We start from the raw sequence: 72,089 nt of genomic DNA on the forward strand, positions 1-72,089 counted from the left end.
ACATGGATCCTCTTCCTGGCAATCTTGAAGAGGTGTTTACCGAGTGCAAAAAGGTGGTTGAGGCTGTAGATGGCTCTTTGACCCTTCCTCCTGCCAGAAAAGACGGACCTGCCCCTGCTACTCCAACCCATCCTACCCCTGATAGATCTGATGAGATGGAAATTATAGAGGATGCAACCTAGCTTTATAGCCCTTTAATTTATTTTTTCTCTTGTTTCCTTTCTCTTCTTTCTTTTTTTTTTTTTTTTTTGGTTGTTGTTGTTGTTGTAAATGTAATTGAAGAGAGGAAGGACTATTTTTGTACTTGGAATTAATTAATGGAAAAGCCTTTTGCCGAATCCAGAGATCTTCTATTTTTGCTTGAATTTCTTGCCAAGTGTTTTTGTTTGAAAATTTTTCTAAGTGTTTTAGCGATCGACTACTCTGCCACTTGCCGCTTCACACTTGTTTTTGCAATGAATTTCATTTTTACTTGAAAATTTCCTAAGTGTTTGGCGGTCGGTTATCCTGCCACTTGCCACTTCACCTTTATTGAATTTGTGTACATGTTTGATGATCGAATACTTTGCCATTTGCCACTGATGCAACTAATGTGTGTGCACAAAAATGTGTTTAAATATGTAGAATTAGAATGTGCTATGTGGGCATCAACTTTTACATTTATAAAAGCCACAAAACACTTATACATGAGTATAAAGTGAGAATGAGTCATCCACAGGGATTATGGGATAGAATCTAACTTGACATTAATGGACATGAGATTGAAAGTATGTTTGATTGATTGATTAAACTAATGTGAATATGCAATTAAAATTAACACTAGATTAAGTAGAGTTTAGAGATAGGAAAAGAGGCTTAGGGTGTGGAATGCACCACTAAGCATATGCAACTAAACCAAGAGCTTTCAATTAATGGGGAAAGCTTTTTGTAATCAAAATATGGCTATAAGCACACATCAAATCAAGAGAATAATAGAAATTGCAATAATAAGCATAGACTATCAAATTCAAACATGAATTATCTACCTAACTACAATTAATCTAAGGTACAGTACAACCCATCAAGACTAAGCATAACCCATCAAACTAATTGACAATTGTATCTAATAAATACCATGTATGGCCATCACTAAGCACAATTACAAAAAGCACTTAGTATAAAGATTAATCCTCAATTAATTACACATAAGACAACATGCAACCAACATAGAGAATCAATGGGAAGAATTATCAATATAAACCTTGGTACAACCAAGTTTGAATTCACAAGACCATATCACTAATTACAATTAATAATCCCCAAAATTGAAAGACAAAGGTTTAATTACACATGCTTAGGACTCATCCAAGCCCTAAGTGAAGAACTAGCCACTTATGGAGAAGGTAGATGTCATCAAAGTAGCTTCACAATCATTCTCCAAGCTTTGGCTCATCTTCTTCTTCTTCTTCCTTTATTGAAACCCTAGAGAGGGAGCGTATGAATGTAAAGAGAGGATGTCCCAAAGTAACTTAATCCAAAGCTAATCCTTGCCAAATGTCCAACCTTTTTGCCAAAAAGGGCTAATTCCCTTAAATATGTGGCTAAAGTGACATCAAAATGGTCCAAAAAGGGCTAATTCCCTTATATAGGTGGCTCAAGCGACATCAAAATGGTCTGACCTCGTGCACTAAGATCCCAAATGATTACACCACGAGCTCCTCTGAATTGAGGCTTCAATTCTATTTTTCACAGTTAAGTATGTTAGCTCTCCCATCATTTGATAAGGCTAACTTATCATTTACAGTAGGATCATTTGGACTAAGAACCACCATACCAATAATGGTGGTATGCCAGATATCATATGATTATTATGACATTAAAAAAGCTTCCATCGTTGTCTTCCATAAATCATAGTTTGATCCATTAAACCCTGGAGCCTTGTTGGTAACTTGACATTCATCCATTTCTTCAAGATTTTTTCTGCATGCTGGTTAAAACCCTTGAACAGTATACCAAAGCTCTTATACCAATTGATAAACCAAGAGGGGGTGAATTGGTTCTTTAATGGAAACTTCTTCCAACACTTGGTCAATTTTTAGGTCTTATAAGTGTATTAAAAACTGTTTAACTAAATGTATACAAACTATAATCACACAACAGTGACACAAGATGTTTATAAGGAAAACCCCTCTCAATAGGGATAAAAAACCTTGGTTCCCGGCCTTTGCCAATGCAAATCCACTAGTTATAATGCAAGAAGAAACACACTCAGCTGTCTCACTCTCTACACACTCCCTAGCTCACAAACATGTGCTCACAAGCACTCCCCATGTGATACCCCCGGATTTCCAGATGCGGGTTGGCCAGGCCCACGCCCGAACACCCGAGGATATCAAAAACAAATGGCAATAAATGAACACAGAATACAATTATGATAAATAGGAATAAATAAAATTGCTGAAAGAAAGCTAAACTGATAATCCAAAAATGAAACCTCAGAATAAATTTTATATATAAGAACTATTCCAGTACATCCAAACCTCCAATAAAATACAACTCGGGAATCCATCTAGTGGACCCCTATTCAAAACCCAACTGAAGATACACTAAACTAAAAAGGAAAATCCAAAACTAAATATAAATAGCAGTCCTACACAGTCGGAAGAATGAGTGACCGTCTCTACTCAACACGAACAAGCTCTAAGACTGGAACCGTACGATACCTGAAAAATAATAGTAGGTTAGGCCCACGAACAAATTCTATTCTAATTACAATCCAAACAGAGACCCAATATGCAGATACATCCTAGATATCTTAACAATATCTATCTAGTCCATACATATATATATCCACACTAAAGGGCTCTTACTGGACTACAATGGGGGTCTCAACCTGAATAGAAGGCAACATGCAAAAATGTACCTAACGGTGGGTATGAGTACTTAGACCTAATAGGGTACACCTCAACTATCATAGCCAGCTATGCATCCCAATGCATAAACGCTCCCTAACCAACGATCTTAAGACTCAAACTTATATCGTGGTACCATAAATATATATATATAAATTCCATCCAAAACCAATGAAGTGCCGCTCAACTGTTCGTTGCCAAGAAACGACATTTAATTAGGATTTCAATGTTAATATTAAATCCATTTGCTAAATCCAGAATAGGTAGGAATTAGCATTTTGATCTAATCCAAACCTAATATGCCACCGTTCCATACCGGTGCATATAATCCACAACATCCATGTAAGTACAGAACATAATATAGTAGTTCAGCAATTAAAATCCACAACAGTAATCCTTGTAATTGACAGAACAAAGTTTAATAGTTCAGCAATTAGAATCCAAAATGTTTATCCATATAATTGCAGAGCAAAGTTTAATATCTCAGCAATTAAAATTCAGAGTAAGTATAAAACAAGTTTGATAATAAAATAACCCTATTATGCATCCAAACAAGATTTATAAATCATACTACAGTCTGTTAAATTGCTAAAACAAAATTACACAATTTAATCATTCCTATCCGTTAACAACGTGCAAGATTGTTTAAACTTCCTTACTGTTAAATCCATTAGCATAAAAATATTAATTCTGCCGTGTGGGTTCTAATACAGCCTAATAGCATGTTTAGAGTCTATGCTACAGTCCATTAAATTGTTAAAACAAAAATGCACAATTTAATTATTTATATCCGTTAACAGTACGCAAGATTGTTTAAACTTTCCTACTATTAAATCCGTTAGCATAAAAATATTAATTCTACCGTGTAGGTTCTAATATAGCCTAATAGCTTTTTTAGAATCAATGCTACAGTCCATTAAATTGTTAAAACAAAAATACACAATTTAATCATTTCTATCCGTTAACAGTACGCAAGATTGTTTAAACTTCCTTACTGTTAAATCCGTTAGCGTAAAGACTTTAATTATGCAATGCGGGTTCTAATACAGTATAATATAATGTTTAGAGTCCCTACAAATCACCCAAAACAGTCTAGGAACTTCAAAAACCCAAAACAGACCCTTAAACCACGTTATGTAGCAAGTTTGGCATGAGAGCATGCTCTCATAAGTTGAGAGCCTGCTCCCACACCTTGGGAGCAGGCTCTATGGTCTAGGGAGCTGGCTCCCTCAATCCATAGAGCCAGCTCTCTCTCTCACAGAGAGCTGCTTCTTTCGTTTCCTCTTTTAGTTCGTCTTCTTCACTTCTGTGATATCGAATACAATTCCTAGGGTTCAATTCATGTCCCAAAATTCCTCATAAGGCATCTAAACTCCTGTATGCATCATTAATAGAAACTTAGAACACATATGAAACAACAGTTGATACAAAGAAACGGTTAATTTTTCAACACATAGACTATTTAATCTTGATTTAAAAACATAGGAGATTTATTTAATGTCTGATTAAAACCATAGAGATCCTCTAGGCATGCATATAATACATGTCAAGGGGAGAGAGACAGAGTAGAACTTGCCTAAGATTTTGAATTAAAAACTCGTCGCTGTCTTCCTAAGTTTTCTGACGATGTCCATTCACTGTCAACCTCCTTCTGCTCACCTTTCCCTCCTCATAGGTCCGTCCTTTAATCCACAGCCAAAAACCCTAACTGGACGCTCTTTGTTTTTCTCACAATTCCCTCTCTGTTTCTCTCTATGTCTCTGTACATGAATAGGGTTCTAAAAATCTTTTGCAGACTTATAATAGTATATATATAGGCAAATATAAAACCTAAGTCTACTTGTAATTAGAGATGTAATTAGAGACGGAAACCCAACTAAACCCTAGTAAGCCAATACGATCCATAAAAGACTAAAACCCTAATTTCACATTATAATTAATAACTCTAATTTAATCCAATTAATTCATTTAAATAAACTAATAAACCATTTAAACAATTAAAACTAATTTAATCTAATTAAAGAAAATAAAAATACAATTAAATTAACAATGAAACAAACAGTTCAATTAAAACAAATAATCAATTAATTAAAATAACCAGGCAACCAAACATATAAACAAATAAAAATGCAATAAAATAAAACTTAAAATGCCGATACTATCCTTTTAAAATTAGGGGTATTACACCCCATGTCCTAAGCAACCATGCTTGGACCCTATAAGCTCTCACATATTACCAAATACAATATAAAAAATGTATTACAACAATACTCAAGTTATTACAATAGATAAGGATGATTCCATATTTCAAAGTATTAAACAACAACAACAATGCTTCATTCTTCTGATATATGTGGTCTGAGGGGTAAAATTAGAATTTCATATCAACGCAGACTAGAACTTGGTTTCCATAACCTTATATCTTCAATATACACATGCTCATATGATGATCACAATGATAATGGTAAGGTATATCAATAACAGTATACAGACAGGCCTAATCTCTGCTGAAACCCTAATTGTGATGGTTCAAGAGACCAAACACTGTAATGGTCATTTTTATGTGTACAATTCAACTTGGACAGCCTTAAATCATATATATATTCATACTCAGATGGTATTCAACATTCACACAACATAATATCAACCTTATAAGCTTATATCAGAAGCAAAAACTAGTAAAAGCAATCACAAACTGAGGTTTGAGACATCAATATCTACTATAGCTAGAAAATGTATACAAACATGGTTTCTACATATGTAAAATAGTGAAACAAACTTGCCTCTACCTCTAGGAACCTCTAAAATAGCCTCAAGCTTGGATTGACCCTCTGAACCAGCCTTCTGCACCAGTACACCAGCAACATATAGCCCGGTATATCATCTTCAAATTCACACTCTCAATATATGGATCTCTGAGATGAATTAATTCACAAATTGTCCTCAAATCTCAATAAATGTTCATTGTTCTTAGTGTCTCAAGTGTATGTCACAATGTAGCTTGTAAGGATGCTCACTTAAAAGGCTTAAAAGGCACAATTCTATAACAGTGTATATATAGGATACATTGAGCTAAAATCCTACCCTAAAGAGGAAATACACTTGGCACTGTCAACCAATCATTTGATAGAAAATATTCTGACATTCTCTGTGTAAAAGGACCATAATACCCCTGCCACCTTCGTAGTTTTTGTCCTATAGTGCCACAGCAAATGACAACTAATATAAATACAAATATCAACGATATAATTCAACCTTGATGCCAAAGAAATGCATAACAGTCCTCATTCTCTCACTCTAGGACCACTGGATACGTGTCAAGCAATTGTTCTTCATATATAATTGACCAAATACCCCTCTATAAGACACTTGTTAATATATACGGATTTTTGTGGTGCAACTGTGTGTACACAATCAAACTTGATTTTTTTGAGCTGTAAAATGCAATGTAGCATCCAAGGCATATATATAATGGTTACACAAATTTATGAAAAGATTGTAATGCCCCTGGTAATGATAGAAACCCAACAAAGCATAGTATAACTACACAGTATAGTCAATTTTACATGAGCTCTCTCATATTTAAAATTACCATACTACACATGTTCATCACTGTAGTAACATGTGTACACTGAAACCAATATCATATCACAGAGATGGTGAGTACCTTTTTGACATTTTAAAGAGCAAACCCTAGATTAGAACTGGGACCAAAATAATTCCAATATTATCAAACTTTGTTACCATAATAAGTTTTATTTAATTATTTTCTCTTCCTTTATAATACTGCTTAATTATATAAGGCTGAATTATTTATACAAAATATAACATCAAGATGTAAAATATAAAAAAAGTACTAAAAAATAGGTGCAAGAGAAGGAGAATCTTTTACTAACGAGGGGAGAAAGGGTTAAATTTAGGGCCCGTTTGGGATTGTGTCTCTACTGCGTAAAAACGTTTTTAATTTGAACAGTTTTCCTTTAGATGTGTTTCGTAATCATTAAAAGCGATTTTAATAATTTCCAAATTTAGTTAAGTAGAGCTTTTCGAAGCTAGAATTTGGAGTTTTCAAAATTGCGTTCTGAATAAAGGTTGAATGTTTTAAGTGATCTTTTTTCATTAGACATTTCGTCCTTTTTATTTTTTATAAAGACAATTGCACTTCTTCTTAATAAAGTTTTATTATCAAATAGGGTAACATCCTATTAAAGGATGTTATTGTAAAATTAGCGATAAAAGTATTTCAAATAATATTGTTACAAAAAAAATTAAAAAATAATTTAATTGTGAAAAGTATTTATTATAATGTGCCACCAAACCAAAGTCACATAAAGCGAGAGCCGGAGCGAAAGCGAATTCAAGAGTAGGAGTGTGAGAGCTGCAAAATTAAGTCATAAATAGTGATAATTTGAGTCAGAGAGTATGCGTACTATGAGAATGGGAGCGCGCTCGGACCGTGAGAGCGACACCCGTTAAGATGGAGTGTGTGACTTAGCACCAAACACTTAAATACTTTTGACAGTAAATTTTTGACAGCTTGATAAAAATAAATTTTTTTTTTTATTTCAACATCAACTCCAAATAGGCTCTAAATTAAATGGAACGAGGAGGGCAAATTGGGCATTATAAATTATTTTTTGACGACGGCAAAAAAATTGTGTCTAAATCTTTGACCGTTAAATGTAGGGAGAAACTAATGTTTGTCAGAAAATAAAAAACAAAAGAAGTGTGATGCAAATATAGAAAAATCTCCTTGAAGTATTGACAAACCATCCAAGTGAAGTTTCCCACCGGGACCAAACAAGCTTTAAAAAGAACCAATTGTGTAGTCAGTCAATTGAATTAACTCGAACCGTTTCACTTCTGAGTCGACCAGCATTACATACATACAAGCATGGACGGCCAGGGTGAGAGGATATACACCCGCAACGTGGGACCCACAAAATGACCGTCTGCTCAAGATCGATAAAAGCACAAGGCGTTTGTTCTGAAACAATAGGAGCCGCGAGATCTATATCAGACGGTTGTAAATTAGCGCCTACATATGTCATCTGGAATCTATGAGACATGCTCCCCCCTCTCTCTCTCTCTGTAATCTCACCTGTGCTGAGATGAAACCCTAGATATTCCAAAACGAAGTCGTTTCGAACCCCTCCGTTTCACGTCGATCAAAAACGCAGACCTGTTGATTGAAGAACACTTAAAAGTCTCGGCTTTACCTCTGCGAAAGACAAATTTTCGATAACCGTTCGAAGATCTATTATTTTCCATTTGATCACAGGTCTCTCTCCTTATGCTGATTGATATACACGCATATATATTTTGTGTGTGTATTTATATGTGTATATCTATATTATTTTGTTTGCTTATTTTTCAATTTATTTGTTTCAGTAATTGAGCTAAATTTCTGTGTTTGTATGTTATAGTAGTGGCGATAGATATCATGCAAGAGGTCTAAATTGCTGCACTGACTGTATTTAGATTATCTGTGAATTGTATAGTGATTGAATGGAAGCTTTAAATTTATCTGAAAACAAAGTGCATTTTATTTAAATTTCCTTATATATTATATTTTTCCTCTCCTGTTTGTTTTCTGAGAAGTGATGGAAAAAGAAAACGACAAAATATTGGACTTGCTTAACCTTAATAGATCTTATATGACATGTATGCTTTAAGAAGATATTTGTGTGTGTGTATATAAATGTATGTATGTATATATATACTTGTTTTGTGGGTGTTTGTATTTTTTCTATGTATATTTACATGCTATGCTTATATGTATATATACATATCAATATATACGAGGCATAATAAGGTTGAAAAGGGAGGGAAACTTGCTTCCCTTCCTTCTTTGCCTGAAATTGGGTGGAAGAATATTTAGTTACAGCTCTCCCTTCCTTTCTCCCTCCCTCCCTCTTCCCTAACCGAACTGCCCCCTTTTCCTCCTTCCCTGCCCTAGCAAATGTAGGGTTAGTGATTAAGTGGTGCTTTACCCTTTTAAAAAAATAAATAAATAAATTGGACGTTTTTCATGTAGTTTAATCAGGAAGTTGTATTTTTTACTGTGTTGCCATATGAATCTCATGTAATCTAAGAGTTAAAACATTTGCAGATTGCAAGCAATATTGCTTAAATGAAGAAAATACCTTCTACATAACTGGTCCGCAGAGTAACAATCAATATTGGTCTTATAAAGTGTTCAGTATGGATGTTGAAGTGATTGATGTGGAAGAGAGGAACTTGGGGCACCATGCCATTGCTGATGATGAAGATGTTGAACCCAACGATAGTGGAGAAGTGAACACTGCTGGAAACTCTACCGGTCATGATGATGATGGGGATTCTGATCCGCATGTGGGTATGGAATTCGATTCAGAAGATGCTGCCAAGACTTTCTATGATGAGTATGCCAGGCGTGTGGGTTTTAGCGTCCGTGTTGGTCATTGTAATCGATTCAAGTCTGATGGGACAGTCACTGCTAGTGAGTTTTTATGCGCCAGGGATGGCTTAAAAAGGAGGGGTGGTGATAGCTGTGATGCAATGCTTAGAATAGAGTGTAAGGGTCAAGACAAATGGGTTGTGACAAAGTTTGTGAAGGACCATAGTCACTCCACAGTGACACCTAGTAAGGTGCATTACCTGCGACCCCGTAGGCATTTTGCCGGAGCTGCAAAGAATATGGGAATTGATGAAGGTGTGGGAATTGTTCCTAGTGGTGTTATGTATGTATCAATGGATGGAAACCGTGCTGCTGCAGATACAAATCGTGGAGCTAGGAATGTTCCTCCTGCAGAATCAAATCATGCAGTTAAGAACACTGGCTCTGTGAGTTATGCTGCCAGACCTGGTAATCGGAAAAGGACGTTAGGGAGGGATGCTCAGAATTTGTTGGATTATTTCAAGAAAATGCAGGCTGAGAACCCTGGTTTCTACTATGCCATACAGCTTGATGAAGGTAATCGCATGGCTAATGTATTTTGGGCAGATGCAAGGTCTAGAACTGCCTACACTCATTTTGGGGATGCTGTTACATTGGACACAATGTACAGAGTAAATCAGTGTAGAGTCCCATTTGCTCCATTCACAGGAGTGAACCATCATGGTCAGACGGTTTTGTTTGGTTGTGCATTACTTCTAGATGAATCTGAGGCTACATTTATATGGCTGTTCAGGACATTTCTTGCTGCAATGAATGATCGTGCCCCTGTTTCTATAATAACAGATCAGGACAAAGCCATACAGTCAGCAGTTGCTCAGGTGTTTCCAGAAGTCCGCCATTGTATTAGCAAGTGGCATGTACTAAGAGAAGGCCAGGAAAGGTTGGCTCATGTATGTCATGCACATCCTAATTTTCAAGGGGAGCTGTATAATTGTATCAACTTGACTGAGACAATCGAGGAATTTGAATCGTCTTGGGATTTTATACTTGATAAATACGACCTCAGGAGGAACGATTGGCTTCAGTCAATTTATAATTCACGCACACAATGGGTCCCAGTGTATTCTCGGGATTCATTTTTTGCTGCAATTTCTCCAAGCCAAGGATTTCAAAGCTCCTTTTTTGATGGTTATGTGAATCAACAGACTACCTTACCAATGTTCTTTAGGCAGTATGAAAGAGCTTTAGAGAATTCATTTGAAAAGGAAATAGAAGCAGATTATGATTCAATATGCACCACACCAGTACTGAGTACGCCGTCACCCATGGAGAAACAGGCAGCAAATCTATACACAAGGAAAATATTTGCAAAATTTCAAGAAGAGTTAGTTGAGACCTTTGCGTATACCGCTAGTAGGATTGAAGATGATGGGGCTATTAGCACATTCAGAGTTGCAAAATTTGAGGATGAACACAAAGCTTACATTGTCTCATTGAATAGTCCGGAGATGAGAGCAAATTGTAGCTGCCAGATGTTTGAGTATTCAGGCATCCTCTGTAGACACATTCTGACAGTTTTTACTGTGACAAATGTTCTTACTCTGCCTTCCCATTACATCTTGAAGCGGTGGACAAGAAATGCCAAAAGTGGGGTTGGATCAGATGAACGTGGTGAACTACATTGCCAAGAGTCGCTGGCATTGCGGTACAACAATCTATGCCGTGAAGCCATCAAATATGCAGAGGAAGGGTCAATAGCTCCAGAGACCTATAATGTGGCGATGGCTGCCCTTAAAGAAGGAGGAAAGAAGGTGGCTGCTATTAAGAAAAATGTTGCGAAAGTTGCACCTCCTAGTTCACAGGTCAGTGCGGTTGGCTATGAAGACAGGAGGACATCTACTTCATCTCCAGATATGACCCCATTATTATGGCCAAGACAAGATGAAATGACACGGCGTTTTAATCTGAATGACACTGGTATTCCTGCTCAACATGTTGCCGATTTAAATCTGCCACGAATGGCTCCTGTGTCTCTGCACCGTGATGATGGTCATCCTGATAACATGGTAGGTGTAGAATTTCCATGTGTGTGTGTTTTCTTCCGTGATAATTACATCCTGGATTCTCTAAAAGTGGGCAGTTTAATTGATAAGGTGTGCTTGTCTTTTCTTTTCCTTATATCTAGGTGGTTCTTCCTTGTCTCAAGTCGATGACTTGGGTGATGGAGAACAAGAATTCAGCACCTGCAAATAGAGTAGCAGTAATCAACCTGAAGGTATGCATATAAGGTCTTTATTTTGGTTCCATTTACGATTATCTTTTGGCATTTAAGGCTCACATAAACCCCTCATTTTTGCCATGGGTTTAATGTCATTTGACTTATTGTGTTTACTGTTTGGATATGGACTCTGAAATCTGAACAGAAATGAGGGAAAACTGGGGAATGGTCTATCTGATTGAAATACATGAAACTTTATAGGATCTGTTATGTTTGTGTCATCGTGTTCTCTATGAACATTTATGTGTTTTTTCTTCCTTTTTTTTTTTTAATTTTTTATTTTCTTTTAAGATAAAAATAAACCATATATGGGGTGGGCAAGATGCTTTATTGCTGATATTCTCTACTGTGTGGAGTTGACGGTTGGCAAACAGCACCGTGTTTAATATCTGATTTTTTCCCCCGGTAAGTGTCTAATATCTGATTTTGCCACTTGCAGTTGCAAGATTATAGCAGGACAGCTTCAGGAGAATCAGAAGTTAAGTTTCAGCTGTCAAGGGTCACACTAGAGCCCATGTTGAGATCTATGGCCTACATCAGTGATCAGCTCTCTACCCCGGCTAATAGGGTTGCTGTCATCAATCTAAAGGTATGTCGGCCCCAAATTGAACTTTATTGTCCATTTGATTATTACTTTTGCAATCTCATTCGATTTTTTTTTTTTTTTTTTAACTTTTCTTTTTGGTGCCACGCGGGGTGGGGCGGGTGTGTTGATGGTTTTGACATATCTTCAACTTAATTTTTGTTGCTATCCACCTTCAGCTATAGATTGATTTACATTCTTTATTTATGTGTAGTAAATCTTACAAGTTCATTCTTTTGCCATTTTCAATGCTTTAAATACAGGGAAGAGTACCACATGAATATAGTGACTGCTTACAAAGTTGTAAATAGTACCTTTGTGCATTTATATTTTATATAGGAGCCATCGCTTGACCCAATGATAAAGCTTGGGCCATTAAAGTGGATGGACATAGTTTGAGTGTGAGGTCAAGATTTGGAAGGAAAACTTTGAGAGCCTCAGATAGCTCCTTATGAAAATGAAGTTGCATACTAGATCTATACTCTTTTTGAACCCTTGTTAGGATATTAAGTCATGTGTTGATGGATTTTCAGCATGATCTTTGTTGTAGCTCCATCTTCCATATCTCTTTAGATTGTAGACATACTAATTAAAGACATAAGAATGTAGGTTGGATTTCGCTTTGTGCGCATTGTTTATTCCTTCGGGAGTGCTCCCCTCTTGAGCGCCTTTTATGAAATTTTATTTACGTATAAAAAAAAGTAAGAAAATAAAAAGAATGTAGGTTGGATTAATTTATTAGAAAGGTGGACTTATTATGACCTAGGTTTGATCACCAAAAAGGGCTTAAATCAGTTTAATTAAAAATAAAGATTTTTGGATGTTGATTGATCGGTATCAATTGAAAAGAGAGACACTATTGATGTTTTAATCGAGCAAACCAATCAATCAAAGGAAAACATTAAGCAGGGATTGATGCCTCTATTGATTGAACTCTTCAGTTAGGGGCTTCTAAAGTAAGCATGATCAATCGAACTTGTGAACCGAGTGATCAATCGTCGTTTTTAAAAACCTATGAATGTTGTATTTTTTAATCACACAGGTTTTTTGTTTCAACTAGGACTCCTATATTGAATATAAATATGGGGTTATAATCAGTTTAGAGTAGCATCACGATGATTACGAGAGTATATATTTTTTATAGAGAGCATTGAAAATTAATCTAGAGAGAGAGCTTTGAAATTAATATAGACTTTGAAAATTAGTCTATGAGATTGAGTGAATTAAAGCAAGGAGCAACCCAGTAACCAAAGAACAAATTTTGTGGGTGAATGTTGATTGACAAAAGCAGTGTTTAAGAGAGAACAACTAATGTGGGTGGCTGCGAGGCACTGGCAAGCTACGGGTGCACGATCCCACATTGCCTAGGTAAGGTGAAGTGCTTATATGTGCTAGTGCTATCTCCAAATAGTATGACGCCTTTTGGGGTTAAAACCAAGAACAAAAGCGTGCGGGTTCAAGCCCAAAGCGGACAATATCATACAATGTGGTGGAGTGGGGCTATTACAGTATATAGTCGGGTATGGTTTTTATTTCAATTTTGAGTCAAATCTGTCAAACTTTGCCCATTTATATTTATAGCTAAATGTTGGAAACTTTTTAGTTAATATCATAATACTTTTGGAAGGCACTGCAGTGGTACCATAGCACTTTATTGTGGCAGAACTATCAATGCAACAATAGTGAGTTGCTGTTTACTGCAGCAAGTTACTTTTTTGCTACTATAGCTGTGTATTCGTAAAGTTGTTTTGGTCTTCTAAAATTTCTTTTACATATTTATTGGTTAAGGGTTGACATTAATTCAGTTTAAGGGCTAAAAGTTCTAGTTATAGTTTCTCAAATCTATTAAAAAAAACGCGCCCCAGGGGGGGAGGGGGAGGGGGAGGGGGGGAGCAAGTGAGTGGGGGTGGGGTCAATACCCAATTGGAAAAAGCAATCTGAAAGTTTTGTTTGGTTGTTATTGAAGGATTTGAAATTAAGGTTACACCCTCTCTAATAGCTTAAGCTTTTAGAGTAGATGGTTGTTAACTGTTGTCAATTGCTAAAGCCTTGATAGCAGAGGAGGATATATTGGGATGCAGTTTGGGAAGTACTTCCAGGGTTGGGAGTCGGGAGACATTTGTGGGTTCATGGCGCTTCTTTTCAGTCAGGCTGTGGGAGAAATGGGGCTTGATGAGTGGTGTTGGATGGTGTCTAGTCAAGGGATCTTTGTGATGCAACTCCTTGTATCGGAGGTTGGTGCATGCTTGTAGGCCTTCGTTTCCTTGGAAGGCAGTGTGGTGCACCATGGCTCTCTTAAGGTCACATTTTTTTGAGTGTACTGCAGTGCTTGGGAGGATCTTGACCATTGATAACCCGAGGAGGAGATGCCAGATTATCGTCAATTGGTGTTGTATGTGTAAGAGAGGTGAGGAGTCGATGGTTCACCTTCTCTTGCACTACCTGGTAGCTAGGGATAGCTAAAACATGATTTTTGCTCTTTTTGGTATCCAGTGGGTCATGGTGAAGTTCCCTGAGGACTGAAGAGGTAGGTCCGAGACACTTGGAGGGTGGCGACCCTTTGTGTTTGGTGGGGATTGTGGCGAGAGCGGAACAAGAGGTCCTTTGATGGAGAGGAGCTTCTCTCATGGGTGCTTAAATTCTCTATACTCCACTTCATGCCATTTAAATAAGCCTCTATAACGATCCTAGTTCTATATCCAGAACCTTTTTTCTACTAATTTCTCAGATTCGTAAATGTTTAGAATAAACTGAACTCTAGTGCTTCTGAGTGTTATAATTTGAATGGTACCAAATTCTTCAGTGAAGTGTTGTAATTTAATAGGTATCAATAAACCACTTAAGATCATAACACTTGTTTCCTTTTTGCATTTGTTCACTGATGCTATGGTCCTTGTTCATTATTTTTGTATGGTTATAAGTAACTCATGTAGTATAATTTATCCCCATATCCCTCAACTTTACTTATCAAAAATATATATATATATACACTTACCAAAAATAATAATGACTATAACAAAGGTATTTAACAGATTGTATTTGCCGGTTGCAATATGAGTTGACTTAAGCCCAACTCAACCTTGGATCGGGTTTGAATTGATAAGTCAGCTTCAATCCTAATTTAGAAATCGTTTACCTGAGCTTGTACTTTAGTTGGCTTGTGGTTTCTGGTCTGGACGGCTTCAACCCTTCAAGACCAGCCCCTAAATGTAGCTCTGGCTTGTCTCCATGTATGAAATTATATTTGATAAATACTTCATTTTTGTTTAAATTTTTTATATGCATAGGTAATTATTTGATACATGATCCATCTTCCACAAATCCCAACTCAAGTGGTGATTTTGTGATCCAAAAAACTGTTCTATTACATCATTTAATATCTGTGACTACAACTAATTGTTCGTTTGATGAGAATTTTTTCCATCCTAATCCAAAAAACTGTTCTACTACATTTACAACTAATTGTTCATTTGATGAGGCTTTTTTCCATCTTACCTTTCCAGCTGCAAGATACTGAGACAACTTCAGGAGAATCTGAGGTGAAGTTTCAGGTCTCCAGGGATACATTAGGTGCCATGCTGAGATCAATGGCCTATATCCGAGAGCAGCTCTCAAATGCAGTAAGTATCATATACCTACTTGTATCATGACAATCTACTATGGTTAGAGCAAGATTACATAAATTTTGTTTTAGTGGAAATGATACAACCTCCAAGATACTGAGAAACCCCTTGAATATTACAAATCCTATAGCCAGCGTAACGAGCAGTCTCATTTGTTGAAATGACTTATCAGCACAAACTCCAAAGGCAACAATCATATCATTCTTTTGCTTTACTGCTTGTTACAAAAATTATAGCCTTCCAGGCTTCCACTGTTAAGGAATCAATGTGCATACCATAAAAGGCTATGTTACCCTTTTCTATTTCCACATTTGAACTGACCAAAATATTCATTACGTTTTTTTAAAAGAAAAAAAATTGTATTTGTACTTCCCAAAACTCTTAACCTATCTAAGCCAAAAAATTTGTTGTCTCTCTCTTTTTCAGCGTGAAAGATGAGTTGGCTAATATTGTCTGGTATCCAACCTTTTTTTTTGTTTTTTTTTTTTCTTTTCTGAAAGGCAGTCTGTAATCACAATATAGAAAGGGGGTTTAATAGAAAGAAAAAGAATGTTGGCTTGTTAGGGAGATGATTTTGTGCCCTAAACCCTGTTATTCTACCATTTTGTTTATATTCTTTCTTCTTATATATATATATATATATATATATATATATATATATATATATATATATTCGCTTCATCCGATAGAAATAGAAAGAAACATCAAGTATAGTCTATGTTACCTTTTGGATTCCCAGGAGGGCACTTCATTTCACCCATTAGACTCAGTTGTCCAATTTAGAATTGATTCCAGACTGCTGTATCATAATGCTAAACTGCAAACACTTAAATTATGTGTTGTTTTTTCTTGACTAACCTAGGGGTGTCAAAATTCGACACGACCTGCCAACACGACTCGAACACAACACAAAGTTAGCGGATTTCGGTTGACCTTAATTGTGTTCGTGTCATAATCGTTTAACCCATTCAATTAATCGTGTTGTGTTCGTGTTTTGGAGCTCAACCCGTTTAACCCTGTAACGACCCATTTCCGAGGGTACAAATAAATCACAAGCTCTGAAAATCACCAAAATTCGTAACCCCACATGATATATATACATGATACAGTCCAAACTCCAATTTCATAAAAAAATCATCAAAGAAAACTCATACAAGCATTTTATCAATACTGAGTATACAAAACAAGATAGTCTCCAACAAGCCAAATCAGCAACTCCAAGTCTCCAATTTTTCATTGAAACCTGCAAAATGGTGGGTGAGACAGTCCCAACGGAGCTTCTAAGAGGTTTGATGCACATGGGAGTAAGCTTCACAAAACTATATAGAATTCTTTGTATATCAAACACATCTATACGGAGCATAGATATATTTTCACCAAAATTGGAACAAGAAGCTCAAGAATAAGATGAAGAAACATGATGATTTGAATATAAACCCATATCAGTTTGATAAAAAAAAACATATGCAACAACTAAAACAGATATTTTCATGGCAACAAGATAGATATTGATAAAACCCACTCAAAACAACTCAAGTTAGAGAAAACTCTACCAAAGTGATAGTTGAATTGATGAGAAGATGGTGCCTCTAAGCTTGGTCCCTTCTCGTCTATTTTTTCTTCTTCTCTAGCTTTGCCTCTTTCTCTTTCTACTCTCAAACAGCTCTCCCTTGGCCCCTACTCACTGCTCTCTATTTTATCCTCTCTTTTTTATCTTTTTCTTTTTCCTTTATATGAGCACATGGATAAGTAAATGCTTGGAACAGTCCAAGCCCAGCTTCTAAAGGAAACTTGGTCAATTTACATAATATGTATCCATGTACTATTTGTGTGTTGTGTTGGCAACTTATACATATATGTCGTGTCACAAATCTGATGCTTAAGAGTACACTAGAAGCTAAAAGCATATTTTTGCACACATGCACGTGTATCACCTCAAGAATATATGAAATATTCAGCTGATCTTTAATTGAAATCTAACACATCCCTTGGTAAGTACTGTTTGGCAGCAACTATGGATACACACACGCACACGTTGTTACTTGGTTACATCCCACTATCCCAACTTCTAAAAATACCCCAAACCTCCACCACTAACTAATTTATTTGCATTACTGACTTCTAATTTAATTTTTAGTCTTATAAAAATTCATATGTGCCCTATATCTCCTTAAATAACATAAAAACTCCCAATTAAATTTGACAATTTCTCCAAATATGATCAATCAAGAAAAATCAATCCATATATGATGATTAAAACTTAATCTAAAAATCTGGGTTGTCAGAAACGCGATTAGACCCGTTTAATTAATCATGTCATAATTGTGTGAGGTCAATTAACCTATTTTTGACCCTTTTTCTTTTCTTTTCTTTTTTCCCACTTGGCTTGTTTCAACCCAATTACTATGGGCATTTCTATTATTTCCGTATAAGTTCAATATGGATATTGTCTTTAGCATTTTCTTGTAATTGTATTATCCAAATTATTCTCATTTTCATGAATTTTGTTTTCTATTATCTCAATTTTTCATTGTATTTTTATTTTTTATACTTAAATTAATAAATGCTTACATGACCCACATAATTAAATGGGTTAAACAGGTTACCTGTTTAATAAGCGGGTCGTGTTCATGTCTTGGGTCTCTGTCACGATTATTAAACTGGTCGTGTTTGGGTTGACCTATTTAGCATAATACTCATAGGTCGACACGACACGATTATTAAACTAGTCGTGTTTGGGTTGACCTGTTTAGCATAATACTCATAGGTCGACACGACACGATTATTAAACTAGTCGTGTTTGGGTTGACCTGTTTAGCATAATACTCATAGGTCGACACGACACGATTATGACCCACCAACACGAATTGTCACCCCTAGACTGACCTTTTTCTCTCTCTTTTCCAACATACTTACCAAGCTTCTCTTTGTACTCCATACATTGATGCATGTTTGTTTACATGCCTTGAGATTTGGCTGATCTCAGTTTGTAACTATTTCTTAATAACATAGGATACAGATAACTTGGGTTATCCTGCCCATGAATGTGTGTGATCTGATCCTTCCTGTTTCCCGCAAATTTGTTATCACAACTTTTCTATTTGGCCTGTTGGTTTGTTAATAAAATTCCAGTTAGAGAGAGAATAAAAATAAAAATCTTTATTTCCCAAATGTCCCCTATGATTCACAAAAAATCGATACATTTCTTTCTATGTTTTCCATTTTTGACCCAAAAAAAAGGGCTAAAACAGGTAAATTTAGCTGACTACACTGTCATCCTCCAAATTTCTTTCTATGTTGGAGCTATTCATCCTACTTATTCCAAGCAGTAGTAACGTGTGCTAGCATGTTACAATCTTACTTGTGTTGGAGTATGGACTATGGTCGTTTTCTCTATTAGTATTTTCTCTGCTGGGATCCTAGATCTCGATCAACCAATCAAAATAAGAATTTTTAGGTTATTGTCATATCTTAATTGCATGAATTGTGTGATGGAATTAGGGCATTATTTCTAATAAAATTTTCTAGATTTTGATTTTCTTTTCTTAATATGTGGGAGTTTAATATTGGCAGGCTGACTCCCAATCAGAGACACCATCGAAAAAGCAACGGAAATAGAGGCAGTACCCTATGTTTAATAACCAGGTTTGTGATAATTTCACCTTCGTGGATGGTATTTGGTTATGCTAACTAAATATTCAGCCACCTCTCCTAGTGAGTTGGGGGTCGGGATGCTCCAACTGGTTTTGTCTTGTAAGTTGGGTACCAAACCTTGCGCTTCTGCATATTTGTACATGTAACTTATCAAAGCCAAGAATCCCTAGGCATCGAAAAATTCTATTCTCGTTTCTTGTAGCAGTGGGGATGTGTGATGCCTCACCAAAAGAAGAGACTGTTTTGTATGCATTTTTATAGTTTTTCTTTATAGGAAATGGTAAAGCTTTTGATCTATTTAAGCGACCTCCACACCAATGGGACACACGTAAATTCCTGTCACGGACAAGCTGCTGTGTGTTTGTTTTATTATCTTTGGCCATCAGGACATGCGTTGATGCACACCGATGGGGATTGGTATTGGCATGTGGAAGTGAACTAGTCCATTGCTTTTGCTGACATTCAAGATGTGTATATCAATTTCCCATTTCAGCTGTATTTAGTGGATTGTTGTATATGTATAGAACCGGTTTTGGTTGTCACTCTAGCAATTACATTGTCTTGTAATTTCTCGATTCTTAAGGGTAATTTTGTCAATTTTGCAATCAATTTTAATGGTACTAAAGAAACACAGTGCTGTGACGCACGTGCGTTGCACATGGGACCGTCACAAGAAGATGCTGCTCAACAGCTCAAGTACTAGGCAATTGGCTCAATCAAATTTCATATCAATCTCGACATCCCTGATGTGTTACACAGGGATGCACAAAAATCCGGTCAAATTGAAAATCCAAACTAGACCAAATTGGACCGGACAGTTTTGTTTGGTTTGCTAATAGTTTGGTTTGGTTATGGTTCTAAATTTGTAAAATCGTAAAGATACGTTTTAGTCACGGTTTGAGGTCCTTTAAAACTGGACTAGACCGAATCGAACCGTTATGTGTTAGATATATATATTTATATATATTAAATTATAAAGTATATATAATATGATATAATCTTACTATTCAAATCACTTATAAGGTTGTAGCAACTATCAATCATATGGTTCACTCTTAATTATTTTAGGACTTATCAATTTGTTAGATAATTTTTTTTTTTTAGTGATTGAATTGAATTGTGGCCGATTGTTTGTTGTTGAATTAATAATTCTAGATGTATTAGGTTATTACCAATTCTGAATCTATTTACTTCAGTTTCTAACAATAAAAAAAAATATAAAAATAAAAATAAAAAAACCGTGGAACTAAACCGAATCAAACCATTTTTTCACGATTTGATTTGGTTTGGTTCCTTTGGTCAAATGATTTGGTTTGGTTTGGTTTGATTTGGTCTGGTTGCAAATTTTATAAATCTTTTAGAATTGGCTTAGTTCAAAAAAAAACTCTTAAATCGGTCCAAACCGAATCGTGTACATCTTTAAATGTGTATTCATAAACATTTGACATTCTCCGATGACCTTTGAATTTAAAAGATAAACTCTTCCAATTCTAAAACTCCAACTTCAATTACATCTGGTTCACACCTTTGGTTGATGGGGGAGTGTTTCAAGAAGAGTCAAATTTATCCTTTTACTTGCAGTCGAAGGTCTCTTTGACGCAAAATTTCAGCCCTTAGATTCTTGGCCTCGGCCATTCCTCATTTCACAGGTAAGCAATTGTGTTAAAAATATGTAAGTTTTAGGGATTATTTCAAAAAAAATAGAATTTTTGAGGTCAAAGCCCAAAATAATGGAGTTAAAAGACATTTTTCAAATTAATAAAATTTTATCAAAGTCGTGACATGACATGGAAATTTACAGTACATTGGCCATCATATTATTGTGAAATGATCCAACTACCTATCCACAAAGTTTAATCTCTTTTATCACTTTTAGGGATTCTTATTGTCGACGCCTCGCTCTGCCTCGCCTTTGACATAGCCGAAAAAGAGAAAATTCTGCTACCAACAAACACTAACTCCGGCCATTACTAGATAACACCGGCAAGTCACTCCGGCGACACTTCTCAGGTTCACTACTCTCTCTCTCTCTGTAACGAGGGAGAGGAGATTTGGTGTGATGCTTCTCAAATTTGGTAATATGATGAGGTTATCATGGAGAGAGAGGAGTGATGGATCTTGTAACTCTGCAGGTTGGAAAGCTTCAACTGCAAAGTTCCACCAAGTGCACGAAAGAAAGTCCATTGTCTCGGGATGTGCTTCTGAAACTGTTGCCTTCAAATCCGCTGATGAATCCATGAAATTAACTATGATCCAGCTAATAAATATCAATTTGAATCAATCTTCTTCTATCTTTTTTTTATTCTTCCTATTTATGTTCATCTGGTCCTATTTCTAGGGTCTTTTTTTATGTACTTTATTTGTTTTATTTGTTGAATAAAATCGACACATTCAAGAAATAAAAATAAAAAGAAAAAGTAATGAAAATCAAAGAGAGAGAGAGAGTGATATGTAATGAAACTCAATGGTGTTTCCTGGAAGAGTGAAAAGAGAGAGAAAGGACAAGTTAATTAGTAAAGTTGACGGGGGTAATAGAATAATTTCATAACAACAATAGATGGGCAGTTTAGGAATCAAAAAATAATATCAAGTAAATTTCCGTGTTTAGGACAGACTTGGATAAAATTCCATTAATTTAAAATACTTAACTTTGACTTTATAACTTTCACCTCACGCGTCCAAAAACCTATTTTTTTTTTTTTTTTTTTTTTGGGATTAATACCTAGGTTTTATACGGTGGAAAGTGTAAACATTTGCTCCATTTTTGTTAATGAATAGTACTTATCATAATGGGTAAAAAATTATATTTGCTTTATACAGAATTTTTGTATATATATATATATATATATATGTAAACACTCTTCAAATATACTCTTTTTTTCTCCCTTATTTCTTCTTCTCTCCCAAAATATCAACCCAGTTTAGAATTTAATTTCTTTTCAAATGGATTTTGATTAAAATTCCCTTATTTCTTCTTCTCTCCCAAAATATCAACCCAGTTTAGAATTTGATTTCTTTCCAAATGGATTTTGATTAAAATCCCACCACCAGCTTCTCTCCCAAAACAGTTTAGAATTTGATTTCTTTCCAAATAGATTTTGTTCATGCTGGCTTTATTTCGAAATAGAATAAGCAATTCTATTTCCAAATTGAAGGTCAGATCAGACTTCTCCAAATCGAAGCGTATGATTTCTTTGTTTCTGCCATTCTTATGTAAATAAGAGGATTTTCTTGAAAATAAAATATGAAACTTATACCTGTATCCCAAATTATCCTTATTTGCTACAGCACAACAATTTCCAAACATTTTTGTAATATATATCCCAATGTATCTGTAAAGTGGTGCATCACAACATTTTCCTAAATACATCCCAATATTTTCGTACAAACATCCCAACTTATTTGTAAAGTCCATTCCAACATTTTCTTAAAGTAAATCTCAATATTTTCCTAAAGTGAATCCCAACATTTTTCTAAGGTGGTGTACGTACTATTCCCTTCTTTTTCGTCACCTCATACTGCCGTTCTTCACTTCTTCTCCTTCGCCTCACTGCCATTCTGGTGCATCCCAACATTTTCTTACGGTGAATTCTAACATTTTCCTAAGGACTTTTCCAATCTAGCTTCAGACCTTCTTCCCTTCTTCTTTGTTTTCCTTTCCTTTCTTCTTCATCTTCGTTTATTCGAAATTCAAACCCTAACCCTCAAACCTTCCTTTTTCCCTTCTTCTTCTTCACCTCAAACCTTTGATCCCATTCTTCACTCCTTCACCTCATTGCCGTCTTCCTCTTCTTCACCTTCTTTCTTTCCTTTTAGAGAGGAAAGGAAGACAACCGTAACTTTTAGAGAGAGAAAACGTATTTTAGAAATAATATTTAAAGTTAATATATATATATAATACAATATTTAAAGAGTTGGTAAAAAATTAGTTTTTTAATTGAGGTGGCACATTTCCAGCCACTTCTTTCAAATGGGACAAATGATTGTACTACGCAATAGGATTTGATTCTGGTCCTGTTTTATACCGCCTATTTCTTAGTGTCAAACAATAATCCGTACTTTTCTAGGAATAAAATGATTGACAATCAATATGTATTTTTTAACTAATTTACTCAATTCCTCAGCTTGACTACTTGGTTTCATTGATTTACTGGGTAAAATGACTTATTCTATTTGGGCTTCTGTTCATCGTTGCCTAAAATTAGGCACCGAGTGTGCTATGATTAGACGTAAAATATTTTTATTAAAATATATATATTTTTAAAATAAAATATTCTTTTATTTTTACTTTATAAATCTACGTCAAAATTAAAGTCAAATTTATCGGACAGAACATATAAAATAACTTACCAAAAATTTATAAATAAATTATTTTTACTAAATTTTAATATTTTTTTTCTTCGTAAAATATAGAAAAAAAATTATTTTCTAAAAAATATTTTACATTCAAACAACAAACGGACAACCAAACACCAAAAAATATAAATAAAAAAAATTATTTTCTAAAAAATATTTTATGTTCAAACAACAAACTGAGCCAAAAAAACAAACTGAGCCAACAGGATAAAACTGAAGCCACAACTTGAAATGCTGTGGGACCCACCACCACCGCCTTTCTAGTTCAGGCTTAAAACTCGGAAAGAATGTTCGTTCTCCCTAAAATAAGCCACCAAGTGCCGGTGCATCCATACAGAAACACCCTTTTCACTATTACCAAGTGGTAAAATTATCAAAGTAGCTCTTTTCACTGAATTTATGAATATCTAGTTGGGAAAAAATAGATAAATATCTGAAAACTCATGTCTGGGTCAATTTTACAGCACTCCAAATTTCATATTTGATGGAAAGTTACCACCTGCTAAAGCGAGGAGGAGAAAAATATATCAGGAATGTTCGGGTTACTAACACATTTGCCATGCCTGAAATACAAGAAACCGAAGAAGCATTTATGAACAGCAGAATTGGAAGCAGATCTTAAATGTTGCAGTATTAAAGCAGTTGACCTCCGACCGAAACAGCAGTTTTTCCTTCCAGAGAGAAGCATCTGATGCTATGTTACGCACCACCAATGTTAAAAACTAGAGACTCCTGTAGTCTATCACAGTTACTTCATCGTCTGGTGCGTCAAGGTCTTGATAGCTGCATGGTCGTTAAATGCAACTTAGCACATGCCACTATAAAATATACTCATGCATCTTGACCACAAGTATAAAAGTTTAAAAAGATCAAAGCTGTGAAAAACAAGATATTCTCAATCTTTCCTAAAGCAATATATTTCAAATCAACAGCGACAAGATACTTCAAATTCACCGGAGACCACTAACGGACACTTTGTATTCAGGAAGCAGTTTTATGCAACTCATAATAAATATAAGCATGTTAAAACATAAAAACAATAATCATGGCAATATGAAGACGACGGCAAGATCATCCCTCAGTATCCTAACTTTGATAGATTAGGTAACATATAACGACGCGTGTAAGAATATATTTACAAGGTAACTATAGGTATGAATGAATGAAAATTTTCTATTTAAAATCAGATAATTAGCAACAATTTCCTACCGTAAGATAGACGGAACCTCTGTTTATGAACTGCACCCCATTTAAAGTACAAATCACATCATACATTATAATGCATAACATATAATGTAATCATATGTATAGAATGTGCTTAATAACCCATACCCAACTTTTTTGACACTTTTACGGTATCCTAAGGTTTGACTTTCAGAAAGGTTAGAAACATACCCATACCAGATAACTGTACCCACACATGCTTTTGGCTTTTCCACATCCTTGCAGGCCCGTCCATTGATGGAAACACCAATAACCCCTCCCTAAACAAATTTATTAACTATTTTAAGTTTTTGTTCATCTCTCTCATCAAAACATGCTATTTGATAGTCTATCAATCAGACCCCCTCTAACCTGAATGAAGAACATTCAAATATCTACATCCGTGAAGGTACTCCTAATGGGTTGAAGATATAAAAAGGTCTTCTATCTTGAAAATAAGATGCATCCTATATATGCAAAATTCTTGAACTCGTACATTTATTTTTATGAAAGTATATACAAGAATCGTTTCATGATCATAACTAGAACCCCTCCTCTTTGGATCCCTCAACCCCTTATGACGTATGGTAGTTTTGGACAAGTTTCCTCAGGAAGGGATTCCATCCTCGACATCATAGTTCATAATTAAGTGCTCTAATCTTCTGAGCTACAGGCCCTACCTGTCTCCATTGGATATCTTCCCCGGAGGCCTTTTTTTCAAATAAGCCATTACATTGGGACTTACAGAGTGGGTGCTCCATTGATTTATATCAATATCGTCACTATGGCAGTGCTCATTCCATAACAATATTGTCCCAAACTTCTCACATTCCCCCAAAATAAAATATAGTCAAGCGGACTCGAGCCCTATGATAGTCTAAAAGTCACCCTTATTCTTACTGTAATTAAAACTAGTAATCATCAAGCGCATAAAATTCAGTAGCACTTCTACACTTCATTTTTATTTTTATTTTTTTTATAAGTAGCATTTCTACACTTCATCCATCCCACTAATTTCTACAAGCAATATAACCTTTGTGGATTCTAGAATATGATTAGAAGAGAGAAGGGTTATTTGAAAAATAATAAAGTTCAAGTGACCAGTGTTGTTAAAGGCGCATCCCAAGCTCACTAATGTTTACTAGGCACGCGCCTCGAGTGCGCCTCGTCCTGTTTGTCGGGCGCGCCTCACTGATGTTTTTTAAAAACTATTTCTTAAGCCAAAAAGGATACTTTTGGCAACTTAATAAACAAATAAGAGAGCCCAAGCGTACGAGATAAGAAACTTTTGTTCAAAATAATAAACAAATAAGAAAGTCCAAAAGTCTAGTGTCAACCAAACAGAGAAAGAGTGAGACCGTGAGACGAACGACAAAACCACATCAGTTCTTTCTTTTTCTTCTCTCTCTTCTCCTCTACTTGTCTCTCATCTCTTCTACTCCTCTCTTCTTATCTTTGTTTACATCTCTCTCTTCGTCTAGTTCTCTTCTCTCTTATCTTTTTTTTTTTTGGGGGCGGGAGGAGGGGGATCGTTTTTTTCTCCTTTTTTTCTTTAACACTCTCTCTCTCTTCTCGTCTTACTTTTCTCTCTTCATTTACTTCTTTTGTTTCTACGTCTATTTTTTTGGCTCTGTTTATCTTTTCTTGTTAACAGTTTTTTTTGTTAACAGATTTATTTCTTTTTGTGCTCTGTTTTGCCAAAACAAATCCTGCTTTGCCTTTCAAGAAAACAAATTTGTGCTCTATTTTATGATTGTTGGATGCATGTTCAGTTGATGGATTTTCTTTTTTTATATTTGATATTAATTTTTAAAGTATTGATATGACTTATGAGATATGAATGTTTTTATGGTAGTTTAAATTTTCAATTGTGCGCCTCACTTCACTCAGGCGCGCGCCTAGGCTCCAAAGGACCTCTAGCGCCTTGGTGCGCCTTGGTGCGCCTTTAATAACACTGCCAGTGACTTGGGTGGAGACTGAAGCAATTTCACAGAGAGAGAGGTCATAGAAGACATTAAAGATATCCTAGTGTCTCATTAAGGGAATGAAGAGAATTTTTCAAGGTGTGTTGGATATTGGGATTCCTCCAGAAAGTGACTCCAGGTCTGTTTATAGGCAAGAGAAGACGAGACAGTTCTCATGAAAACTACATAAGCACCTCACCTTCGGCTGCAGGAGCTTTGGGCTGGAATCCCTTGAACGAAGACCCTCCAAAATAATGACAAGCCGAGCTGCAAACAGCAACCTACACGGTCGCTGTAGGATCTGAATGTCCGTTGGGCAAATCTTGTTGGAAAGATGATGATGAGCAATCAGGTAAGGACTAAGATGGCACTGACTGAGGACCAGAGGATGGTGTGGCTAGGACAGTGAGACGATCTGAAATATGAAGCGGTCACTAGCCCAACTCTACCACGAACCAATAGGAAGATATCACATGCTCACGAAGTTAGAATGGAATAGAGGGAGTAAAGTCTCTCTCTTAGCTGCATTTTGCCTAGGGTTCAAAATGCCAATCATTATTGATCACCTTACACATCCTTTTTTTAGAGCAGAAGTTGAGGCACTAAGTAACTTGATTTAAGCAGGCATTTAAAATGAAATGACAACATATAAGATATATTTCTCGGATAAGTTTTTTCTCCATGGTGCAAAAGATATCACCACATGTCAATGAGGCAATCCACAAGGCATGTGTCATTTGAGGTGTTTGGGCCTAAGTATAAGGTCACTTCAACATTCCTTTCAACCTCATAATAAGGTGCAAGTTCAACTGTCATGACTTCTGAATCAGCATCATTGTCATAACTCAGCTAAAAATTTGCAACTCAATCGTCAGTTATCTTAAAAAGTTGAATGATGAATACAAAGATAAAGAGTTGGGCAAATAATACCATTCCCATCTCTTTGAGATATATAACCTTAACCACGGGAGAATATTGCTTTGGCACAACTTATCTATAGCCACTTGGCAGCAAATTACAAGCTACATGTATTACATGGCCCATGTACCTACATTTTTCAATATTTCCGACTCTTCTATCATTTCTAATCTTTAAAGCCTGCATTTCTCAGGTTCTGCCTCCATCAATCACACTTTAAGTAAACCAGATGCACTAATGAAGTGGTAATTATTTTGGTAATTATATTGAAGCACATAATTGGTTTTGTACCAAGCACATGGAGTGCATCACCAGCACTAAAAACAGATTATGGCAAATTGATGCTAGTGACTTCCAAACTCCAACTCCACCAGTAAAAAACACCCCCAAAATTTGGAAGAATTAGAATCAAACTCCAATGTGGTAACCTCATCCCCCTCATGTCCTCACAGAACACTTGTTACCCTTTTCTTTATCTAAAATAGCTTTCTCTAACATTAGCAACTGCATGTGCATGGAAAGTCTCACCAAACATCTTGTTACACATAACTAAGACAATCCGTAATGTTAGATGCAAATAACATACGCTAAAGGACCTCTTACTAAATATGCTCACAGCAAGTTAATCTGACAATAACTTCAACAACAGACATTAGATTCAGTATCCTAATCTCAAGAAACAAGCTTATGCAAAATTTACATTATCAGCGTCATTCTCTCTGGCTGATGAGCTGAAATCTGCATGTTCTTTCAAGCTGAAAATTATGTAATCCCTATTTCTCCACCAATAGATCTCCTACACACTTTCATATTGTTACTGTTTGAGACCATCAATATTTTCTTTTCCTCACTAAAAGCAATTCCATTGAATTAAACCACGCTTGAAGGGGCAAACACATTCAGATTAACTTTGCCCTCAATTCTACGATATGAACATCTTCAAACATAGGAAAGACTCAAATCAATATTGCCCAGCCAATTGATGCAAACAAAAATAAATAAATAAGAACTGAAAGAATTGAAAGAAAGAGAGAGAAAGAAAGACTATCTTGAATTTTAGTTCTTTTATGTCCAGAACAAAACTTGCCTTCGTAAACGACGAGGATCCTGTCGAAACGCTGGAGGCAGAGCAATAATTGGGGCTCCTCCACTTAACTGGGGCCCAGACCGCCCGTTTCTACTACCACCTTCAAAAGGGGAAGGTCCACCCTGCTCTCGCAGCATCTGCATTGCAACTTCAGGGGGAGCAGGGACAAAAGGCCCCAGTGGACTGAAAATAATGACCAACATATATATAGGTTTCTAATGAGTATAGCAAAAGAGGCTACCAACAGCAATCAGAAAAATGACCAGAAAAACAAACTGAACATACCCAGCACCAGGTACAGGCATCAGTACAGGAGGTGGAGGAATATCAGAAGAGAAAGGAGGACCAACATGTATGCCTTGACCACCAAAAGTATCGAACATTGGTTCATCAGGATTGCCCCCAGCTGGACCATCATTGGACTGGAACTCAATTGGCTGAGGGTTCTCGGATCTATCGAATCTTTCATTGCCATTAACTCGATTGTCACGTTCTCTACGACTTCCTCGTTCATCTTTCAACCGGTTATCCACACCTAGCCTACGCCTCTGTGGTTTCTCCTTCTACAAAATGTGTTTAAAATCATAATGACGACAATAACGATAATAATTAATAAATTATAGAAACTATAAAAGAAAAAACTGAGGATGTGCATCTCTTGGTTGAGCAACTTCTGTACATAAAAAGTGACAATATAACAAACTTTTGTCATAGTACCTCAACCAAGGAGTTACATGAAAATAACTTGACCAAGATATGTTAAATAGATAAAATCACTGGCAATGAATTAGTATCTTCAGGCACCGTATTTTAACCTGACAATCTAAAACAACTCTCTCAGAATCTTTAACATGCATAGCCAAAGATACCGCATAAAACATTACAAACACAAGGATAACAAGCCACACGGCAAGTCAAGAATTTAAGAAGTGGCTGTATTCTGAAACCCAGCATCCATATCAAGGTGTGACACATCCATAGATCATTGGTTTGACAGAGATTTCCAAAATGATTCAAGAGTTTCAATGTCGAAGGGCAGCACTTCTTTCTAACGCTTATTCTTTCAGTGCTGGACTCCAAAACAACTTAGAGTCAGCATCGGATGGTTGAACTGATGCATCCATAGATCATTGGTTTGACAGAGATTTCCAAAATGATTCAAGAGTTTCATTGTCGAAGGGCAGCACTTCTTTCTAACGCTTATTCTTTCAGTGCTGGACTCCAAAACAACTTAGAGTCAGCATCGGATGGTTCAACTGATGCATGGAATTTTGTTGTGTTGTACACCAGTTCCTCTGCCCGTTGTTACATCACATTTAATTCTTCAAGATCTATTAAGGGTTATGCAACCTCACACAGCAGTTCAGAATTATTTGGAATTAGTGCAACAGGGGCAGATTAGGCGGGTTGAGGAGTTAGTTTAACAGCCCAGGCTCAACTCCAAAGTATGAAACTTCCAACCCAACCTAACCTCCATCATTGCTTATATCTTTGACCCCAAGTTGAGCTAGATTGGGAAGTCCTGCTGGAAATTTCGTTGGGTTGGGTTGGGTTGGGTTTGGGTTTGGTTTTGATAAAAAGACAAGGACTATTCTGCTTCAAACTACAGATTACTTACAAATACAATAAAAATAAAAATAAAAATGAGCTATAACCTTACAAAGTTAATAATAGTTCAGGTGTGTAATATATAATCAGATTAGGCAACTTTGGGTTAGGTTTGCACCAGCAATATCCCAGCATGGACCCAACCCAAATTTAAGTTGGGTTTGGAACTTTTCCAAACCATGCTGTGCCTTACAATGTTAATAATTGTTCAGGTTTGATTTTGGATTGGCCCTCTAAGATGCATCCCTACTTGGGATGCACTACACTAGTAAACTTCCTTGGCTACTTTCTTTTGAGCTGGTTACTGCGTTTTCTTATTTCTGGTAAATGCTAGATTCTGCATTTTCTTTTTTCAGTAAGTGCTGGATCCTGCATTTTCATCACAAGTAACTAGTAAAATACTGGTAGCACACTTTTTAGGCAACTTTCTTGGCTACTTATTCATGAAAAGGAAACTTTTAAAATACGAGCTGGCACACTTTTTTTCCTGAATTCCCAATGCCAGTGATGAGCATATAAGGGTATCATGCAACATTTTGTTCACAAGGAGAAATGCCAAATGTCAATACAAAGTAACATAGGATAACCACCCATGTATGTGAATTATCTATTTTATGGTAAGATGAATCATACCGGTACAGATTGCTGCATGACAGGAGTCCCACCAGGTGCATCTGCATCTCTGCAATGATATTAGAGTAGTTATTGCTGTATCTCTGTGATGAGCATACAAGGGTACAAAAATATTATCAGAAAAGCTACGTACTTCATGTAGTTCTGGAAATACAGATCTTCACGCACTTTAGAAGTTAGCTCCATCACGAGCTCTGGGTGCTTCAGCTTTAAATGCTTATGTACAAACTCAGCAGCATGGAATAGCTTTGTGCAACCCTTGGCTCCACATCCATACTTCCACCCATATTTCTCATCCCTGATTTTCCGGACATAAGGATCTAAAGATTCAGCAGCAACCGCATCTATCTTCTCCTTAGCAGTCATCATTTCCAAGGGATCCTGACCTTTCAATCTCTCTTGCCAACGCAAATCAAGTTTCTTTTCCCAGTCAGCCCCACTACTACTTGCATCAGAACTCTTGCCATCCACTCTCACATGTCGAAGCCCCTTAGCTTCACTTGTTTCAAGCATACCATAATAATCCAGCCCATGAATGCGCCAAAGATAAGTAATGAGTGTATCCAGTAGCTCAATGCCCTCTAGTCCTTTGACAGAAGTTAAACCCCGAATAATAATAACTGGGCCTGAGGAACCAACATGAGGTTTGTCTCTATTCATTCTGTCACTGTCAACCCTGCATAATATATTATCCTCAATTCCTTTTTCAGAGTCAAGTTTCCTTGCAAGCACCTGTGCTTGTTCAATATCAATCTGGATTCGTCTGAGCTCAGAACTGACTGGGTGAGCCTTGGGAGCAGCTGAAAGATCAGTTTCTTTAGCCAGCACCCTACCGTGACGTCTTCTTTTGCCAGCCACATCTACTTCATCATCAGAGTTAGGATCACTTGTTTGTCCTGATTTGTTTGAAGATGAGGCATTGACAGCAGGACCTCTGCTTCATGTACAGAGAAGTTACTGGTAACGTATTCATAAAACATAAGTTGGTTGTGTGCTCTTGATGTAAAAGAATACAGTGATGAAAGGGCATATCTTACAGATCCAACGTTCCACTCTGCAAATCAAGCAGAAAATCCTTTGCCATCTTTCGTGCAAGCTCATTCCTCCTTTGAAAGAGATGAGAATATACTTTAATACAAGCAAAAGTTATTCACTAAAAATCACAGAACAGAAGCATAACAGTTGGCGACACAAACAATAAAAAATATCATCCACATAAGTTACGATGCCATTAAATTCTTTTGGCTTGATTATAAGTTTTGCAACTACCATCTTTAATACAAATAGCGTGCACCTTTCAATAACAGCAAGTAAATTTGTTGGGTGATATTTGTCCTTCAACCTAGATAAACAAGCAAGATCAACAAAAAAGATGTGATAACACGATAATACCCAAAAAAGAAAATAATACAAAAGAAAAGAAAGAAAGAAACTTAAAGAAAACATGAAATATACCATTCTTCATCTTTATGAGTATTAAAAAAAGTCCGTTTCTGAGTTGATATATACTCTGATTTGTATTCTTGATATCTGTAAAGATGAAAAGGCCAAACCACTCGGTTATTCAAAAAAACCAATTCAGAGAGAAGAAAAAAAAAAAAAAAAAAAAAAAAAAAAAAGTGGTTAAAGAAGTTAAAGAAGTTGGACTTATATTCAAATCTATTAAAACATTTCCTTGTACCTGCGCTCGGCTTCGGCCGGTAGAATATCATCCTCAAGCTCCTGAATGAACTGCTTATAAGACATCAAACCTTCTCTGTAAAATAAAATATTTCATGTCAATTATTGTCAGGCAAAGCTCCAACAGTCCAACACAGCAGACTCTTATAAGAGACATAACAACAACAAAAGCAGCAAAAAATAGGCATGCAAATACAGTAACAGCTGATCGCTAGCGACATGGATCAGATAAATATCATACTGCAGGAAACATAGTCTTTTCTTTTCTTTTTCCTATTTTTTTTCCCTTTCTGATTATTATCATCCAATTTTGGTGCCCTGACAAAAATATATCATTCCAATCTTGGAACCAATACTCGTCTTTGCTTTTTTTTTTTTTTATTTCTTATTATTATCATTCCAATCCCATGCCTTAGCAAAAATATGTCATTCCAATCTCCATGAATCGCCATAGTGTGCAAAATCGTTGATACTTAATACAAACACTCATCTAGACCACAAGAGAGCAGACAGACATAAATTGCTGCGTACATAGTTCCAATACGAAACAAAATTGAGTAACTCAAAAAAACATAGCAAATTCAAGATTGTATATGCTTCAGTAAACATAAGCAAAAATAATAAAATACACCAAAAGTTCTATGTGCAGTGATGTAGCTCATGTTAACATGCTCACTGAAGCTTTTGACGGAGGTTTAAATTTCAAAATCAAATAGCATATTATCAGGAATGTTGAATTTATGACAGGAACTTTAACTATGCCCAAACTTGCCTTATTTTGGATATGAAAGATTATTCATACAAGCAACTCTCAGCTAGAACCACAATAAAGGAATAATCATAAAATTCCAATCTCAACTACATTACAAAATTCAATTGTTCATATGAATAACCGTATCATGTTAAGAAACATTTTCAGCATGCTTTACCAAACATAATATGCAATCATCATAATACATTTTTCATATAATTCCTCACTACATGCTTATTTAAATTTACCCACCCCGTTATCGTTCCCATTAAAAGTCCAAGATCACCATACCCTCATATTAACCACATTAAAAAACCCATGTCATTTCTTAAAAGCACATTTATCTACTGCACACGTGATGTTATGAATTTATTTTGTAAAATTTGTTTAATCAAGATTATCTTGATCAATTATTGATCCTGACAACAAAAATCAGACTACAGAGACAACAAAAAAGCATATCAAAATGTGAAAGAATCAATTTGTCTCCAAACACAGTCAACGGTTATAAATAATCAGAATGTCTATTATAAGATAATATTTCCAATGTGATACCCAGAACTTGTAACTTGTTGCATAGTTTGCAATCTGATTATTTTCAGCCCTACAGCCAACTGAAGTAATTGAAAATCAAGATAAAAGATCCACTCTGGCACTAGATACTATACAGTGATCCTAATGCAATTGTAGCATATCAAGAGTTAAAAGACTCCCTCTGATAGGATAGTCACAGGTTAAAGAAATATTAGAATTGGTGAAGCACGAAAACTTATGCATAGTTACAACACATAAGCAGACAATTGCTTGACAATTCAATAAAGATTTATTAATTTAATCATTGTTGTGACTTGGTCCCAAAGAAAGCTGGATCTTTAGCAAAAGAACAAACATCAAATGAACCCATTGAAACAAAGAGAAGCTAAAAATGCTTACCTTTGAGAACTCCCTGTATTGGAAGCATCATTGTAGCCACCACGACCTGAATCCCAATCTGCAAAACAGATAATACCCGACATGCTCCAGATTAACTATCATAAGAAAGCTTTTAGAAGTTATCGACATACCATAAGGTACGTTGCTAAGCTAAAATTAGTGGACAAATATTTTTGACCACTAGCCAACATTGTCATGGATAATAAAAAATTATTAAAAAAGACAACCACCATAAATATAGTTGTTAAAGGTGAACCTACGCTCCAAAAAAGATCCGGGCTCATCGAGGGTTACCAAAGCACCTCAATCTACCACATAGACCAGGCCCCTTCATTAGACTTGTGTAAGCACTCAAGCCCGTGCTTTCATATTCAATGGATCGTATTGTTTAATCTTATTGTATATTTGCTGGAATTCATGAACTTATTATGGTTTGCTACTTAATTGTGCCTATTACTTCATTCTCAAATTTTATGATAATACAATATATATTTCAAATGACCAAAATTAACTTGGGTAGAGTTAGGAAATACAGATATCATAGCATGTGAATTAACAGAGACCTATGACCTTAAATAAAGCGGAATGGATTCATGGGATTCATGTAGCCGACCCCAAGTAATTGGAAAAAGGCTTCGTCGTGGTGGTGGTGGTGGTGCTGGTTGTTGAATATATTTGGGGCAAGATTTTGACTCTGGATAATTTGAGAAAGAGATGACAGATTACAGTCAATTGGTGCTGTCTGTGCAAGAGGAATGGCGAGTCCGTGGATCACCTTCTTTTGCATTGCCCTGTGGCCCACGCCTGTTGGAGCCTTATTTTTGGAATATTCGGCATCCAATGGGTTATACCTCAGTCTTCGAGGGATTTGATTGACGCTTGAAGAGGTTGCAATGTGGGGCCCACACCTGTGAGTGTTGGAGGGCTGTTCCCCTTTGTGTGTGGTGCTCATGGAAGGAGCGGAACAGAAGATCTTTTGATGGGGAGGAATCTTCCCTGGGGGCTTTAAAGTTCCATATTATTAGCTCTCTTTTTAGTTGGGTTTTGGGGAGAAATTGTATATCTATTGAGGAGTTTATTGATTTTTGGGCTCCGGTGGGTCCTTAGGACCTTGTCTCTGTCTTCAGCCTTTGTATAGCTTTCGCGATCAAAGGCCGAAGACAGAGACAAGGATGTGTTCATTTTGAATTCATTATACACCCTTTTAACTACGTTTTCTTTATAAATATTTTCCTCCACCCTAAATTGTTGGTTCATCTAAGAAAAAAAAATTAACTTGCCAAGAGACATCATTTAATGCATTCATATTCAACTAGAAGGCTGCAAATTTCCAACGCTACAGGTCCATACACACTGTTAATGAATTCACATCCAATTAGAAATCTGAAATTTAGGACATAACAATTTGAGAAGGAAATTTGTATGTGCATTGAAAATATAAACTGAGTTCATTAAGTTTCCAGTAGATTTAAATATGGCATAGACAAAGAAAACTAGAACCAAATATTCTGCCAATCTCAAACACCCAACTTATTACATATAAGGAAAGATGAATCATGGACTAACCAACAAATAGTTCACCCCTTCATTATGTACTTTGAAAAATTTTATGATGGGATGATCAAGAAAAAAGACCATCAATTTGAACCATGTCAGATTAGATAGTGAAATTTTCAAAGAAAAAAATTCTACCAAAAAAAAAAAAAACTAGATAGCACAAGGTTCAAAACCATGATTGACATCTGAGGCTCAAATGCAAGTTATGTCTTCCAAATTTAAAATAACTATTTGACATTTACTATGGAAAGCACATCACAAGAGCTTTTATATTCACATGCTACAGATACAAATTAAATAAAACATTTATGCCACAACACTAAGAACAGCCCCAAAGCTAAGTTATATTTAATAGAGATTCATGTTCAAAGCAAAACTCCAGCATTACCAGATGGGCCACTTTGATAACCACCTGAGCGGCCAATGTACCGACCATGAGGCCTTTCATCCACGAAACCAGGCCTGCCCCCCATCTCACGTTCATACCCGCCTGGATAATCATATCCAAACCTATACAATCAAACATGTTGACAGCTGAGTAATGTATACTAGGTGTACTGCCAAAGTTAAAACATCTCTAATAATAAGGATTCAAGTGACAGTAGACGTAGGTATAAGGTAAAAAAGAGAAAGTGGAGAATCTATTGCAAAACTACAAATAATGTGAATTTAAAAAAATAAATAAATAAATAAACCTACTAGATGTCCAAAGCAGCTCTTCTAGTCTAACCAATAAAATGGAAAAAAAAAGTCCAATGGTGGGACAAAAAAAGAAAAGTTGCTTTTGGGGCAGACATCACCTTCCACACGAAATATTTCCTTTCTTTTCTTCAAAAAGAAAACAGAATTTATGTGTTCCAATATAAATTTCACGTAGGAACAAATACTACATGAACAAGTCATTACACATTTAAAGTACTATTGTCCAACTGTGAACTGAAAATTTACAATAGAATTCCACATAATCTTTGACTAGAAGTGGCCACAGTAAACATGAAGACGTGAAAAAAAAAAAAAAAAAAAAAAATGACGGCCGTTGTGAAACCACAAACTTTAAACCTCTGATTTCTCATTGTCCATTTAGTCCACCCTTTAGTTTAAAAATGCTATTAAAAATCTACCAATTTCATCTAAAACATGCTTATATAAAGCCAGCACCTACAACAAATCTGCCATACTATGATTACTATCTCAACAGCTCAATTTAACTAAGACGTTAGACAAATTAAAAATGCTTAACCAAATAATGAAATTCACAAGAAAACATAGTCATAAATCAAAAGCTTAATGTAACCAATACATATAGATAACGAAAATGAACTAAAAATTTACCAAGTCTATGTAAAACATGCTTATATAAAGGCAGCACCTACAACAAATCTACCATACTATCTTCCTTTTTCTTTTCTTTTTTGATAAGTAAATCTACCATACTATCTCAACAGCTCAATTTAACTAAGACATTAGACAAATAAAAATGCTTAGACAAATAATGAAATTCACAAGAAAACATGGACATAGAATCAAAAGCTTAACGTTTCCAATACATATTACAATTTACAACTTCAATTGTAAAGTAACACCCACAACTATAAATCCGAAAACATGACCATATGAGCATGCACCTCCATATGTTTATATATGTAAAAAATGTCTTCAAAAAGTATTGACGAAGAGAAAATGAAGTATAAAGTAATTGGTCATCAATAAAATATAAACGGTTTCATTCCTTGCAGACTTGCAGGTCCAAGAGGCTTTAAGTAGATAACCAAAAGAGGAAGCACTTGTCTGAATGATTATCCCGGAAACTTAATAAGTATGCTCATGCAATTGCAAAACGATTACGAGGGTTCTACAACTTTAACATCATTATAATCCTGAAATTTCCATGTATGTTTCCTTAGTAAGACTGTTTATTTTTTAATAAGGCCTTGACCAAAACTGGAGGGGTTCGCCTATTAACAGTCAAGTTTGTTAACAAAAAAAAAAAATTCATTTTTCACTTGACATCGATACTACTACTTACTCTGCCAAACTAAGGATGGATGTGAGGTAAGATATGCTGTTATTATATCTTTGGTGGTACACGAGAGAGCAAACCATGCATAACAGGTGAGAGAAGGGTGGGGAGGAGGAGAAGGGAAAAAATAAAAGATGGGAAGAACGTAAAGGATCAATCAAGCTATCTATATGAATTAGTGGTAAAATTGAGGTACAACTAAAATTCAATATAATGTATGATTTATTGGAAGTCTAAATAATGACTGCAGAACACCTTAGGTGATAGCACTCAACTTAGCAGAACTAATATTAGATTTTAACTTCAGATTCACTTTCTTATATATAAACTTGTTTTTATACTGATAGTCCTTACAAAAACAGCAAATCTTAAATCCCAAAAAACACAGAATCGACCTAGCACCCAATTTATGCAACTATAACATAACAATATCTTCGAGCTTCTAAAGATCAAGACTAACAGTACCCTAAAAATGGGGAACAATATGAAATACTATTACGTCAATCATTCATTCTACTACTTATAGCAATGAAAGGACATCCAGATGCTGCCAGAAAAAACTCAAGCATGATGTACTTTCCCCATCTAACAAGTCTCAGTGTCAATCAAACAAAGAAAGAAAGGAAATACTACATGTTTGGTTCAGTTTTTTGTTGTTGTGTATGGTTGACATTTTCTAAAAACTTAGTTAAAAAAAATGCCTTTTTTCAAAGAACCATCTTTTATAGTTGTCCTAAAACTGCTTTCTGTTTTCTGAACTCTCGAGAACAGGAAACTGAACTAAACAGGCCCTATAGTTCTTACAATATCTTCTTCTTTCTTTTTGACAAGATTGTATTAAAGCACCCAAAAGGGGAATGCATCCCACAAAAGAAACACAAGACCAAATGGCGTCTCTAAACACTCAAATAGCCCAAAATATCAACAATTTCCTCCATAGATTTACAATTTTTCCCTAGAACCCAACAAAGAGGGTGCTAATAATAGAGAACTTAACAGTCCCAATAGGAGTCTCCTTTCCTTCAAAAGTCTCACAATTTCTTGAACTCAAATTTTAAGTCGTGTTTGCAATTCAGAAAATTTAATTATTACTAACTCAAATAATTGCAACAAAATCATTCTCATTAATAGACATGTCTCTTACTTATTAGAGAGAGAGAGAGAGAGAGAGAGAGAGAGAGAGAGAGAATAAACCATGCCCTTAATATGACCTTACTAACACAGCAAATCTTAAATCCCATTATGCAACTAACATATTCAACACGTCAACCGATTTATGCAACTATAATCATCCTCAGTGTACACACAACAACATATTCGAGCTTACAAAGATTTCAGAAGACCAACTTCATCCCACAAATAGAGACCAATTTGAGATACTATTATCTCATTCTTTCATTCTACTACTTTTGGCAACAAGGGACATCCAAATGCTGCCACACAAAACTCAAGCATAATGTAATTTCCTATCTAAGATAGTCTCAGTTTCATTGGTCAACCATTGTCCTAGTGGATTTAACTTTCAAACTCTAGGTCAATGATTCAAGACCATTAGCGAGAGAAGAAAGGGAGAAAAAAAAAAAAAAAAAAAAAAAGTCTCAGCTTCAATCAAACAGAGGAAGAAGAAGATGAAGAAATAAAACTAAAATAGGAGATCCTTTGAAGGAAAGGAGACTCCTATTAGAGCGTTGAAGTTATCCATTATTAGCACTCTTTTTTGTTGGGTTTTAGAGATAAATTGTAAATTCATGGGGGAGATTGTTGATTTTTTGGACTCTTTGAGAGTATAGAGGCCCTATTTGACCTTGTGTAGGTTTTGAGGGATGTGTTCCCCTTTTGAAGGCTTTTTATTACAATCTTACTTATCAAAAAAAATGAAATACTAGTTCTCATAATATCCTGAACTCAAATTTAAAGTTGTGTTTGCAATTCTTATCACCAACATTCAGAAAATTTTAGTATCACTAGCTCAAATGATTGCAACAAAACCATTCTAATGTTCAGATTGCTTCGAGAATAGACCATTGCCGAAGACAGTAATCAGTCATGCTTCTTAATATGATTTAATATAATAATCAAGTGCATAAAATGAATGAAAAAAAATGGTAAAACTTCAGTAATTACCCCAGTAATTCAGCCATTAAGTGATATTCCATCAAGATCCCATTTCCCTACAGTCAGAACTCAAGAATAAATTGCATGTGAATAGAGATCCTAACCCATTTGGTGCAATCACACGCAAACCATGTGCATAAGGTAAAGTCCAGAAAGCAATTAACTTTTTGTTGTCTATCTGGTATCAATATAAGAACATGGTTTGATTGGTCATTATCTAACCATATTACTCCATAAATGATGGGAAGCATAGAATAGCATAACATGTTATTGTGAGAGAGAGCAGAGGTAGTAGTCAAACATCTCCAGAATCCTAAAGGAACAAACCTATCATAATCAGTACCACATCAAAGTGTGGCAGAAGTTTCCCCAGAACACCCATAAGAAATCTGGTTATGCAATCCATCAGCACTTTCCAGTATTCTCTCTACAACCAATATGCACCCCATAAAGCTAAACTTTAAACTACCCTAAGCAGTCTTCACCTTCCAACTTCCAGGTTATTACTACTGTTCATTCTCCATTCGCAAGCAAAACAGCTTCACAGCAATCAATCACGAAAACAATTCCTAAAGGCAGATTCACCTTCTAACCTAACATTTATCAATCAATCTAAACCGTGATACTACTCGATATAAACAAAAGAATATGTAAATAATGTAGAATTATATATATATATATATATATATACATACATACATGTGTAATTGCATGTATGTAAACGCATATTTTAATATATAATTATTCACTGACCTTCTATCTCCGGGTCCGTATCCTCCTCTAGGGCTTCCGCGCCGCCCGTCATAATCGTCCCTTCGCGACCTCTTAAACGGCGGGAGCGGAGGCGACCGCCGAGGAGGAGAGTGCCGTCCGCGGTAAGGGGGAGGAGGGCTAGGGCTCAATCGCCGCTTGTAATCCCTCTCCCTGGGCGGCGGTGACCGGTTCCGATCGTAGTAGTCCCCGCGACGGTTTGGCGGGCGGTCAAGGTCCCTATCGTCTCTTCTCTCTCTAGAATCTCTCTCTCGTCTCCTGGGTGGTGGAGGCGGCGGAGGAGGCGGCGATGATTCGGTGTCCTCGTTCGACTTGTCTCTTCGGTCGGAGGGGCGATCTCGCCGACGGTCGAGAGAATCGACCGGCATGTTCATTACTTCGGCCATTGATGAAACCCTAGGAATAAGTGAAATGGAATGCCGATGGTTCAACTCGGACTGATTCGGAGGCTTTTGAAGCTTTTAAGAGAGAGAGAGACACACAGAGAGAGTGATAAATAATATATAACTGAGTGGAAATGCAAGAAATACGTGCAAATATTTCCCTTCGCAGCCAAAATTACATTCACGTCTCCTCTCACGAACATGGAAGAAAGATCTTTTTACGCACGATTATAAATTTATAGTTATAGATATATATATATTTTTTATGAAGGCAATCAAAATAAAATAAAATAAAATATTTAAGACTAAATGTGTCAAACTATATAATAAATTAGAATATATTTATAAATATATTCATGTTGAGTTAACACAGTATTATATTTACTTATAACAAGGATCATTTATCCCACGTCAAATTCGGATGATAAAGTGATTGGGTATAAATAGGTGGGTATGTTGCATTACCTAACAGCTTGAGTTTTTAGGTAAATGGACAAGCGTCTACTTGTTACAGTTGGTATCAGAGTCAGATCCAATCTTTGATACGATGCCACGCTAAACATCCGGCTCGGAAGGCGTTCGGGTGAGCCACTCCGGATAGGAAGGGTGGCCCAACCGCAATGAAAACATTACGAATTTGGATGGGGGAGAATGTAACAAGGGTCATTTGTCCCACATCAGATTCAGATGGGAAAGTGATTGAATATAAATAGGTGGATATGTAGTATTACCCAACAGTTTGAGCTTTTAGGTAAATAAGTAAGCGCCCACCCGTTACACTAGAGATGAATCTCATTCCAAATTTCCATTCCCGCCCAAAAATCTGTTTGAAATCGTTCCGTTTCATGAAATTTTTTGTCAACCCTAATATATATAGTTAACCTATTTTAACAATATATAATAGTATGTGAGGGAAATTTAATAAATTTATAATATATTTAGGGCGGGGCAACCATTCTCCAAAACCCGTCCCCATTTACATAGTCGGTTCTCCAAAATCACTCCCAAACGGGCTCCACCGGGGTGGGAATTTTTGTCATCCCTAAGTGAAGCTGAAAATTTAGACATTAACATTGATTATGTCAAAAAATTACCTAAAATAAAAAATATGAAAATTTCAATATTAATTGATCATTAATATATGACCAATGATAGAGAAATCGAAGGTTTCTATCGAAGAAAGCATTGAACCTGACGTGGCCCAGACAATTTCATTACGCGTAAGACATATTAGACAATTTCATTACGCACTAACTCCTTTTTCTCTATCTTCTTCTTCATTTCTCCCTCCTATTCTTCATCAATTCTTCTTATCTATCTTTTCTCTCGATATCTAGTTGTCAAATTTCTCCTTTATAATAAACCCCAAGAGATTAATTATTGTCTGAGACTGGATCCAAGCGTTTGGATAGAACGTATACACATATCTAGAGTATTCTAGAGAGAAGACCCAAAATTCATGTAAGATTATACCTCCAAACGAGGGAACGAATATAAATATCTTCTTATCCTCACTTTTTTTTTAAAGATCACATACTCTTCTCTTCTTGTCATTTAGAATTCTGATTCAGAAATCTTTCTAGTCCTAGATGAAAAATATGCAAAAGTTTATTTTTTATTTATTTATTTATTTTTTTTAACGATAAGTAAATATGCACAAAAGTTATCATTACAAGACACATTAATCTCTTACCAAATGAAAATATATTTAGAGAAGAAGAAGGAAAAAAAAAAAAACTGATAGAGTGAAGAGAAACAAGTGAATCTTTTCAAAGTTTCTGTTTGATTTTCATGGATACAAAAATTGAAGGACAGAAACAATAGTTGTAGCTTTTTTTTCTTTCTTTTTTCTTTTTTTTTTTTTCTTTTTTTTTGGTTTTGTGCCTTTTGTATTGGCAAAACATGAAGAAATTTTAATTTTTTTTCATTTTCAATTTTGCAAAATCAAAAAGAAAAAGACAAAACCAGAATCGATTGAGATAAGATTGAATAGAGAAGAAAAACCAAGAATTAGCGAAAGCGAGGAGAGAGAAACGAATTTATACTTTTAGGAAATAATTTGACGTGGCCGAGCCAAGTTAAGCTCGGCCTCTCATTCGGTTGTTTGATTTGATTCTCATATCATTTTTCTTAATATATTTATAATTTTATTTTTTTTGTTAAGTAAGTTTATGTATTATATAATTAAAAGAAAAATGACAGAAACAATGGGGCATACCCCATTGCACAGAGCAGGCCAAAACTACAACCTACCATAAAACAATTTCAAACCCAAAAGGAATAAGAAGAAAACAAAGAGTACTACCCAATAAACCAGGCCCATATGACCCAAATTTTGAATTGGCACCAACCGTAGATAAGAGATTTGAATATCAATGAAATCTAAAAGTTTCGCAATGGCTAGGAGAAGGAAAATAATGGGTTATGGTGGGCCGGTTCAAAAAAGAAGGGGAGATTCCAATCCTTTGCGATCGATTCAGCAGAGGGGCGTGAGCATTTTTTTGATAGAGAAGAGTCGAAATCTAACACTATCCACAATAACTTGTTGGAAACGGAGGCATTAGAAACATAAATTTTGGATAAGGTTTGGAATAAATTCCGCTAATAATTTTTTGCGGATCTCTAGCGAGCGCATTTCTCTCCGCAAGGAGATGAACGTGGTATATTTACTTTCTCAAATCCGTTTCCGGGTGAATGAGAAATTAGTTTCAAAGTGTGGTGTTTTGATAAGCCTAAATGTGTATGCAAAATGTGGGAAGTGTTAGTCCCACATGGAAAAAATGTTGAAACTAATTGAATTTAAATAAGCCAAATTTGGGCTTGGGCTTAATTGTAAAGTCCAATTATTCTTTTTACTAAATAGAATCTTGGATTGGGCCTTTAATTTTGGGCTGGGCTTATTTAAATGGGTGGTTAGTTTTTGAATTTAAATTAAAAGTTAGTTTTTTTTTTTTTTTTTTTTTTTTTCCAAAGGGTTGCATCTATTTCTAAATGGTTGCATCTGTTTTTCAAAGACTTGCATCTGTTTCTAAAGGGTTGCAACTCAAAACCAACAGGCATAACTATTCATGTGAACCATTGTAACCTATTGGAGTGGATGTGTCTATTGGTGAACAGACACCATGTGAACCATTGCAACCTATTGGAGCGGATGTGTCTATTGGTGAACAGACACCATATGAACCATTTCAACTAATTGGAGTGGATGTGTCCAGTGTGAAGAGACACATATAAATGGTTGTGTACAATGATGAAAAGACACACCCAATCCGAAAAGGCACATTAATTAAAAACTACTTTTTAGTTTTTTCCAAAGGGCTGCACTTAATCTGAAAAGGCACCTTGTTACCTATAAATACCCCTCTTTAGATCATTTGCAAATCATTTATTTTTCAATTTCTTCTATCTCCCTCTCTAGACTTGAACCCAACCCAAGTGGGTTCAAACCATAGGTTAAGTGGTCCGAACCACTTAGACCCTAATCCAATTTCATCAAGCCATATTAACATTGGTCCGATCCATTCAGTTCAGATTGCACTCAATTCAGCATTTATATAGTATATAGATGCATTTTTGAGTCAAAGAGAGTATTATACGGAGAAGGTTCGCTGTATCTACAAGTTTGTAGTGCTGCTACTGGTGGATATAGACCGTTGTATCCTAGGAGATAGACGACACTGAGTCCGTTAGCACCATAGCGGGGCGAATCTGTCTTAAGGACATAGTATTAAATACTAGCCTCGGTCCAGGTTCTTTATTTATTATTATTATTTTATTTTTTATTTTGCATATTTAATTAAATATAGAGTGGCATATTTAATTAATGATTTGTTAGCATATTGTTAATTATCTCATGACATATTAGTATAAGATTCGTTATATCTTAAATGTCACATGAAACATAGATTTACCAACAATCTTAAGACAGACTGTTCCTTGCGTAGAATTTATTATATGCTTCTATTTCAGATATAAAAAGTAGAGATTATACTAATAATTGAGATATAATAAAATAATGTTATATACATTATTATATGATAATATGCTAAATATTAATGTGTTCAATATTATATGAAATTAAAGCATGTTATATAAGTAGAATATTGAATTTTTCATATAATTCAATATTGATTGAATTATTTTAATTTTTTAATATGATGTAGTATATTATATTATCTTAAATTTGTATCAAAAAGAGATCGAAAAGGGTACTTCGTTAGTTTTATCAATGATTGCATAAGATACTATTATGTATATTTGCTACGAAGCAAATATAAAACCTTAGAAATGTTTTAAACATTACAAAAATGAGGTTCAGAATCAACTTAGCAAAAAGATCAAAACACTTGTGCTAATATTTGTTCATAACATAATATCATGATGAATGCTATATTGATAAATTCTGGTTTAACTCAGAATTTGTAGCGGGAAGTTTTGTTTTCCGCAAATTATGTTCTCAATAAAATACCTTAAACTAATGTGACACCATATGAATTATGGAAAGGTCGAATATCTTCCTATAAATTCTCAAAAGTGTGGGGGTGTCTAACTAAGGTTGCAGTTCATACTCCTAAGAAAGTTAAAGTAGGACCTAAAATATGGCAACCTTGTGGGTGAGTGTGCCGTGGGCGAGTGCAAGAGGCACTGATAGGCTACCACACTGGGCGAACTACAGGTGTACAGTCCCACATCACTTAGGGAAGGAAAATGTGAAGTGCTTTTATATGATAATGTTATCTCCAATTGGTATGAGGCCTTCTGGAATAAAACTCAAGAATAAAATCATGTTGGCTCGGGCCCAAAGCGGATAATATCATACCATGTGGTGGAGTGAATCGTTACATAAAACATTTGATAGGTTATGCTCATAGCAATATTGCATATCATTTTCTTGTGCATACAATGAAAATAAGGATGAGCTTAAACATAGCAAGAGGGCTTGAACGTCTAAATCTTTTGGTCTTGATTTTCTAGCATGTTTATTGGAGAATAAGCCATAAATCTTTTTTCTTAAATTAATTATGTGATATAATTAATCATGTGATAGAATATGAAACTATATTGTTATGCAAGTTCAATATTGTTTTTATAGATGTTTACTTTTATTTGATACTATACTATTGAACTATGTAGTTGAATTACTTAATGTGCATAATTCAAATTTACAACATAATTTATTTAATATGTGATATTATTGAATTTGTATGAATTCATGACTGATTTGTGTATGTAATAGAACAAACAAAAATTGATTAGTCCAACTATGCCAATTCTCCCGATAGTCAAAGGAAAAAGATTTATACTAGTGTTTAAGACACGTATAGCTATAAATACGCTGAATAAGAGAAGATTTTCCAATAACTCGAAAGAGTTTAATGGTTTATGGATACACTAACCAAGTACACCGAGACAAGCTAGTTAACTCTAATGTACAATTTAGCTAAAAACTAAAATGTTATTGAGTTGCAAACTAGTTAGCTTAGCTATAAGCTAAAATGATTAATGGGGTGCACAGAACCTGTGGTACCCCTCGGATCCGAGACACGGGTTGATCAGGCCCAGGCCCAAACCCGAGGGAATATCAAACAATTAAAGTATTTTAAACGAACATAGATTACAAAAAAAAAATGATTTAAGAAATAAAAGAATAAGCGGAAAAAACTATAAAAGAAATCCTCAATATTAAAACCTTAAAATATTATTAACTTAAAATCCTACAATCCAAAATCTTCAATCTTTTAACAACTCAGGAATCCATCTCCAGTGGACCCCTAATATAAAAATCCCAAACTGAATCAAAATAAAATTGAAGATAAAATCCAAGTCGAACATCTGGAAAGAGATCCTACCTCGTCGGAAGAATGAGTGACCGTCTTTGCTCCACACGAACAAGCTCAAGCCTGAAACTGACGTACACTTATAAAATAGGAGTGGGTCAGGCCCACGAACAAGTTCTATCCTACTGCAATCCAAGCAGAGACCCGATACGCATGTACATACTAAATAGTTCAACAATAGCTAATAGTCCGTACATAAATATATATCCACACTACTGGACCCTCGCTAGACTATGAAGAGGGTCTCAACCTGAATAGAAGGCATCACACAAATCGCACCTGAGTGGGTATGAGTACCTAAGCCTAAACAGGGTATACCTCAATCCCCACAGTCAACTACACATCCAACTGCATATAGGCATCCTAACCGTTGACTCTGAGACTCAAGCTCATGTCACGGTACCATAAAAATATATTTAAACTCCAATTCCATCCATCCACAAGAAATCCATTAAGTCGTTCGGCGTAGTCAACCGCACCGACTTACATACATATAAGGAGGATTTATTTAATAACCCGTACCCTTATTCCAAATAGGTAGAACTTAGCAACTTGTGCTGTCCAAACCTAGTATGTCACCGTCCCATACCGGTACATACAATCCCATCCGTCCAGTCCAATAGTTGATAAAGCATATACAAGTACATAACAATATCAACGAGTCCATATCAAGCATATCAGAATGTATTAACAACCGTTCTTGAATACTCCCAACAAATTGATTAACATTGGAAACATAAATATCAATATTAATTACTCTATTCCACACATTTAAATAATTTATAAATGCCAAAACCAACAATTCCAACCTAACCATGTTAGAATAGATTAACCATCACACTTTAACAAATCCAACCATTGATTAAGTACTAACAGTATCAGTGTCAAAACCCACAGTTCCAAACTAAGCACATAAGGTATACTAGAAAAACATGCTTAATTAATCCAACAATAAGCCATTACCTGATCACCCACAGGATTGTGTCTGTAAATATAAGTTTATTCCCGGTATCCATAATTAACAGAGCCTAAACAAATGTTATAATATTTATTTCCATGGCATGCATAATAAATCTAGACAATTTATCATACTGTTAAGTTCCTATCCAACAAAATTGACGAGTTAAATGTTAAGTTTAATCATCAATTAATCTTTAGCAAAAATACAGATTTCTTGTATGTATGTATATTCTAAGAATTTGCAATTAGCAGTGCACAAACTCTCACAGGAAATTTTCCATTATAATCTAGAAGTTAGAAACTCCAAATCCACACAAGTCTACAAGACATTCGTAATTAACTCCATGTAATCCTAATGATTAATGCTCTGTGTCCAATTCTATGTTAATCTGACCTTTGAATATTTATATTTACTCTGGACCACTCCTAAACCATCCATTACAGTATTCATTCTCCACTAAAACATAGGAAAACAATCACTATGAAGCTTAATCACTGGAAAGTGGAAAAAACAAACAACAGAACCAAAAAACCCACGTAGAAACAACCTGGAGCCGGCTCCAGAATATTGGAGCCGCCTCCAATGGCCTTGGAGCTGGCTCCTAGACCATTGGAGCCGCCTCCAATCCAAGGAGAGCCGGCTCCAATCCAATAGGAGCCGGCTCTCTCCCTCCTCTTCTTCGTGTTCTCCTCTCCAGTCGTCGTTTACGCCTCCGACACTTCACAGTATAGGTTTTCAGAGAGTTTAACTTAATCCTAGAAGATTCCAACTCTTAATTCAGTCCTTATCATGCTACTAATATGGATTAAACCAAAAATTAAACAAGAAAGTTCAAAGTTAACCAGTTTAACAATTTTAAAACAAATTCAGTTCAGTTAAACTCTAAACATGAAACAGATAACGTTTTTATTTTTAAACATGTAATTCATCCTGGAACTATTGAGTATGCAAAGAACACGAGTATAAGGGAGAGAGTAAGGTTAGAACTTGCCTTTGAGATCTTTGTCCAAAAATCTCTACGCCGTCTCTAAAGTTCTGACGAAAACCAACGTGAACACTCTCTGTTCTTCCTTTGTCTCCACAGTCGTATACTTGGTTTTGTTATGTTTCTCAAACCCTAACCAAACATCTAACATATATTTATAGGATTTTACTAAACCCTAAATTAATTCAAGCCCCAACTGAAATCCTAACCGGCCCATCCAACATACTGAGAAACCTACGACGGCTTACAAACTGATTAAAAATAAAACCCTACTTATTAAATCAAGACAATTACCAATTTAACCCTAATTATTAAATCAAGACAATTACCAATTTAAATTTACAATAAAGAATTAAATATAACACCATTACAATTAAACACATAACTAAACAATTAACTTAAATAATCACAATTATCACAATTAATGTAAATAAGTCACATAATTAATTAAACCAAAGAAAACAAATAAACCAACTAATTAATTCAAATAACACAAATAAGTCAAGTAAATCAAATAATTAAGAAGTCAATTAAAACATAATTCAAAACAATTAATGAACCAAAAACAATTAATGAACAGAAAACAATTAAACAAAATATCGAGACTATCCTTTTGAAAATTAGGGGTATTATAGAACCTAAGAGGAAGATGAAAAACTATTAGTTGGTTCTAGCTCTTAACTTGACAGTAAAAAACATGAGGGTGATGAGTAGCCATTTTAGCCATAAGCTATTTGAGCTATACACCATATCTGTTCATATAGGAGGGAATAATACTACTTGTAAAGTAGTAGTTTTTGAAGAATATTATTCAAAATAAATTACTCTACTACCAAGGTAGAGTACTTAGATAAGTGTGTACTAAACCTATGAACTATTAGAATTGATAGCTAAACATACTTAACTTCAAGCTAGCAGCAATAGCTGAAAAGTTGGTGCTCATCATAACCTAGTAGTGAGATATGAAAAGAGTGTACTTAATCTAAGCTAGTAATGATAGCTAAGAACTCACTTTTAACTAGTAATGATAATGATAACTGAGAAGTGAGTGCTTATTCTATGGTAATTGTATCCAAAGCTTAAATAATAAGATAATCATTTGCTTAAATGATTGAGTTATGTGATGTGTGACACATGAAAGGTTTTAACATGTTAAAATGACTGACTTTACATGAACTTAAACATGAATAACTCAATTCATAAATACAATAGATGTAAAAGTAAATATTAATTAAAGTCCATTGTAATTAATATCTCTAGCATTAATTCACAGTGACGTCTGTGACATATTATAAGAACAAGTTAGAGATACATGCTTGTTAAGAAGTGAATATAGAACCTTGGAAAGATAAATGAGGTGAAATATTTAATATATGGTATTTCAAGAGTTGGAAAATCATAAGAAATATATCATATATAAAATTTCAGGATTATCCCAAAGTTATGGGGGGATATTGTCCATAGATGAAATTTACTATGAGTTACCTCACCAGATAAGAAATATTTATAAATGTAGGGTTCTTAATCCTAAGAGATTTTGGATAGAACCAAAAATCATTTATAGTATTATAACAATAGTGCATGTTGTTTCCTACAAGTAAAATATTATGGAACAACTAGAAGAGTTCTTTTTCCAGCGGAAGAACTGAGTTATTTGTTCTAGTTGAAGAGTAAAGTGTGCAAGCTTATAAGTCCTTGAGTAGATTAAAGCTGGTACTAAGACAATGACATAAATGTGATGTATAAGTCATTGTATGCCTTAAAAAAAATAATAATAATATTGCTAACAAAAAAAAAAAAAAAAAAACAATTTTAGGGCACAAAGTGTACAGTTGCTCTCACCTGGAGTAATCTCTACAGAGTGTAATATTTCTAAACATAACCTTGTGGCCACATATAAAATTGAGGGTTGTACTACTGAGCAATTGTACAAATCATCGAGGGGAATGGGATTAAAAGCCGAAAGCTAACGAGTCACCTTAATGGAAACCCAACCTAGTTGACTGGAGATCCCAAGATCTAGGTTCAAAGGGACAACAGAAAATTCTGAGTGACTCACCAGAAGCACTGGGAAGATATAAATCTTTTGCCCATTTCTATGATGAGACAGTGCTACCTACAACGAGGATTAGGATAAGCTACACTTTTAATGACTCTTATACCTTGAAAATTCAAGTGGGGTATAGTAGGATACTCTTAATAAAAAGTCACCTATATGAGTGTGAAGTGGGGTCGCTTCTATGAGAACTATAAAGGCTAAGTTTTCTGGAGCACTCATTGAATACCAAGAGTTATTCAGGGCCAAAATGAACAACAATGAGAACCAACTTTGTGAGGAAAGGTGCTGTGTGTTTGTTATTGTCTTGGTTTACACAAACGGCTGAACAGTTCAAGACATCGCGTTCACTGGTTAGCCAGTAAATCCGATAGCAATACACTAGGGAAGGTTCAAAGCCAAAAGCTACCTATTCTGATGCAGTAACTTTCCAACTATACTCTTTCTAGTGTCGGCACGATCATCTTTTGCATTTTACGCAAATTTCCATTAATGTGGAGATTGTTGGAAACTGGGGCATTAAAAACATAAACTTTGGATGAGGTTTGGAATAGATTCCGCTAATAATTTTTTGCGGATCTCTAGACGAGCGCATTTCTCTCCGCAAGGAGATGAACGTGGTATATTTACTTTCTCAAATCCGTTTCCGGGTGAATGAGAAATTAGCTCCAAAGTGTGGTGTTTTGATAAGCCGAAATGGGTATGCAAAATGTGGGAAGTGTTAGTCCCACATGGAAAAAATGTTGAAACTAATTGAATTTAAATAAGCCAAATTTGGGCTTGGGCTTGAGCTTGGGCTTAATTGTAAAGTCCAATTATTCTTTTTACTAAATAGAATCTTGGATTGGGCCTTTAATTTTGGGCTGGGCTTATTTAAATGGATGGTTAGTTTTTGAATTTAAATTAAAAGTTAGTTTTTTTTCCAAAGGGTTGTATCTATTTCTAAAGGGTTACATCTATTTTTCAAATAGTTGCATCTGTTTCTAAAGGGTTGCAACTCAAAACCAACAAACATAACTATTCATGTGAACCATTGTAACCTATTAGAGTGGATGTGTCTATTGGTGAACAGACACCATGTGAACCATTGCAACCTATTGGAGTGGATGTGTCTATTGGTGAACAGACACCATGTGAACCATTGCAACTAATTGGAGTGGATGTGTCCAGTGTGAAGAGACACGTATAAATGGTTGTGTCTAATAATAAAAAGACACACCCAATCCGAAAAGGCACATTAATTAAAACTACTTTTTATTTTTTCCTAAGGGCTGCACGCAATCCGAAAAGGCACCTTGTTGCCTATAAATACCCCCATTTGGATCATTTGCAAATCATTCATTTTTCAATGTCTTCTATCTCCCTCTCTAGACTTGAACCCAACCCAACCCAAGTGGGTTCAAACCATAGGTTAAGTAGTCCGAACCACTTAGACCCTAATCCAATTTTATCGAGCCATATTAAGTTTGGTCCGAACCATTTAGTTTGGATTGCACCCAATTCAGCATTTATATAGTATAGATGCATTTTTGAGTCAGAGAGAGTATTACACGGAAAATGTTCGATGTATCCACGAGTTTGTAGTGCTGCTACTGGTGGATGTAGACCGTTGTATCCTAGGAGATAGACACCACTAAGTTCGTTAGCACCATAGCGGGGCGAATTTGTTTTAAGGACATAGTATTAAATACTAGCCTCGGTCCAGGTTCTTTATTTATTATTATTATTTTATTTCTTTATTTTGCATATTTAATTAAATATAGAGTTGCATATTTAATTAATGATTTCTTAGCATATTGTTAATTATCTCATGACATATTAGTATAAGATTTGTTATATCTTAAATGTCACATGAAGTATAGATTTACCAACATAACCTTCACTGTGTTCATCGGAGGAGCAGCTTTATTTCGAAAAATCCGGTTGTTTCTCTCCCTCCACAAATGGTACACAAACTTGCCAAGGTAAGCTTCCATGTTGACATCCTTGAGAATTTCAATTTTTGTTTCCAATTTGATGAAGCCCATATCAAGAAATAATTCAATGAATTTGGGTTCGTATAGAACCCAGATTTGTGCTTTAGACTTTACCAAATTTCTCTTGTATAAGAGCATTTTTTTTTGGAAGGATCATGACTTTCAGTTGCCTTCACACATAAAATGCAAGCATTTGGTTTCATTTTTGTCAAACGGTATATTTCTGTGAATGATTCGTTGTGTATTTCTTCTTCTCCAATATGGAGGATATATAACAAAGTAATTTACAGGAAACTTCCTAAACTAAAGAATCCTAAAAAATAAATTACAATATATCGGTCAACTATCCTAATTATAACAATTAATTACCAAATCAATTTAGGAGAATTTACATAAATATATTAGGAAATACAGCTCATGCTGACACTCCCCCTTAAGTTGGAGCATAGACATTTATCATGCTCAACTTGCTAATTGCACCATGGAACGCCCTTCCTGAAACTACCTTCTTGAGTACATCAACCAACTGAACAAATGAAAATTGTTTAACTTTTCAATCAAGATTCTTTTTAATAAAATCAATTTCAACATGTTTTATACGGTCATGTTGAACCGGATTATGTGCAATTTCAATGGCTACCTTGTTATCACAATGTAGACTTATCAGTTTCTCATAATCAATCTCCAAATCTTGTAATACATGTTTGACCCATAACAATTCGCACACACCATAAGCCATACCTCGGAATTCAGTTTCCGTACTTGATTTAGAAACCACCTTTTGCTTCTTGCTTTTCTAAGTGACAAAATTACCTTCTATAAAAGTAAAGTAACTCGATGTGGACCTCCTATTAATCTGACTCCTTGCCCAATCAGAATTTGTATATGACCCCATTCTTAGAGAATAACAATCCCCTTCTTGGTGCACTATTCAAATACTTCAAGATCCAATACACTGCATTCATATGTTCTTCACTCAGTGCATGCATGAACTAGCTCACCACACTTACTATATAGGCTATGTCCAGCCTTGTGTGTGACAAATAAATTAGTCTCCCAACTAACCATTGATAACGTCCCTTGTCAGTTCGGAACTAATCCACAAACTCTCTAAGATTGTGATTCATCTCTATAGGTGTATCCATAGTTTTGCAGGCTAACATTCCAGTTTTAGTTAAAAGATCTAGCACATATTTCCATTGTGATAGGGAAATTTTAGCCTTTGACCTTGAGACCTCAATTCCTAAGAAGTACTTGAGTTGACTGAGATATTTCATTTCAAATTTTGCTGCTAGGTACTCATGTAATGCTTTTCTCTCACCTGGATCATCTCCTGTCAACACCATATCATCTACATATACAATCAATGCCATTACCTTCCCCAATTTGTGTTTTATAAACAAAGTGTGATCTGAATTACTTTGCTTATAGCCAAATTCCTTCATTGTGGAAGAGAAACTTCCGAACTAAGCCCGGGTGACTGCTTCAGACCATACAATGCCTTTTTCAATTTACATACTTCAATTCTATACGAGGATTTGCGTTTAGCTCTAAGGGGTAACTCTATGTAGACTTCTTCCTCTAAATCTCCATTAAGGAAATGGTGGGATTAAGCCGCGGTTCACCAAAAAGTTTGCAAAAGAGATGTTGGACTAAGATGAGTGTGGCCAAGTTTTACATTTATAATTTGACACTACTACCTTTCACTAAAAATATAGTTAGGGTGAGTATGGATTGTCCCAAGGGATTGGTGGGTTGTATTAGGTTGTGGAATCGATATTAGGGTTAGTAGGTTGAGTGATCAAAAGATTGGTTGGTGATTGAATTATACTAAGATGCAATTTAAACTAAAGTAAATAATTAAATGTAATGGAGAGAAAATAAGAGAGAGAGATCTTGGGATTTAGAGATCACCACTAAGCATAACTTTTCTACACCCTTAATAAATGATTAATTAGGGGGAAAACATGTGTTGCAACATTAGTGTGTGTGTGTGTGGTTGTTTCAACAAGCATGGATGACTAATTAAGCATATATAGTCCAAGCAACATGGTAGATAGCACATTATATCAAACTAAGCCATTAATCATTTCTTTAAGCTCACAATCTAAACACATCACAAGGTTAGACACATATGTTACTTGTTTTCATAAGTATGAAATATAAATAACAAGCATGGATTGTCCTCCCATTTAACATCTAAACTGCAACTACACTACAATTAAGCTAATGACATGAAATTAAACTAATTAAACTAAGGGAGAGGCATAATTCATCAAGAAATGAGTATGAACCATCAAATAAACCACAAGAGCATTTTATTAAGCACTATGTCTTGACAATCTCTAGATCCATAGCATCAATACACATAGACATGCATCAATAATACAAAATCTAGAGACAAACACATGAACATCTATTCTAGCATACATAGACATATGGATAGAATGAAATGATCAATTGGAGGCATTAAACCACACAAATAATTGAATAAACAAGATCTATATATATATAAATGTCAAAACATGTATCACAATACAAGTCCCCTCAAAAATACATAAATCAAGATGTAGAAAGCATGCTTAGGGCTAACTCTAGCCCCAAGAGGATGTCTAGCCACTCATGGATGGTGTCCACCAACCCTCAAAAGCTAACTCCATGGTAGGGATTGCTCCTCTTCTTGGTTGATGGAAGAACTCCCAGCTTGTGTCTCTAGCCTCCTCTCTCTTTTCTTCCTCACTAAGAATATGATATATTAATTGTGTCCCAAGTCTCTCTAGTGTATGTATATCTATATATGTATCAAGAATGGCTCATATTCCTTATATAGGTAGGTTAAATGTCACCCCCAATGACCTGGGCTCGTATACCAATATTCCCCCCAATGATTAGATATGAGACAACTTTTAATGAGCTGGAAATTGAATTTTCTTGCACTTGGGGAAGTTTGATCGATCGAACTTGTGGTGAGATCGATTGAACATGGCTGAGATCTATTAAACTTAAGCTGGATCGATCCTCTATGGCAGTGCCTTTTTGGGTAAAGACAAATCTGAGATATTTTTGGGAACGAGACAAAAGTGATAGGTAGGGTGGTACAACTGGATAAGATGAAATCTTTTTGATCGATTTGAAAAAAGTTGGATCGATCGAACTTTGTGGGATCTTTGGATAAGGACAAAAGAGCTTGGATCCATCTTGAAATGCTGAAATCGATCAAAGTTGGATCGATCGAATATTTCCTGAGATCAATCGAACTTGCTGAATTTCCACCACTTGCTTCCTTTTGCTCCCACTTTGCTCATTTCTTTGATTCATCTCAAGATTGCTTCAATTATGCTCTTATTTAGCTGAGTTAGCTTATTTTGGGGATAAGTACCTGAAAATGGAAATAATACAAAATCAGTCTAAAACAGAAAAGTAAGATAAATAAAGGTTCTAGAATACCTAAACTTAAGAGGTTTAAATGCGCACTTTTCAGTGCTCATCAGGAAAGCATTATTGACGTCGAATTATTGCAAAGACCAATCTTGATTTGCTGTTATGGATATAAGAATGCGGATTGTATTAATTTTGGCAACCAGAGCAAAAGTCTCTTGATAATCCACTCCGTACTTCTATGTATATCCCTTCCCAACTAACCTTGTTTTGTACCTATCAATATTGCCATCAGCCTTGAGTTTCACTGTAAACACCCATCTACACCCAATCGTCTTCTTCCCTTTGGGTAGTTAAAAAAGTTCCCAAGTATTATTCCTCTGAAGAGCCTCAATTTCTTCATTCATTGTCGTGGTCTACTTTGAATCTGCCAATGCATCCTACACACTACTAGGAATAGATACAGTAGACAATTGATTAACAGAAACTGCATATGATTCAACAACCTATGGGGGGAAACATAATTAATAATTGGGTACTTAGTCTTGGCTTTGGGATGGGGTTCATATTGTTTCTTCGGTACTATCCTATTTGACCTCTATGGATATTTATTGGTTACATCTTCTGTATGGACAGGAAATTCATTAGGTTCATGATAAGCGCCGAATATTGCATATTCAAGCGCCCTAAATTGCATTAGTTAAGTCCATTATTTGATTTTATTATGTAGATTATCTTCATTTGTGCATTTTTGTTTATTTTCAGGTTCATTGGCTTAAAAGAAGCAAGAATGATGTTTTGTTGAAATTTTGAATGCAAAGGCACAATGCTGAAGCTTGGCAGCAGTGGAATCTGACTTTTGTCGCCATTTTCGACCTAGCAAACTCAAGAACTGGACTTCCATCATAACATGAAAGATTTAGAGCTCTGAATTATCTTTCTAAATCTTCAAACGGTTTGTCATTCGGAGCTCAGACCAGAGAGTTATGGCTTTGTTACCAGAGGTGCATAAACTGCCTGGCAGCAATGAAATTCTGCCTTGATCTTCATTTTTGACCAACCATTCTTGAGAATTGGATCTCCACCAAAACATGAAGTATTTAAAGCTCTGAATTAGCTCTCAAAATCTTTAAACGGTTTGTCATTTGGAGTTCGGAGCACAAAGTTATGGCCATTTCATCAAAGTAGGTCCAGGCGGAGCAAATGGAGAATAGGCATTCTGCCCAATTTTTGAGTGCTCGAGGCCCAAATTCGAGCACTCGAATTTAGGGCAGTTTGTCTCCGAAAAATCACTATTTCAGCCACTTGTTTCTTGGTTCCTTCATTTTCTGATTTCCTTCTTTATGAGATGGTTGGAGATGTTCCTAGGGGGAGGAGAGAGAGCCTAGTTTGGGGGTAGATAAAAGGGATAAGAGCCACACATCTCCTAAGCTAGTTTGGATCAGATTTTGGGGAGAGAAGAAAGCAAGGAGATAGAGTTCTTCAAGCTTGAAGAAGGGAGCACGAAAATGGAGGAGGTCTTCAAGCTTCTTCCTTCTTCCATTGCTCCTATGGGTAACTAAATCTTCTCTAGGGAGGTGATGAAGCCCCTCCCTTGTAAGCATGTTCTAGTGTAGATTTTACTTTTGGGATTTCAATGTATTATTGTTGGTGATTTTATGATCTAGAGCATCATATGTGTTATAATGAATTCTGATGTCTATACATGATTATTTTGAGCTATTCATCTTGTCTTAGATGGTTTCTCTTCCTAATCATATTGCTTGCATTTCCATAGTGACAATGGAAGTTAGATCATGGAATGGTTTTAATGGCATGGAGTTTGAGAACTTTGATAAATCATTGCTTAGGATGCCCTTTGATGGTTTATACTTGATTCTTAACTTTGTGTGCTCTCATCATTTAATTAAGGGCTTGATAATCTTTGGCTTAGGGAGTATGTTGAAGACTACACCCTAGTTTAGGTAGTTCAAGCATGTGAATCTTTGATGGATTATTCTTGTTTTTGATTTAATGAACCTCTTGAGGATAGTATAGCAACCAAGGGTTGTTATGTGTCATGACCATCATTTATGTTGATTTTCCCAATTTAATCTCAATCTAGGGTGTGTATAGGGTTGGAGCGGATTCATTTCCCTAGTTTTTCTCTACTTGTATTTCATCTCTTTTTAATTCTTGCAAGTTTCTAATTTATGCAATTTCAATATTCTTAGCTTAAGTGATAAACAACAAAACCTTTATAAACCCTTCATCATTCTAGAAAGAATCTAGACACTAAGGTTGCCGTAAGACTAGCGCAGTCCCAGTGGTTCGACTTACCCGACCAATAGCCCTATTTTACAATGATTCGTGCTATTGCGAAGGTTGATGTATAGTTGATCAACCGATCAATTTTTGGCGCCGTTGCCGGGGACTGCAAACGGTTTAGCGACCAAAGTTCTAGGGTTAAATTTTAGTTTGATTGTGAATATCGTGTTTTGTGAATATTCCTTGTGTGTTTTAATCATCTTTAAGTTGTAAGTGAGATTCTAGGAACTCGAAGCTCGTCGTGGGAATGCTAGCAAATTGTAAGTCTAGAGGACCCCGGGTAAGTCTTTTGACCTTCTAGTTTCGAATTGTGAATATCGTGCATGTGTTAAGCTTAGAAGTAGATAAATTGCAAGCCCTTGTCGAGGCTAATCTTTATTGTGTATTTTCAATTCCAAGCATCGGTCCTTGTCGTGGCCAATTTAATTTTTGTCTTGATAATTGAGGAGAAAGGGAATATCATATGTGGAGGTTATGTTGATGAAGTGTTGTGTTGATTGCTTTGTGTGTTGTTGAATTACTCCTAGATGGAGGATAACTATCTTCCAACTCAATTCTACACACCACATGCGTTTTGTGCTTTTTGCTCTAGTAATACACATCATACAAGAGATTGTCTTCCAATGAGACAATTCTCGGATTTTTATCTAGAGCAACCAAATGCAAATTTCTCTGAACCGGGTAGTGATCCATACTTTAATGGTTATAACTCGGGTTCAGGAGATCATCAAAACTTCTTGTGGCTTGACATAGGAAATTCAGCCCCATAATCTCTTGGGCAACATTTTCACTCCAATTTTCAACCCAATGATCATTATTTCCAGCCCTCTTCTTCTCCTTTTCTACTGTCTCCATTGGATAAGTTAATAACTGCCAACGAACAAATGATAGAGTCTATGCATACGCAAATGATGGAGTCCAACAAGCAAATGTTGGATGACATTGTTAGCATGCAATCCACTGCCTATTCTCATTCCCAATCTAGAGTTGATTTGATGACCAAATAGCCCAAATTCAACAAATGGTTGATGTTCTAAATCAGGAAAAGGAAGAAGAATTTCCAATTAAATTTGTGGTCAATCCAAAAGAGAATTCTATGAATGATGAGTTTACTTCTAGTAATTTTCATCACGAGAATGTTCAAGTGGTTACCGCATGTGAAAATGAAGAAATAGTGGGTGAAGATCAAATTGTAGCCACACAAAAAATTGAAGAATTTGTGGTTCAAAATGAGGAAATTAATGATGATGAGATTGTGTCCTATAAAAATCCAGCACAGCCCCTACATAATCCCTTGCTTGATGCACCTCCTTTAATGGAGGATCCTCTAAAAACATGCTTAGCTCATTTTAATTATGAGGATTTTAATGTTGACAATTCCATTTCGGAGGTGAATTCTTTGCTTAATATTCATCCACCTATTCATTCCCTTCCTTGGTCAACATCAAATGTATCTCTTTCTTGGGAGCTTGCATCTCATCCCATTCCCTCACTTGAGTTGTCTCAAGTTGTTGAGCCCGAACCGCCGGATAAGTGTGAGGAGGATATTGAAATTTTGAAGGATAAGTTGTCGAGCATTCCCATGCTCAATATGACCCTTCAAAAGCCTTTGTTAGGTGCACCCTCACCTACTCCATCTTCCTATAATCCAAATAAGCCCCATAATCCAAAGTTCTTCATTGAGGATGAAGAGTGGGTTGAGGTCTTTTCGTTACCTCTTTTCTACTTTTGTCTTCAAAGTCTTCCTCCGCTTTTAAAAGAATTATCCTATCTGGGGAAATATGACTCTCTAGAGAGACATGGTATAGGGTAAGGAGGATCAACTTGATCTCGGTGCGCCTAGCTATCGACGTTAAATTTAGCACCCATGGGGAGCAATTCTTTATACTTCAAGGCTTCCTTATCTTTTCAATTGCTCGTGTCTTGAAATTTTCTGGAAAATGGTTTAGAAAAGCCAAAAGTTTAATTTTTCTGGCAAGCTCTTTAATTGTGTTCCACAATTTTAGCATGGCTTCTTAAACCTTCTCAATTCTAATTTCCATTCCCGGAAGTTTCCATTGCCTTTAAGCAATTTCATTGGCTTTGGAATGCTACTCATGTGCATAAACTCTCATTTTTATTGCATTCTTAAAAATTTTCTCAAAATTTTTCAATGAATTGTGTAAGGTTGCAAAAGCTTGAAGTGATGTGGAAAGGTTTGAAAATTTTCCCAAATTGTTGCAAAGTTTGAAAATTTTTCATGCATTGGAGTGATTGTTGCACAATTCTTGCAACAAGTTGAAAATTTTCTCAAAATTTCCCATGCATTGGAATGAGGTTGACAAGTTTGCAAAATTATCCAAGCATTAGAGAAAAGTTGCCAAGTTTAAAATTTTTTCTAAATTCATCCAAGCATTGGCGCACAATTGCAAAGTTTGAAAAATTTTCAAAAATTAATCCATGCATTGGATTGACATTGCAAGTTTTAAAAATCTTCCATGAATTGTGTGATGTTGTATTGAAGAGATGTTCAAAAGTTCCAAAATTTTCAAATTCATTCAAAGTCTGGAAATTTTCCAAAGATGATGCAATTTGAAAATTTTCTTCAGTTCATTCAAGCATTATGAGGCACAATTTGAAAATTTCCAGAAATTCTTCCATTGCATGGGAATGACTGATAATGTATTTAGATTGCCTGCATTCTTTCATCTCCAAGCCACTGACTTTCCATGCATGGACTCCATTTTGAACAGCTTCCATTTCCATGTTGCTCACATTACACATTCCATTGCAATAAATTCATTTTCGAGCCTACTGATCCAATTTCGAGCAATCTACCGTCCCTGTCGAGTGCTCGCTGATGCCTCTAATCTTGCATGCACCACTGTCCTAATTTCGAGCATTCAAAATCCAAGTTCGAGTGCTCGCAGCTGCACTCCAATTTCAGCACATCAATTGCAGCTACTGTCTCCATTTCGAGCCCTCGAATCCCAATTTCGAGTGCTCGAACCTCTATCCCAAACATCCCTTGGCCACTGCCTCATATTCGAGCACTTGAAGGCCAATCCAGAGTGCTCGAAGCTTCACCAATTCCTTAGCATGCTTGCTGCCTAATTGTCGAGCACTCTAACTCCCCAGTGGAGTGCTCGAAAATTCACTCCATCACCCCATCAACCCACCATGCCGAGTGCAAACCAAACCCACAACCCAACAACACCATGCTCGGGCACCACTCCTGCACAGCATACTGCACATCACCTCTCGACAACATTAACAATCAACCACCATCCTTCTTCACTTTCACCTCTTCCTTCACTTCATCCCCACTCTCGGAGCCAACTCCTCACTCACCCACCACCTCGGCTCCCAACTCACCCAACCCACCCCATGCACACCACACCCCAGCCATGTAACAACCCAACCAACCCTTCTCCCTCATCCACACCCAAAACCAACCCAACCTCCTCCTACCTCCCCCACCTCACCACCATCATCAAACCACCCTCAAACCCACACCCCCATCACCCTAACTAAACCTCTCTCTCGACATTTTGCCTGCACCAACCATACCGACCAAACCAACCTCACCTTCTCTCTCTCTCTCGGCAATTTCAAGCTCCTTCATCCATCCCACTCTATGCCAACCCCAAGCCACCCCACAACCTACAACTCCATGCCAACCCCCCCTCTCACCCCACTGCCTATTTTAGAGCACTCGAAGCCAAGCTTCGAGTGCTCGCAATCACCCACTCATCACACAACAAACTAACCGAGCCCACTGCCCCATTTTAGAGCATTCGAAGACACACTTCGAGTGCTCGAACCACGCCACCTCTCTTTTAAAACCAACCCACCTCACTCTTCTTTCCCTCTCTCAGCATTCTCTCCATCCACCACCATCCTCCTCTTAAACCTTCAAACCAACCAAACACCTCTCACCCTCCTGCATGAACCACCATGCACACTCCTCTACCACCTTCCCATACTCAACCCCCCTCTCGGTAAATTCACTCCCTAACCATCACCTTCCCCAACACAATTCCTCTCGGCATTCACCACAACCCTCCTCTCGGCTTCCACCATCCTCAACCCCAAACCAATCACCCCACCACCTCATGCATGCACCTCTATCCTCCTTCCTAATTCCATCTTTCCCTTCTCTCCATTCTTCTCTCAAGGTATGCTTTCTTATCCTTTTTATTTTTTTCTTTTTGTTATGTTGTTGTTATTCTTTTGAGAAGTATGGGCATGGAAATTATGGAGTTTGGGTGTGATTGTTGTTATGCTCTAAGCTAGAGAGCATTTTGTCTAAAAATTTTTTTGGGTTTTCATCACTCTAATCAACCTTTGGCCCTCTTCCTTTTTGTCATGCACACTACCTGTGTGACACAATGCCTGAACCAGCTTCATCTCTCTAATTGGCCCCATTCTTGACATTGTTTTGTTATCCATTGTAACCTTATGACTAATGTGTGCTAATTTATGTTTTGTTTGGATTTTTACTAGACTTCATGTTTGTGTTATTCATTCTCTTTTAGTTTTTCATTCCGAAACCTATGCTTTTACCTGTGTATATTAGTGCTGTTTTGGCAGGTCTTCCTGTCCAAGTTTGGGGGACGCTTTTGCGCACTCACATAGCTGAACATCTACGTCGTCGTCACTCCACTTAGTATTATTGTTTTTTTCCCCCCTTTTTTGCTCTTATTTTGGTATGCTTGTCTTCACACCTTGAGGACAATGTGTCATTCAAGTTTGGGGGTGCATTTATGCATTTTTGGTTTCATAATTTTTGCTAAGCAATGATAGTATAACTTGACACTTGTCGGAGATGAAACATATGTTTAATACCTTGTGTATAGAAGCAATTGAAATTTTTAAAAATAAAGAAAAATTTGAGTTGAAATGATCATGTAGATTCAAATTAGTCTGTATAAATGTCTCAATTAAATTCTCGCTGGATTTGACACTCTTTTAAGCTTCACAATGCACAGATGCACATTAGAAACTTAACTGTGAGGCATGCAACTTAATCGACCTTGACCTTGGTCTAGTTAATCTGATTTGATGAACCTAATAGATGAATATCTTTGGCATGATTTAAGTTGTCTAAAAAAAAAAAACTGAGAAAGAAAGAAAAAAATGACCAGTTGACGTTCGTAGCCTTTCCAACTCGAGTTATTAAGCCTTAGGAGTGTCTCTACACTTAGCACCCTAAAGCCGTCTGGTTTGGGAGTTGTTGGCCTAACGCTTGCTACAAGGGTTGGCTAGAAAGCTTAAAGGACTTAAACATTGCACGGTCATTCAAAAAAAAAACTTGTAATAAGCATGGTTTGCTGGAGTTCGTAGCCTTTCCAACTTGAGCTATTAAGCCCTTTGGAGTGTCTCTACACTTAACAACCTAAAGCCATCTGGTTTGGGAGCTGTTGGCCTAACGCTTGCTACATAGGTTGGTTAGAAAGCTTAAGGGACTTCAGCATTGCACAACCATTCTATGTTTCGTTTATGAGTTACAATAAATTGTCAACAAGCAACAAAAGTTGTCTTGTAAGTAAAATCATGCCTTAGGGACCTCATTTAAAGGGGAATTCAATGATTTGAAAACTTGTGCTTGGAAATTGGAAAAGAAAGTAAAAGCCGCATGTTGAGAATCCAATCCACTTTCACTGAAGTTAGAGTTGATTTCCATTTAAAAGATGACAATTGAGTTATTTATATGGACTATGATGTTGATACATGCATGTTGAAATGTGTTTAGTATCAATGCTTCATATATGCAAGGTAGTCTTCCCAATGACCCCATCTCTAGCTCTTTTTCTGTTTCAAGTTATTTTTGAACTATGTATATATCTCATTTTACCATGGATGATATTTTTGTAGTAGCATGCCCATGGTTGTCTTTTCATTAAGTTTTTCATTGTAGTTTTGCTAAGGGACTAGCAAAATGTAAGTTTGGGGGTGTGATAAGCGCCGAATATTGCATATTCAAGGGCCCTAAATTGCATTAGTTAAGTCCATTATTTGATTTTATTATGTAAATTATCTTCATTTGTGCATTTTTGTTTATTTTTAGGTTCATTGGCTTAAAAGAAGCAAGAATGATGTTTTGTTGAAATTTTGAATGCAAAGGCACAATGCTGAAGCTTGGCAGCAGTGGAACTTGACTTTTGTCGCCATTTTCGACCTAGTAAACTCAAGAACTGGACTTCCATCATAACATGAAAGATTTAGAACTCTGAATTAGCTTTCTAAATCTTCAAACGGTTTGTCATTCGGAGCTCGGAGCAGAGAGTTATGGCCTTGTTACCAGAGGTGCGCAGAACTTCCTGGCAGCAATGAAATTCTGCCTTGATCTTCATTTTCGACCAATCATCCTTGAGAATTGGATCTCCACCAAAACATGAAGTATTTAAAGCTTTGAATTAGCTCTCAAAATCTTCAAACGGTTCATCATTCGGAGTTCGGAGCGCAAAGTTATGGCCATTTCATCAAAGTAGGTCCGGGCGGAGCAAATGGAGAATAGGCATTCTGCCCAATTTTCGAGTGCTCGAGGCCCAAATTCGAGCACTCGAATTTAGGCAGTTTGTCTCTGAAAAATCACTATTTTAGCCACTTGTTTCTTGGTTCCTTCATTTTCTGATTTCCTTCTTTATGAGGTGGTTGGAGATGTTCCTAGGGGGAGGAGAGAGAGCCTAGTTTGGTGGTAGATAAGAGGGATAAGAGCCACACATCTCCTAAGCTAGTTTGGATCAGATTTTGGGGAGAGAAGAGAGCAAGGAGATAGAGTTCTTCAAGCTTGAAGAAGGGAGCACGAAAATGGAGGAGGTCTTCAAGCTTCTTCCTTCTTCCATTGCTCCTATGGGTAACTAAATCTTCTCTAGGGAGGTGATGAAGCCCCTCCTTTGTAAGCATGTTCTAGTGTAGATTTTACTTTTGGGATTTCAATGTATTATTGTTGGTGATTTTATGATCTAGAGCATCATATGTGTTGTAATGAATTCTAATGTCTATACATGATTATTTTGAGCTATTCATTTTGTCTTAGATGGTTTCTCTTCCTAATCATATTGCTTGCATTTCCATAGTGACAATGGAAGTTAGATCATGGAATGGTTTTAATGGCATGGAGTTTGAGAACTTTGATAAATCATTGCTTAGGATGCCCTTTGATGGTTTATACTTGATTCTTAACTTTTTGTGCTCTCATCATTTAATTAAGGGCTTGATAATCTTTGGCTTAGGGAGCATGTTGAAGACTATACCCTAGTTTAGGTAGTTCAAGCATGTGAATCTTTGATGGATTATTCTTATTTTTGATTTAATGAACCTCTTGAGGATAGTATAGCAACCAAGGGTTGTTATGTGTCATGACCATCATTTATGTTGATTTTCCCAATTTAATCTCAATCTAGGGTGTGTATAGGGTTGGAGCGGATTCATTTCCCTAGTTTTTCTCTACTTGTATTTCATCTCTTTTTAATTCTTGCAAGTTCCTAATTTATGCAACTTCAATATTCTTAGCTTAAGTGACAAACAACAAAACCTTTATAAACCCTTCATCATTCTAGAAAGATTCTAGACACTAAGGTTGCCGTAAGACTAGCGCAGTCCCAATGGTTCGACTTACCCGACCAATAGCCCTATTTTATAATGATTCGTGCTATTGCGAAGGTTGATGTATAGTTGATCAACCGATTAGTTCATCAAGAATGGGATTCGAGGTTACCTGAGGAAAAACATTCTAGGTTGATCCTTCGGTTAATGGTGTAGACGTGGGCAACTCTAGAAACGAAGGGGGGTTATTGTTGGGAAAACACGGATCTGTGCACAATTCTGGGTTAGCGCTGCGACCTTAACTAGTGGGCACCGCGGCGCTCGGGTTTGTTTCCTCAAAAACTTCAAAACAGCCCCCATTTTCCTCCAATTCGAATATTTCCTTTCCACCATTTTTATTCTCTTCACTTTGACTCTCCCCTTGAAGAGAGGCCCAGAAACTCCTCTTGAATAGTATGGTTCCAATTCACAAAACGAAGCATCCAAGGACACATGTAGCTTCCGAGTTTGAGGATCATAACACCGATATCCCTTCTGAAACTCCAAGTAACCTACAAAGACACCGTTTCGCACATGGATCAAGTTTACTTTGTAGAACTTTAGGCACATGAACATAGACTGTACATCCATATACTAGTGGTTTAAGATTTGGGAGATAAGGAACGGAAAACAATGATTACATCTTTTATTGGGGAGTTTGGAACTCTATCACACTAGATAGTGTTCGGTTGATTAAATAGGCAGTCGATTTCACTGCTTCACCCCGAGAGAACTTCGGCATATTCATGCCAAAGAGGGAGGGCCCGAACTATTTCCATAATCTATCTATTCTTTCGCTTTGCCAATTCATTTTGTTGTGGAGTACAGGTGCAGTGTAATACCCCTACTTTTCAAAAGGATAAAATGGGAATTTAATTTTAATTTTTATTGCATTTTTATTTAACTAAGTGGCTTATGTGCTTATTTGACTTATTTGACAAATTGTATTTATTGAATTATTGTTTTTAAATTACTCTATAATTGAATTGTTGTTTATGGGCTGAATGATTGAATTGCTTGTATTATGTAAATTATATTATATTATTTATTTGTGTTTTTGAATTAATTAATCATATTATTTCTTTGTGTTATTTGAATTATTTAAATTAATTTAATAATAGGTAACTGTAGATTGTTCTGTTAAGTGTTTAATTATTTAGGGTTTTAGGTTTCACGGATAGGCCTACTGGAATTGTAGCTAGGTTTAATAGTTATACACGGATTAGGGTTTATTGTCTAAGCTTATAAATATGTGTGTTACCGTGGTTTAGGGTTTGAAAACAGAAAAAATAAAACGTAAACATATTCTGAAAAATAGAGAGTTACAGGGAAGAATACAGAGAGAGATACAGAGAGGAAGTCTAGGGTTTTGCCTTAGGCTACAGTTGAACCAAGGAAGGATTGAAAGGGTTGTACGTGTGTGGAACCAAGGAGAAACAAAGGGATTGATCGGTGAATAATTTGCCTGAAAATCTAGAAACGACAGTTAGAGATTTTAATCTAAAGTCTTAAAGGCAAATCTCTGTTCTTCTCTTTCCCTTAAACTTGAGATCTGTGCATGCTTAGATGGACTCCAGGAGTTTAATAAATGTTTAAACAATCTTCTATGCATGTTTAAATTGATAATGAATCTCGTTGAATGAAACTGATATATAAAATTCTTTAAGTTTCTGTTAGTTGGCTCCTTCTGTATACATGTTTAATTCTTGCTTATTTGAGATTAATGATGCATATAGTTGTCTTGTAATTGGTCTAGAATGCTAATCGAACACTGGAACAAGAATTAAAACACATTACAGAGGTTTGGAAATCACCGGAGTCGAAGGAGACAAGGTGAAACAGGAGACGGCTGCTATGGGAGGGAGAGCAGGCTCCCAAAACCATTGGAGCCGGCTCCCATTGAGGTGGAGCCGGCTCTAGGTGTAATGGAGCTAGCTCTTAAGGTCCTAGAGCCGGCTCTAGGTGAATTAGAGTAGGCTCCAAAATTTAAGAGAGCCTGCTCTACTTTAAAAGGTCCAGTTTTGATGCTTAGGGACTGTTTGGACTGAATAGGTGTTTCTCGGTTGGTTTAAACTGTTCTAAATAGTGTATGGGACTGTATTAGACCTATAACAGCAGGGGAAAACGTTAATTCATAGTTGGATTAAGGGATGGAGCGAGATGGATTTAGGGAAAAACCTATAAACAGCATACTGTTGTGGTTAATTAATCTATGTGCTAGGTTTTGAAGCTTTTGTTGTATATAAAATTTATACAGTTTAATTATGTTTAAAAATAGTTATAAGCAGAGTAATCCTCTTGAAATCATCTATGTTTAGTTTGGAATAAATTGATACATATATTCTGTTAATTGTGTCAATTACTAGGTTATGTGGAGGACTTAAATGCTATAACTCGTGTTAGCCATTTAAGTATTCGGAAGGTGATTTTTAGGTTCTGTAATGAATGTTTAATGCCGTGATATATGTATTGAACTGTACTTGGGTATATTCTGGCTAATGGTTGATAAATAACGATTATGTATAATCTGCAATTAACTGGACTTTGGATTTGGACTCGATAATGGTTTTGGGAGTTAATTGTTGAAATATTAAATATTATTCTACAATTAATTGGAATATGTTTTTTTAAACTGAACTTGCCGAAATATTATAATATATTCTGCAATTACTTGTATTATGGTTGGTAACTGGAATATGGATTTGGATTTAAGTTGTTGAACTGTTATCTTGGTTCTGTAATTTATATGGTTGTGGAGGATTGTATGCACCGGTATGGGATGGTAGCATACTGGGGATGGAGTAGTAAAACATTAACTCCTACCTATTTTGGAATAAGTTGGATTAACTATAAACAGTTAAGTCCTACTTACGTGGATGTTTATGCACCGGTATGGGATGGTGGCATAATATGAATGGCTTAGTTCAGAACACTGAGACCTACCTATGCTAAGAACAGATTAGTTTTAATACTAAGTCCTACCTATACTGGAATAAGATGGATTAACTACAAAAGTTAAGTCCTACTTATACTTAGGTGTCAGGTCAATAAAACTTTTGAATGATACACCTGGAACGGACTTTATATATCTATGTTATGGTGCCATGGTATGAGCTTGAGTCTCAGGACCATGCTTAGGGTGCGTATATCGCCTAAGATGGATAGCTGGACAGAGGTGTTGTTCTCTGGTAGGTTTAGGTACACATGACCAAATTATGTGCGATTTGCATGGTATCTCTACTTAGGCTGAGAGAGACCTATTGGACTAGTGAGCGTCCTATAGTGTGTACTTATACGTATATGGACTACTCTAGATATTGTTGGGTCTATCTAAGATGTATTTGCGTATCGGGTTTATGTATGGATTGTAGTAGAATAGGACTTGCATGTGGGCCTGACCCACTTTCTTATTTTTTAGGTATTCGTTGGTACCAGGAGTAGAGTGGATTATGTTGATGCAGATACAGACACTCACTTTTCCGACTAAATAGGATTTTCTTTCCTTTTTAGTTTTAGATTTAAATTCTGTATTTTAAATTATCACTTGGGATTATTAGGGGTCCACTAGATGGATTCCCGAGTTGTACAGATTGGAATGATTTAAATGATATTAACTTACTACTTAAAGTTTTAAGGATTTTTATTTAGTTTCCTTTCAGCGTATTATTATTTTATTGTTAATTCAGTTTTATTCTTCCTTGTTTACATATTAATTGTTTGGTATCCTCGGATCTGTGCTCAGACTTGATCACCCGTGGCTCTAGAATCGAGGGGTATCACATGCAGGAGGTTTGATGTCGGATTCTATGGTGGACCAAGAAAACACCTAAAATCTTATCCACAAACTCTTTACCGTTGTCAGATTAAAGTGTTCGAATCTGCATTTGGTATTGAGATGTCATCATATTATAAAATTCATGAAATGTTATACCTACATCAGTCTTACTTCGAAGAAGAGATATCTAGGTCATTCGAGTACATTCATCAATAAGCGTAATAAAATAACGAGTATTAGAAAGTGAAGGAATTTTTTCAGGACCCTAAACTTCCAAGTGAATAACTGCAAAAGGTTCTGAACTTTTATTCAAACTTGGTAAATAGGAAATACGATGGCTCTTGGCCAGTTCACAAATTTCACAATGAAAGTCTAAATAACTTAAATACAAAAACAAATGCGGTTGTAACTTCTTAAGATAACCAAAAGAAAGATGCCCTAGCCTTCGGTGCCATAACCGTACGATTGCTCGAGCTTTATCTTTTACTACTTGTTTGACTCACTTGACTGAACTTTGACCCTCTTTTTTTTGTCAACTCCAAATGATAAAGTTTGCCTCATTTAACACCATAACCAAGAATCTTTTGGGTTAGAATATCCTGAAAAACACAAAAGGAAGGCCAAAAATTTACAGTGCATGCAAGGGTATAGGTAATTTGGCTAACAAAAAGAAGGTTATATTTAAGGGATGGAACAACAAGAATAGTATCTAAAGTGAGAGAATTGGACAAAGTAACAGACCCTTCCCCAATAATAGGAGAGGTACTACCATTAGCTGTGGAAATAACTGACTGAGAAGGAGGGTTAAGAGATTTTAACTCACTAAAGTCCTTATTCATATGATCGGATACACCTGTATCAGTAATCCAAGCACTATTCTTAGAAGTCACAGAGAGTACAGAAGCTTTACCAAGTATACGTGGGTGAACAACATTTACCGGTTGGTTTCACCTATTCCTCTTTCGTAGAAGTCACCATGACTTTTCCTCCAATATTCTTCTAAGGTTTCTTCGTAAAATCCCACCAGTCAGGATGACCAATAATCTCATAACATCGTTGTTTCGAATGGCCTAATTCACCACAATGAACATACTCGCCCTTCAGATTTTCCAGTAGCCTCATCACTCCAATTTTTTGAAAAGCCCGATGGTGGTCCTTGTCGAGTTTGGTTGGTTATCATAGTCGAGCTCTAAGAGATTGGATGAGATCCTCACATCGTTTGCTTCTGCTGATACTCTCTTCAGACATATGCATGCACACTCCTGAGGTCAAGCTTTGGATCTTTTCGTAAGATTTCTCCACAAACCTGTTCAAACTCAGAGTCAAGTCCGCTTAGAAAAATATGAACTCGAAGCCTCGCCATGGCCGAGTGCAATTGAACCACTCCTTCAACTGTTCCTACCTGTGACATAGTCCTATGATCAATCTCCTGAAAAATAGCAATAAGTTCATTATAGTATGTTGGCAGAGGGCAGCTGTTCTACTTGGTAGAAAAAGACCTCTGATTCAATTCTCAAATACATGTTTCAACCGATCTATCATAGAAGGTTCTAGACACCGCCTCCCATATCTCTTTAGCCGTGGGTAGACGAATAAATCACTACATCAATGATAGGCCCATTGAGTCAATGAGCCAACTCTTGACTTGATGAATTTCGGTTATCTATGCCTTCAATTTCGGATTTCCAGGTTCAGGTTTTGTCACTTCTTCTGTGAGATACCCAGCCTTGTTACAAGTGCCAATCCGCATCTCCATGAGTTGAGACCATAATGAATAATTAGTCCTATCCAGTATAATTCCAGCTGGAAATGCAGAATTGTTTTGGTGGACTATGATTTGCGGTGCCGGAGTCGGGGT

General features: G+C 36.0%; 2 protein-coding genes across 2 annotated transcripts; one reads left to right on the forward strand and one right to left on the reverse strand.

Moving 5' to 3' along the window:
• Nucleotides 1-7,781: 7,781 nt before the first annotated feature.
• LOC132306393 (protein FAR1-RELATED SEQUENCE 3) lies at nucleotides 7,782-20,017 on the forward strand. Its single transcript, XM_059803775.1, has 6 exons — nucleotides 7,782-8,172; nucleotides 9,004-11,336; nucleotides 11,456-11,545; nucleotides 11,988-12,137; nucleotides 15,635-15,751; nucleotides 19,328-20,017. The coding sequence occupies exons 2-6, from the start codon at nucleotides 9,096-9,098 to the stop codon at nucleotides 19,370-19,372; spliced, it is 2,643 nt and encodes an 880-aa protein (XP_059659758.1). The 5' UTR covers nucleotides 7,782-8,172; nucleotides 9,004-9,095; the 3' UTR covers nucleotides 19,373-20,017.
• Nucleotides 20,018-24,172: 4,155 nt separating this feature from the next.
• LOC132306395 (serrate RNA effector molecule) lies at nucleotides 24,173-41,555 on the reverse strand. The gene is made up of 12 exons (XM_059803776.1): nucleotides 40,987-41,555; nucleotides 36,487-36,608; nucleotides 34,542-34,599; nucleotides 32,859-32,933; nucleotides 32,633-32,707; nucleotides 32,472-32,519; nucleotides 32,215-32,283; nucleotides 31,311-32,111; nucleotides 31,178-31,226; nucleotides 29,222-29,499; nucleotides 28,937-29,119; nucleotides 24,173-24,547 (listed from the first exon to the last, which is right to left on the reverse strand). Exons 1-12 carry the CDS (start codon nucleotides 41,388-41,390, stop codon nucleotides 24,487-24,489), a joined length of 2,223 nt encoding a protein of 740 aa, XP_059659759.1. The 5' UTR covers nucleotides 41,391-41,555; the 3' UTR covers nucleotides 24,173-24,486.
• Nucleotides 41,556-72,089: the final 30,534 nt, after the last annotated feature.

This window comes from Cornus florida, unplaced genomic scaffold (genome assembly GCF_030987335.1).
Source record: "Cornus florida cultivar Cherokee Brave unplaced genomic scaffold, ASM3098733v1 CherokeeBrave_3.0.0_Hap2_Chr05, whole genome shotgun sequence".
Lineage (NCBI taxonomy): Eukaryota > Viridiplantae > Streptophyta > Magnoliopsida > Cornales > Cornaceae > Cornus > Cornus florida.

Bases quoted from the DNA above. Each gene is read 5' to 3' on its own strand.
- LOC132306395 (XM_059803776.1), bottom strand. From the start codon at position 41,390: ATGGCCGAAGTAATGAACATGCCGGTCGATTCTCTCGACCGTCGGCGA. The intron at 32,708-32,858 runs GTACAAGGAAAT...TCATCTTTACAG, and splicing joins CCGGCCGAAGCCGAGCGCAG to ATATCAAGAATACAAATCAG. The intron at 29,120-29,221 runs GTATGTTCAGTT...CATTATTTTCAG, and splicing joins ATGCCTGTACCTGGTGCTGG to TCCACTGGGGCCTTTTGTCC.
- LOC132306393 (XM_059803775.1), top strand. From the start codon at position 9,096: ATGGATGTTGAAGTGATTGATGTGGAAGAGAGGAACTTGGGGCACCAT. The intron at 11,546-11,987 runs GTATGCATATAA...TGCCACTTGCAG, and splicing joins TAGCAGTAATCAACCTGAAG to TTGCAAGATTATAGCAGGAC. The intron at 15,752-19,327 runs GTAAGTATCATA...TAATATTGGCAG, and splicing joins GAGAGCAGCTCTCAAATGCA to GCTGACTCCCAATCAGAGAC.